Source organism: Ranitomeya imitator, chromosome 7 (assembly GCF_032444005.1).
Source record: "Ranitomeya imitator isolate aRanImi1 chromosome 7, aRanImi1.pri, whole genome shotgun sequence".
Classification (NCBI taxonomy): domain Eukaryota; kingdom Metazoa; phylum Chordata; class Amphibia; order Anura; family Dendrobatidae; genus Ranitomeya; species Ranitomeya imitator.
Genome location: NC_091288.1, coordinates 176,406,736 through 176,478,824, shown reverse-complemented (window position 1 = coordinate 176,478,824; position 72,089 = coordinate 176,406,736). Strand labels below are relative to the sequence as shown.

At 42.0% G+C, this 72,089-nt stretch overlaps 1 protein-coding gene across 1 annotated transcript; it reads left to right on the top strand.

Moving 5' to 3' along the window:
• The first annotated feature begins 40,253 nt into the window (after positions 1-40,253).
• On the top strand, positions 40,254-62,408 carry TNFRSF17 (TNF receptor superfamily member 17). Its single transcript, XM_069734085.1, has 4 exons — positions 40,254-40,371; positions 45,960-46,037; positions 46,477-46,605; positions 62,041-62,408. The coding sequence occupies exons 1-4, from the start codon at positions 40,254-40,256 to the stop codon at positions 62,316-62,318; spliced, it is 603 nt and encodes a 200-aa protein (XP_069590186.1). The 3' UTR covers positions 62,319-62,408.
• Positions 62,409-72,089: the final 9,681 nt, after the last annotated feature.

Below are 72,089 nucleotides of genomic sequence, written 5' to 3'. Positions count from 1 at the left end.
AGTTTTCCACTGTTTAGGCACATCAGGGGCTCTTCAAATGCGACATGACGTCCACTCTCGATTCCAGACAATTTTGTGTTCAAAAAGTCATAAGGTGCTCCTTCCCTTCTGAGCCCTGCTGTGCGCTGAAACAGTGGTTTTCCCCCACATATGGGGTATCAGCGTTCTCAGGAAAACATGCAGAACAACTTTAGCTGTCAATTTTGTTTTGTTACCCTTGTGAAAATAAAAAAATCGGGACTAAAAGATAATTTTTGTGGAAAAAACAAATGTTTTTTTATTTTCACGGATATGCATTATAAACGTCTGTGAAGCACCAGGGGGTTCAAAGTGCTCACCACACAGCTAGATAAGTTCCTTGAAGGGTCTAGTTTCCAAAAAGGGGTCATTTGTGGAGGTTTCCCACTCTTTAGGCACATGACATGGCGTCCGCTCTCAATTCCAGCGAATCAAAAAGTCAAAAGGTGCTCCTTCCGTTCCGTGAAAATAGTGGTTTTCCCCCACATATGGAGTATCGTCGTACTCAGGAGAAATTGCACAACTTTTGTGGTCCATTTTCTCCTTTTACCCATGTGAAAATTACAAAATTGGGGCTAAAAGATCATTTTTGTGACTTAAAAGTTAAATGTTCATTTTTTCCTTCCACGTTGCTTCAGCTCCTGTGAAGCACATGAAAGGTTAATAAACTTCTTGAATGTGGTTTTGAGCACCTTGAGGGGTGCAGTTTTTAGAACTTTTGGGTATATTCTGTTATATAGACCCATCAAAGTGAATTCAAATGTGAGGTGGTCCCTAAAAAAAAGTTTTTGTAAATTTTGTTGGAAAGATGAAAAATTGCTGGTCAACTTTTAACCCTTATAACTAGACGTGAGCGGATATCTTCTGCTCCCTCCTTATTCGGCAAGCTATAGCACTTACCAAAGAAGCTGCAGTGGGAACCCAGATACCTGGAGCGCTCCAATAATCAGGTGTCCGGTGTTGTGAATTCCACTCTTGGGCTCCCTCCGGTGGTTGTAAGTAGCATTTTTGTGAGTTCTGCTCTTTGGCTCCCTCCTGTGGTTTTTAGTGGTATGGCTGCTTCTTGGATTTAGCTTCAGCAGCTGTTTTCACTGATCGTCTTTCTGGCTCGGCTATATTAGTCTGGCCTTATCCCTCATTCAATGCCAGTTGTCAATTGTTCCTGCCTGGAGTCATTGCTCTTTGGACTTTCCTGACACTCTGACCAGTTCATCAAAGCTAAGTCCTTGCTTGTCCTTTCGCGGTTCTCTTGTTGTGGACTTTGTTGTTCAGCACTTTCTTTGATTTTGTTCATTTGTCCAGCTTTTCAGTATGGATCTATTCAGTTAAGCTGGAAGCTCTGGGCAGCAGAGTTTGCCCTCCACACCTTTAGTCAGGTGTGGAGATTTTTGCATTTCTCTGCGGTGGACTTTTTCTAGTTTTTATTACTGACCGCACAGCGTTCTGTTCTGTACTATTTCTATCTAGCTAGAAGTGGCCTCCTGTGCTTAATCTTGTTTCATACTACGTATGTCATTTCCTTCTCCTCTCACAGTCATTATTTGTGGGGGGCTAATCTATCCTTTGGGGATTTTCTCTGAGGCAAGATAGTTTTCCTGCTTCTATCTTTAGGGGTAGTTAGCTCTTAGGCTGTAACGAGATGCCTAGGCCGAGTTAGGAGCATTCCACGGCTACTTCTAGTGTTGTGTTGAGCTTAGGGACTGCGGTCAGTATAGTTGCCACCTGCTCAGAGCTAGATGCATGTCGCTCCCTAATCACCAGATCATAATAGTCCGGCACTGCAGCTGCATGTGTCATGGCTGTGTAACAGTCACAACACACAGGCTCTCCATGCATGTGCAGTGCCCCAGGGTCCTGGTCGTTGCAGTAATGTCGTTCTTCCACCAGGGGGAGTGATGTTATGTCTGAAGGCAATAAAGGAGATCACTTTGCCAGGTATCACAAACCACACAACACACTTCACACTCCGGTCCACCATGGGGAGCTATGCTCCTATTTAGTAGGGCACTCTTCATAATTAGGTAAAACTGGTAGTCTGGATAGGATGTTAGGCAGAAGCTGACTGGGTTTCACCCAGGCTGCACCAGTCTGGCGGAAGCTGGCTGGGTGTTACACCCGGTCTGTTTACTGTACCTCCAGGGGGTCTCCGTTGGGACTTTCGCTCTGTACTGGCTTCACGCTGTCTGGACGCAGACCCCACCCCTCCTTCCTCTCCTGCTTCCTGGCGTGCGGCCAGCAGGTTCCCTGGCAGGGTTCTTAGGTCGCATGCTCGCTCGATCCCAGTCTCTTAAAGAGACGGTGTGCATTTTCCAAATGTTGCCTCTAACCAATGGCGTGTGTTTGTCTATTATTTCTAGCCCATCCACCATAGGGATGGCGCCGGAGCAACAAGTATCTACTGTTGTCTTCTGTTTCTGAAGTATCTGCAAGGAACTCCGCTTATTCTGTCTGTCTCCACAGATCTTTTGCTACCAGTTACCCGGCTATTCTGGACTGCATCCGCAGCATCTACGCTGGACCCATCTAGTCCTGCCAGTCCGCCAGCCTCACTTCCGGACCACGCCAGGACCCCCGGCGCCGGCTTCTACACCCGGAATCCTCCAGTCAACTCTGCAATACCCGCTAACCTTGCTGGTCCGCCTGTTCCGCTGGGACAGCCGCCACGAGTACGTGGTCTAACTGAAGGTAGCACCCGTCTCCTCCAGGCATTCCATTCTGTCCCTGTTCGAGGGGACTTACTACGGGTGTCTGGGGCTCACGCAGTAACGCCCCCTTCGGAGCCCCCCGGACTGTGGTCTAGTGGTTCCACATCAAACCTTAATAAATACGAATGTGAACTTCTACATCTGTGCCTCCGTTTCCATTTGTTACACTGGGCTTCACCCAGAGAGCTGCTATCTGAGCTCCACTCAAGTAGTGGGTCCCTGACAGGGGTGGGATCCTGTCAGAGGCCTAGACAGAAGGACACGGAGCTGCGCCTGCTTACCGATGCGGCAGCATCCTAAGAAAGAGAAATTGAAGGGAATTGCGTTGCAGAGAGTGAGAAACTAAGTCATAGCAAAAGGAGAGGAAACCAGAAGGAGTTTTGCCCTGTAAAAGGCTGCCTCCTTCTGAGGCGCAGAAGCCGGTAGCCGGAACACCGAGGGAGTCATCGTCTCCAAGCCTGGCTCCAGAGACCGGCAGGACAGCCAATTCCATATTAGTTGCCTGACCTTTTACCCAGGAGGCACGGTGGCAACTGTGGGGGCCGGGGTGTGCTAGAGTCCCTGTAAAAAGCCTCAGGCCATCAGTCATACGGGTTCCTATCCATCTGGGGGACAGAGAGAAAGACATAACATCTAGAACACCAACAACAGTTGTGAGGACCATATGAGAAGTTCAGCAGTAAGGTACTACAACATCCAGGCACTAGAGGAAGGCTACTGATTTCCACCTGGATAAGGGGACTCTGGATTTGCCTTCAGACCGGCCGGACTCTGCCTGCCCTGTGATCCGGTGCCCTGGACTGTGGTTGCTGAAGCCTTCAGTAAAAAAGTAAAGAGACTGCACCCTTGTGTCCTCGTTCTTCACTGCGCCTCACACCATCCACCATCTACACTCTGGGAAGCCCTGGGGACATACTTCACCTGTGGGAAGGTATACCAACTAGCTGCCATAACATCACCCCAGCGGACCCCAAAGCAGCGTAGGTCACCCTGATCGAATACCACAGATGGCATCAAGAACATTATCCCTTTAAAGACCTAACCCCTTTTATCAACAGACGCCCCTAGGGCCACGGACCGTGTCAGCCACCGTGACATTCCCCTCGAGAACCGAAGGGCCTGGCTCCGAGTACCCCACTGCCCTACGGGGGCGCTCCACATGTGTTGTGACTGTCAGGAATGCACCGCTCCTGCAACCCAGCTTCTTCTATTGAGCTTCTAAAGATTGACAGTTCAGAACAGTGTCATGGTCGCATCGCTGGTCCGTACTGTGCTCTCTCCCAGGTTGCTAAAAGAGACAGCTTTGCTTCGGTAGAATGAGAGATGCCCAGGGGATTGAGGCTGGTCAAATCCAGTAATTCAGTCAGCTTCAAGAAATTCTCACGGTGATCTGCTGTGAACTCACTGAACTGAACTGCGGTGACCTCATCACTGACTTTCCCACGGCGCTCAGGTCACTGCAGTTCAGCCCAGCTGGAAACGCAGCCTCAGTGACCAGAGATAACCTCGATGACGTCACCGCCTGTCAAGGATGCTGCACTCGCAGCAGCTCATTTGCTAGTAGTTCTCACCCTTGACGGTCGCATCTTGGCACCGTCCAAGTTGAAAAATATTTATCCCCCAGACATGCATTATGGTGTGAGACAGAACGATGGATAGGTGATGGATATTGTTGCTTTTTTATTTCAGTTTTATATCAGGAGATGAGGGATTTAGTGGAAAAAAGCATTAGGTGAGTATAACTGTGTTTGTTATTTTTAAATAAAAAAAAACTGTTTTTTTGTTTTATTTCTAATACAAGACTTTATTCTGGCTGTGTCTTTATTTACCATGTAACTATAGGATTAGTAAAGGATAGGTGCCTTATAGACGCCTCTCCATTACTAAGTCGTGGGTATGATGCCACCTGACAATACAAAGGTGACATCAACCCCACAAATATGAAAACCACTTGCCACCACTACAGGGCAAGTGGGAAGAGCCAGGCAAAGGGCCAGAATTGTCACATCCAATAGATGCACCTTTTCTGGGCAGCTGCGGGCTGATATTGACCCCCCAACCTAAACATATCAATGGCCCCTCACCAGCCTGAGAATACCAGCCCCCAGCTGTCAGCTTTAGCAAGGTTGGTTGTCAAAAATGGGAGGGACCCTATGCCGTTTTTTTTTTAATTATTTAAATGGTTATAGAAAATATAAAAGAACCTATGCCGGGGTTTTTATTTCTTTTATAGCGCAGGTGGCGGGTGAGGAATACTCCCATCAGCCGCTCCTGCTCTCACTGTTATTAGCGGCAGCAGGTTTAGGCTGATGGAAGTAATAGTCCCATCAGCTGCCACCTGCTCGCATTGTTCTCACTTGAATACAACTCTCATTATTCTCCCCTGCTCGCGCCGATCACCGTCAGAGCAGGGGAGAATGATGAGAGCCATCTTCAGCACTGGGGAACAGTGCTTAAGGTACCGCTTCTTCCCTGGTGCCCATGAGTGTGGTACTGATGCAGCACATGGTTGCCACACCGCACGTGTGCCGCAAGTATTACGCACACGAACACTGAAATCTGCAGTATCTTTTTTTCCGGTACTGGAAATATCAGGACGTTAGAAACCAGCCTAAAGCATACAGTAGATCTTGCTTCTTGCCCAGTTAACCGGATACGGTAGGATTGCAGGGTGGTCGGTGACCTATACAACAAGATGTACACTATAAAATAAAAAATACCTATGTTCTTGAATAAATTGCAAAGTTGCTTGCTTTCACAAGTACTTTGCAATGTTACCCATTTCTAAAACGCCTTTAATGCCTATGACCCTAGGAAGGGATGGTCTAAAAACTCATGTGGGTGTAGCATGAACTTGTACTTTTGTCCACAGAGTGGAATTCTTTGCAATCGATCTTGGAATCATTGTTTCAGAAATGTGCCAAGAAGTCGGAGCCTATTACATTCCCATGTACTGTAACATCATCTGAGTTTACTTAGAGACCCTTATTTGTCAAACCTTAATTTCACTTCCCCCACTAGATGTCAGCCTTTCTATCTAAATCTGTTCCTACTTTATAAAGGAACTATCAAGAAAAGGTTAAATTTGTGCAAAGCAGAAATTACAGTATGGTAACTCAAAAATGTTCCGCTCTGCCTTCTGCAATCTATTCATGCTTGGAATGGTAGTGAATTACCCTTCTAGAAATTGCTGTGCACCAAAACTGTTCCGTCGCACTCAATCTTAGAGCCACTTCCAGAAAATTGAAAGTTATGTGAAAAAAACCCTGATGTACATTATGATGATCCCGGGACCTTTTGTACTCACAACTTGATAGTCTGATATTAAGCACTGAGGAGAAAATAACAAAAAAATGGTTTTATTTATTTAAAGGGGATCTGTTAGTAGGATCCATCCTCCTAAACAGTCTATATGGGCATGTAGGTCATAGGAAATGATACTTTGATATCTGCAATCCGATGTCTTATTCAGGAGAAATATATGTTGTTCTTACATGTAAATGAACTGTTAAGATCTGCGGGCCGGACATAGATCTCCCTGAGAATCTGTCTCCAGAGATTATTGTAAATGAAATGAGGAGTTACCAGTGTGAGACAAGAAATAACTGACAGTCTGCTCTCCTGATCTACTTGTCTCACACTGATAACGCCCCTTTTTCTTTAAAATAAGCTCTGGAGGCAGATTCTCAGGGAGATCTATGTCCAGCCCATAGATCTTAAGAGCTCATTAACATATTAAGAAAAAAGATGGATTTCTCCGGCATGAGACATCGGATCGCAGATATCAAAGTAATTTTATTCAGCTTCCTATGACTTACATGTCCAAGGTTGGTCCTACTGACAGATTCTCTTTAAAGGAATCTGTCACCAGGTTTTTGCTATGTTATCTCAGTGCAGCATGCTGTATGGACAAAGACACTAATTCCAGCGATGTGTCACTTGTTAGTATTGAAAGCAGTCTTCCATTTGTCACCCTGCCAAATGCATATGAGGTTATATGCCCCTCTCAAGTCAAGTTTGTAAAGCTATTTAGCTCCAGATAGTTGGTCAGGTATATATGGGGTAAAGGATAGGGATTGTGAACCTTGATTTTATTAATCTCCATAAAATCCAAGCATGGATTCAACCTTACATCTTTTTTATTTAACAAAAAAAATAGACGTTAACTGGAGAGGTAGATGGCTGTATGTGACCCTCAGCCAGACTCTTTTGAATATATTCCTTTAACAACTCCCTATCTGGAGGAGAAAAGTCAAACAAATGAGATTTAGGCATTTTAGCTCCTGGTATGAAGTTGATAGCACAATCATATGACCTATGCAGTGGTAGAACATCACCAGGGCTGCCACCAGGAATTTCAGAGCCCCATACTGACATCATTTTTCGACCCCATTGAGAATCCACCCAGGGTTCACTCCAGCTCCGCCTCAACCCCTCGAACCTTCCACAGTCCCACCTCCCACTTTTGGAAAAATTAAACCTTTTCACCACATCCTTACCAATCACACATTAACAGTCTCCATCAAACACCAGATCACATACATAGCCAGCAGCTTTTATTTTGTCCAAAAGATTTTTTAAACTGCCACCATGACAAGGTAGACTTTTAGCCAGGCCCTACTCTACTCCGACCCATTAAACATTTCTTAGAATATGCCCAATGCTCTTTTTAGGTTTATTTTTATTTATTTTTTTTTTTAAGGGAATGTGTCATACATTTTTTAAGATAACCAATAATACCACATACAAGAGACAAATATCGCCACACCATGACCAGATCACATATTACCATCACATAGAGACCAAATAATACCACATACGAGGAACAAATGCCGCCACACCATGGCCAGACCACATATTACCGCCACATAGTAAGAGAATACTGATCATTAATAAAAAAAAAAAAAAAACACAATACCAATATTGCCAAAAGTGTCATTATACACAGGAGCTCTGTACATAATGTCAGTGTACACGTAATACAGGGATCACAGTGACATTATACAAAGAAGCTCTGTACCCAGTATATAGTTTATAGTGTCAGTGTATAGGTAACACACTGAATCGCTTTCCTTCTTCATCCAGATCGCAGACTGCCATCACTTCTTCCAGCCAGTACTCGTCTCTGCAGAAAATAACACACAGTTATCTAGAGTACCGCTTCCAGAACACAGTCCCCACTTTTCCCCCAACTTTTACACTATGTTGGATGAAGAAAAAAGGGACATAGTGCTGCCCTGTACAGTAATAGGACCCACTCGTTGAAAACAGTATACTCAAAAATAAAATACATCACATCAGCAATAATATCTCTTAATTAGCCCCTACAGTAATAATTTCCCACATCTTGGCCCCTTCCTGTAATAATGTCCCACATCTTGACCCCTTCTGGTAAAAAAGTCCCACATCCTGGCCCCCATTAACCATGGCAGGCTCAATACTAACTTTGCAGGTAGAGAACAAAAAAACATAATGAAATGGACTCATATACATTCTCAACCTTCAAAATAATGTAATTTTGTGAAAAAAGAGAATTGTCAATAGCAGGGAATGGGAAGGCCGAGAGTAGATATATCATAACCACAATTTCCAACAAAATCATGATCAATTAGATTCAACAAAGGACCCGAAACCACAAATGCAGGTGGAAAAATAAAACCAGACTTACGGTAGTTTCCAGGTATACCTCTACCTCTATGTCTCTTGTTTTTTCTTTAGAAATTAATTATTAAATTTAAATATTGAATTATTACATGACCAGAACAACCAAAATATAAGCAAAAAAAGGCTGATGCTCCGATTTCTGTACCCCCTCTGAGATCTCTGCAAGCACCAACTTGCATAGGTTCAACAGTTTCAACAAACGGGGAAGATGCCCCTGAAACACCTTTAAATGTGTCTCTATCTCTCAGGCGTATGTCTAAATGAACAGCGAGTCTCATAACTTCTTCCAGGGACTGTGGACAGGATCTGTAAGTCATCATGTCTTTAATCTTTTCCAAAAATCCTAGACAGAACTGACTACAAAGAGCGTTGTCGTTCCAGGAGGTCTCTGCTGCCCAGTGTCTAAACTCAGAGCAGTAGTCCTCAGCTCTACAGCCTTCTTAAACCCATAGATGGTTCTTGGTTTCAGCCACAGTGACTTTGTCAGGTTCATCATAAATGAGACCAAGAGTCAAGAAAAATGCCTCAAAAAAGGACAACTCCAGGGAACCTCAGGCAAAGAAAATGCCCATTATGTTAAGTTCCCTATATTATTTTTATGCATTATTGTTGCTTATTCATTTATTACAAGGTATTTGCTTATTATGTTTCTGTATTGGGTTTTGAAAGAAAATGCTCAAGCCTCTGGATCTCCATGAAGTAAAGACAAAACAATGCCTATTTTCTGACTCATGAATCCAGAAGATACCAGATATAGGCGAAAGTATAACTTACACGAGGCAGAAAAGATAGAAAACCTACTTCTGTGCCCGTCGGACCAATCCAGCAATTTTACCTTGGGCTCTAACTTGACACTCTGATTGCTTGAGTCACTTGTGGTGGCAGAAGTTGTGTGCTCTTGTTGATACTTGACATCCACAATCTTAAAGGACAAGGCATGTAGTTGTGTGGCCAAGGCGCTAACTGACTGTATGCAGACGCCCCAGCACACACTTTATGGGCTGGCTATAAGGTTATGATTGTACTCACACTGGTAACAGAGGAAGGAAAGAACTAACAAAGAGAAAATCTGCACCTATACCCAACTGGTTCCTGTACAGACTAGTAAAGGCCCTAGGCACACAACTAAAAACACCTGCTCAGACCTGGCTCCCTAAAAAGCCATCGAGGGGTTCCTCGTACCTCTTAAGGAACCAGAGGAGAAGCAGCAACACGTGTCCAACAAAGGTAGAGGAAAGTGTGCAGGTAGACACAGAACCCAGGGTAAGAAACTATATCTTGTTCACAAAGTATAGAAAGGCATAAATAAGGTAGAACCAAAAAAACAGACAGAATGAGTGAAACCTCCCAAACATGGAGAAGAACGGAAAGGTGCTGGGGAGCAAAACTCACAGATTTGCAGCAGGAAAAACAACTGGGGCTTACCTGATAAGGTAAATGCCTAACTGAGGAGCTGGAACTCCAAACACCAATCTATATATCAGTATAGCCAGCAAGTAAGTTAAGTGAAAGGTGAACATATAAAGCCCATCCCAAAATGTGATAGGACAGAGCCAAAAGGGAAAATGGATAACACATGGAGAGAAGCCAACGAAGAAATGAAAATCAAGACAAAAGAAACCATCGGAATTTGGACAGAAAGGGCTATAGCCAAGCAGAGAGGGAAACCCATTGTGCAGCAACAAGGTCACCGAATCAAATCCGAAACCGAGCCATGACACTGGTACATTGTTGTGAATTCTGTGGCTGAGTTCACTTCTGAGGTCACAAGTGGTATTGCAGTCTCTGGGCTTCCTCCCTCAGGTGTTTTGGTGAGCTCGTTGGCTGCCTTGCTATTTAGCTCCACCTGAGTCTGTCTTCCTTGCTCCTTGTCAATGTTCCAGTGTTGGATCTGAGCTACTGCATCTTTCCTTGGGCCTGCTGCTCTGCTAGATAAGTGCTTCTAGTTTGTTTTCTGTTTTTTCTGTCCAGCTTGCTATTAACTTTTGCTGGAAGCTCTGAGAAGCAAAGGGGTGCACCGCCGTGCTGTTAGTTCGGCACGGTGGGTCTTTTTGCCCCTTTGCGTGGTTTTCGTTTTAGGGTTTTTTGTAGACTGCATAGTTCTCTTTGCTATCCTCGCTCTGTCTAGAATATCGGGCCTCACTTTGCTGAATCTATTTCATTCCTACGTTTGTCTTTTCATCTTGCTAACAGTCATTATATGTGGGGGGCTGCCTATTCCTTTGGGGTATTTCTCTGAGGTAAGTCAGGCTTGTATTTCTATCTTCAGGCTAGTCAGCTCCTCAGGCAGTGCCGAGTTGCATAGGTAGTTATAGGCGCAATCCACTGCTGCTTATAGTTGTGTGAGGATAGATCAGGTACTGCAGTCTACAGAGATTCCACGTCTCAGAGCTCGTCCTATTGTTTTTGGTTATTGCCAGATCTCTGTATGTGCGCTGATTACTGCACGCTGTGTTGCCTGATTGCCAGCCATAACAGTACAAGGAGCCACACCAATGATTCCCAATAGAGGGAAAAAAGAAATCCTGACATCATTTTTTTTTCTTAGCTCTGTCTTCAGTCTTTTTTTTCCCCTAGACATTAGAGTGCTTCAGGACACAGCTGTGGACATGGATATTCAGGCTCTGTGCTCCTCAATGGATAATCTCGTTGTAAATGTACAAAAGATTCAAGATACTATTGATCAGAAATCGATGCTAGAACCAAGAATTCCGATTCCTGATTTGTTTTTTGGTGACAGAACTAAGTTCCTGAGCTTCAGAAATAATTGTAAGCTATTTTTGGCCTTGAAACCTCATTCTTCTGGTAATCCTATTCAACAGGTTTTGATTATTATTTCTTTTTTGCGCGGCGACCCACAGGACTGGGCGTTTTCTCTTGCACCAGGAGATTCTGCATTGAGTAATGTTGATGCATTTTTCCAGGCGCTGGGATTGCTTTACGATGAGCCTAATTCAGTGGATCAGGCTGAGAAAAATCTGCTGGCTTTATGCCAGGGTCAGGATGATGTAGAAGTATATTGTCAGAAATTTAGAAAGTGGTCAGTACTCACTCTGTGGAATTAATCTGCACTAGCGGCTTTGTTCAGAAAGGGTCTCTCTGAAGCTCTTAAGGATGTAATGGTGGGATTTCCTATGCCTGCTGGTTTGAATGAGTCTATGTCCTTGGCCATTCAGATCGGTCGTCGCTTGCGCGAGCGTAAATCTGTGCACCATCTGGCGGTATTGTCTGAGAGTAAACCTGAGCCTATGCAGTGCGACAGGACTATGACTAAAGTAGAACGGCAAGAACACAGACGTCTGAACAGACTGTGTTTCTATTGTGGTGATTCTACTCATGCTATTTCTAATTGTCCTAAACGCACTAGGCGGTTCGATAGCTCTGCCGTTATTGGTACTGTACAGTCCAAATTCCTTTTGTCCATTACCTTAATGTGCTCTTTGTCATCGTATTCTGTCATGGCGTTTGTGGATTCAGGCGCTGCCCTGAATCTGATGGATTTGGATTATGCTAAACGTTGTGGATTTTTCTTGGAGCCTTTGCGGTGTCCTATTCCGTTGAGAGGAATTGATGCTACACCTTTGGCCAAGAATAAGCCTCAGTACTGGGCCCAGCTGACCATGTGCATGGCTCCTGCACATCAGGAAGTTATTCGCTTTCTGGTACTGCATAATTTGCATGATGTGGTCGTGTTGGGGTTGCCATGGCTACAAACCCATAATCCAGTATTGGATTGGAACTCTATGTCGGTAACCAGCTGGGGTTGTCAGGGAGTACATGGTGATGTTCCATTTTTGTCTATTTCGTCATCCATTCCTTCTGACATCCCAGAGTTCTTGTCGGACTTTCAGGATGTATTTGAAGAGTCCAAGTCTGATGCCCTACCTCCGCATAGGAATTGTGATTGTGCTATCGATTTGATTCCTGGTAGTAAATTCCCTAAGGGTCGTTTATTTAATTTGTCCGTACCTGAACACACCGCTATGCGCAGTTATGTGAAGGAGTCCCTGGAGAAGGGACATATTCGCCCATCGTCGTCACCATTGGGAGCAGGGTTCTTTTTTGTAGCCAAGAAGGATGGTTCGCTAAGACCGTGTATTGATTACCGCCTTCTTAATAAGATCACTGTTAAGTTTCAGTATCCCTTGCCATTGATTTCTGACTTGTTTGCTCGGATTAAGGGGGCTAGTTGGTTCACCAAGATAGATCTTCGTGGTGCGTATAATCTGGTGAGAATCAGGCAGGGAGATGAATGGAAAACGGCATTTAATACGCCCGAGGGTCATTTTGAGTATCTGGTGATGCCGTTCGGACTTGCCAATGCTCCATCTGTTTTTCAGTCTTTTATGCATGACATTTTCCGTGAGTATCTGGATAAATTCTTGATTGTTTACTTGGATGACATTTTGATCTTCTCAGATGATTGGGAGTCTCATGTGAAGCAAGTCAGAATGGTTTTCCAGGTACTGCGTGCTAATTCCTTGTTCGTGAAGGGATCAAAGTGTCTCTTCGGTGTGCAGAAAGTTTCATTTTTGGGGTTCATCTTTTCCCCTTCTACTATCGAGATGGATCCGGTTAAGGTTCAGGCCATCCAGGATTGGACTCAGCCGACATCTCTAAAAAGTCTGCAGAAATTCCTGGGCTTTGCTAATTTTTATCGTCGCTTCATCTGTAATTTTTCTAGCATTGCCAGACCATTGACCGATTTGACCAAGAAGGGTGCTGATTTGGTTAATTGGTCTTCTGCTGCCGTGGAAGCTTTTCAGGAGTTGAAGCGTCGTTTTTGCTGTGCCCCTGTGTTGTGTCAACCTGATGTTTCTCTTCCGTTCCAGGTCGAGGTTGATGCTTCTGAGATTGGTGCAGGGGCGGTTTTGTCACAGAGAGGTTCTGGTTGCTCAGTGTTCAAACCATGTGCTTTCTTTTCCAGGAAATTTTCTGCTGCTGAGCGTAATTATGATGTGGGCAACCGAGAGTTGCTGGCCATGAAGTGGGCATTCGAGGAGTGGCGTCATTGGCTTGAGGGTGCTAAGCATCGCGTGGTGGTTTTGACTGATCATAAGAACCTTACTTATCTTGAGTCTGCCAAGCGCTTGAATCCTAGACAGGCCCGTTGGTCGTTATTTTTTGCTCGTTTTGATTTTGTGATTTCATACCTTCCGGGCTCTAAAAATGTGAAGGCGGATGCTCTGTCTAGGAGTTTTGTGCCCGACTCTCCGGGGTTATCTGAGCCGGCGAGTATCCTCAAGGAAGGAGTCATTGTGTCTGCCATCTCCCCTGATTTGCGGAGAGTGTTGCAGAAATTTCAGGCTAATAAACCTGATCGTTGTCCGGCCGAGAAACTGTTCGTCCCTGATAGGTGGACTAGTAAAGTTATCTCTGAACTTCATTGTTCGGTGCTGGCCGGTCATCCAGGAATCTTTGGTACCAGGGAGTTGGTTGCTAGATCCTTCTGGTGGCCATCTCTGTCACGGGATGTGCGTGCTTTTGTGCAGTCCTGTGGAATTTGTGCTAGGGCTAAGCCCTGCTGTTCACGTGCCAGTGGGTTGCTTTTGCCCTTGCCGGTCCCGAAGAGGCCTTGGACACATATTTCGATGGATTTCATTTCTGACCTTCCCGTTTCTCAAAAAATGTCGGTCATTTGGGTGGTCTGTGATCGCTTTTCTAAAATGGTCCATCTGGTGCCCTTGGTTAAATTGCCTTCCTCCTCTGATTTGGTGCCTTTGTTCTTCCAGCATGTGGTTCGTTTACATGGCATTCCTGAGAATATTGTTTCTGACAGAGGTTCCCAGTTTGTCTCGAGGTTCTGGCGAGCCTTTTGTGGTAGGATGGGCATTGACCTATCTTTCTCCTCGGCCTTCCATCCTCAGACTAATGGCCAGACCGAACGAACCAATCAGACCTTGGAAACATATCTGAGATGTTTTGTTTCCGCTGACCAGGATGATTGGGTGTCATTTTTGCCGTTGGCTGAGTTCGCCCTTAATAATCGGGCCAGCTCGGCTACCTTGGTCTCTCCATTTTTCTGCAATTCTGGGTTCCATCCTCGTTTCTCTTCAGGACAGGTTGAGTCTTCGGACTGTCCTGGTGTGGATTCTGTGGTGGACAGGTTGCAGCAGATCTGGACTCAGGTGGTGGACAATTTGACCTTGTCCCAGGAGAAGGCTCAGCTTTTCGCTAATCGCAGACGCCGTGTGGGACCCCGACTTCGTGTTGGGGATCTGGTTTGGTTATCTTCTCGTCATATTCCTATGAAGGTTTCCTCTCCTAAATTTAAACCTCGTTTTATTGGTCCGTATAGGATTTCTGAGATTCTCAATCCGGTGTCTTTTCGTCTGACCCTCCCAGACTCCTTTTCCATACATAATGTATTCCATAGGTCGTTGTTGAGGAGATACGTGGCACCTATGGTTCCATCTGTGGAGCCTCCTGCCCCTGTTTTGGTGGAGGGGGAATTGGAGTATATTGTGGAGAAGATTTTGGATTCTCGTGTCTCTAGACGGAAACTCCAGTATCTGGTCAAATGGAAGGGTTATGCTCAGGAAGATAATTCCTGGGTTTTTGCCTCTGATGTCCATGCCCCAGATCTTGTTCGTGCCTTTCATGTGGCTCATCCTGGTCGGCCTGGGGGTTCTGGTGAGGGTTCGGTGACCCCTCCTCAAGGGGGGGGTACTGTTGTGAATTCTGTGGCTGAGTTCACTTCTGTGGTCACAAGTGGTATTGCAGTCTCTGGGCTTCCTCCCTCAGGTGTTTTGGTGAGCTCGTGTGCTGCCTTGCTATTTAGCTCCACCTGAGTCTGTCTTCCTTGCTCCTTGTCAATGTTCCAGTGTTGGATCTGAGCTACTGCATCTTTCCTTGGGCCTGCTGCTCTGCTAGATAAGTGCTTCTAGTTTGTTTTCTGTTTTTTCTGTCCAGCTTGCTATTAACTTTTGCTGGAAGCTCTGAGAAGCAAAGGGGTGCACCGCCGTGCTGTTAGTTCGGCACGGTGGGTCTTTTTGCCCCTTTGCGTGGTTTTCGTTTTAGGGTTTTTTGTAGACTGCATAGTTCTCTTTGCTATCCTCGCTCTGTCTAGAATATCGGGCCTCACTTTGCTGAATCTATTTCATTCCTACGTTTGTCTTTTCATCTTGCTAACAGTCATTATATGTGGGGGGCTGCCTATTCCTTTGGGGTATTTCTCTGAGGTAAGTCAGGCTTGTATTTCTATCTTCAGGCTAGTCAGCTCCTCAGGCAGTGCCGAGTTGCATAGGTAGTTATAGGCGCAATCCACTGCTGCTTATAGTTGTGTGAGGATAGATCAGGTACTGCAGTCTACAGAGATTCCACGTCTCAGAGCTCGTCCTATTGTTTTTGGTTATTGCCAGATCTCTGTATGTGCGCTGATTACTGCACGCTGTGTTGCCTGATTGCCAGCCATAACAGTACATGCCCACACCCTGACTAAGTGTGTGCAGTAGTTATATTCCAGGAGATGGGTTAACTCCTAACATACCAGCCACCTCTCTCCAGACCATTGATTTATATTCAACAGTTAACCGCTTCACCTCCCCTCTCTCTTAGCTCTTGACAAGCTGCTGTTATAAGTCTTGCTAAATTATCAGCCCCCACCATCCATAGCTCTCAGAGCAGATCTCCTAATCATGGCTTTTACTGTCCAGAGTTGTGGGCACTTTTTCAAATGCACTATTGTCACAATATCTAAATAAAGTAATAGCAGTGTAGACTCAGAACAAATCACGGATATCTAAATGTATTACAGAAGAACTTGTGCTGAGCTTTATAGTTCTACTAATTCTATCACTTTGCTTCTCACATAGCTGTCAGTGTCACTCAAGGAGTGCTCGCCCTGCCAGAAACTAGGAAACGAAAGGGACAGAAAAACTGTCAGCTGTTCAAAGGACAAGTAGAGAATAACATTTTTAAGTCCAGCCCTGTAGGCAATCTGGTGGGAAAATATAACACATCTTTGACATTTTGAATTTTAAGATACACTTTAAAGAATTTTTGGCGATGGACGTTGACTACATAAGGCCACTGAATAGAGAGCAGCGCTTTAATCAAATAAGTATAGATTAATAGTGTGATACCTACAACTGAAGCCCTTACTGAAATCATGTAAACGACTTATACTGCATTACAATGTATACAAATGTATGATTTATACAATTTGAGTATTTGGTATCTTGAGGTGAGACTTAAGAAATGGGACATCTGAATCTATATTGGGAAACAAGATATAGTTGCAGTTCCTCTTTTTTACAGTATCGGATTTATGCTACAACTTGAAAAATGTCTGGTCAGTTAAAGAAAAGTTGCACAACTTTCTAAAATCCAGTTAATTGTTGTCACGAACATGATTGTTGCATTGTGCCCACATACAGTTTTTTTGGAACCAGAAATCACATATAAAGAAAGAAAAGCCTAAAATGTATCAGTACAAGAAGAGTAACAAAATATTCGCTGCACTTTTCCTTACCACTCTGCTCTTTATATGATTGTTCTGCTCTTTAGTCTATAGTCACACATCCATGTGAGTATTACCACTCAAAAGAAATGGGCCATTTTTTTTCTTAGGTGTCCTCCCTGTTGCATCTGATTTTTTTTTCATCTGTTTTTTTTTTTTTTTACTGAAGCAGGCAGACAACTTTTCTTAACCATTAATTATTAATAATGTATCAATTAAAAACAGATGTAACTTGGGTGGAATTCTGAAGTACAAAATCTGTCTAACTAGTTTCATCTGTTTCTCATGGATCCCCATAGAGTTTAACACAGGGGGGAGAACCTTTTTTCTGCCACGAGCCTTTGCATATTTATACAACTCTTCGGAGGCCGTACAAATCGTGCCCTCTTCGGAGGCCCACAAGCTACATCCTGACGCTGACACTGGTGTCAGGACGCAATCTTTCATTTTACACACCTCAGCATTGAGTAGTGCGTGCACGTGCTCACAGAGCAAGAAGAGATTAACAGGAAAGCGGCCAGCAAAATACAGCTGCCGGACCAAGAACTGTAGTCACCAGGAATCTGTTCGGGGGCTGGATAAAAGATAACTGAGGGTCGTAAATTGACTTTGAGCCTGAGGTTCCCCACCGCTGCTATGAGAATAGGACATGCTCTGAGTCTTATGGACCAGGCGCTGTCCGACAAAAAAACAGACAGCACTAAGACGTGTGAATGTAGCCTTAGGCTCAATTTAGAGAGAGAAGTATCACAATTCCAATATGGACCATGATTTCTGGACCAGACACAGGGTTCCTGACCTAAAGTTAACAGCCATAGGAAAATAGGAAATTGGGGTCTGCACTTTAAGGCTGGGTTCACATTGCATTAAGTGCAGTCGGCTGACGGCATCCGTTACATAGCGGCACTAACGCTATGTAACGGATGCGTCATTATGTAGCGCATCGCTAATGCATGTCATAATCGGCATGCTTTAGTGATGTGCCGTCATTCTGTGACGGACCCTGGGACGCAGTCTGCAGCGTTTTTGGGTCCGTCACCGCTAGCACAGATAGAGCATCTGCACTAGCACGATCACATAAACGCAATATTTTTCGGCACTTGCGTTAACGCAGTCCGTTAGCGTATGCGCTGAACGGACTGCACTTAACGCAATGTGAACCTAGCCTAACCGTGATTTTTAGACTTACAAATTCAGCCTTATTTCTACAATTGTTCTTTCTCCTCTTGCTCTATGCCGCCAGACTCCTTCATACACATGTACATTCAGCTTAGCACACATCTAAGGTAAATGGGCATTCTTAGTCTAATCGCTTATCTACTCTATCAACATCTACATTCTTGGTTACTGCGTTCCTTACAATTCTATCTGTGCTTAATTTACTTTTAACTTCCAGAAACCATCTATCTGACTCAAGCTGTCTATGTATTACATGCACGGATGACCATTCCTGGGAGAGGGGATTAATAGTGTACCCTAGTACACCAACCAGACTAACAAGGTAATACCAACAGGTATAAAGGAAAATACCAAACATATAAATATATACGCATAAACATTTATATGCACACACATTTTATTAACTTTCTTCCATACCAACTGGGTTGCACTTCATCTGTTCTGCTGCTCCTGAGATTCCCGAATGTACCAAGTCCTTGCTGCCCACATGCTTTCCTGCTTGCTGCATGAACGGCAAGGGATCGGTGTGCCCAACTGGACCTGAGGATTAGAGGATCCATCTCACCAAGTGAGTCTCACACATGGACTGATCATTCATTCTCAAAATTCTCAATTAATGTACAAAATCTGTCTTCAGTTAATACATACCGTATATACTTGAGTATAAGCCTAGATTTTCAGCCCAAATTTTTGGGCTGAAAGTGCCCCTCTCGGCTTATACTCGAGTCACAGTCGGTGGCAGGGGCGGCGGGTGAGGGGGAGAGAGGATTGTCGCATACTCACCTAGTCCCGGCACTTCTGACACTCCCCCTGCCTGTCACACTGTCTTCGGGTGCCACAGCTCTTCCCCTGTACAGCGGTCACGTGGGACCGCTCATTAAACTTATGAATATGGACTCCACTCCCATAGGGGTGGAGCCGAATATTCATTCCTCTAATGAGCGGCGCCAGTGACCGCTGACAGAGGAAGAGCTGCCGCAGCCGAAGACAGTGTGACAGGCAGGGGCAGCGTCAGGAGCGCCGGGACTAGGTGAGTATGTCATATTTACCTGTCCACGTTCCACATGCCGGGTGCCGCTCCGTCTTCGCGTCCTCTTGCAGTGACTGTTCAGGTCAGAGGGCGCGATGACGTACTAGTGTGCGCGGCGCCCTCTGCCTGAACAGTCAGTGCGGAGAGATGCCGAGACGGGACGCTGGGGAGCTGCAAGCAAGAGAGGTGAGTATGTGTTTTTTTTTTATTGCAGCAGCAGCGTTATATATGGCACAGCTTTATAAGGAGCATCTATGGGGCCATAATGAACGGTGCAGAGCATTGTATATGGGGCACAGCTTTATATGGAGCATCTATGGGGCCATAATGAACGGTGCAGAGCATTATATATGGCACAGCTTTATATGGAGCATCTATGGGGCCATAATGAACGGTGCAGAGCGTTATATATGGCAAGCTTTATAAGGAGCATCTATGGGGCCATAATGAACAGTGCAGAGCATTATATATGGCTCAGCTTTATAAGGAGCATCTATGGGGCCATAATGAACAGTGCAGAGCATTATATATGGGGCACAGCTTTATATGGAGCATCTATGGGGCCATAATGAACGGTGCAGAGCATTGTATATGGGGCACAGCTTTATATGGAGCATCTATGGGGCCATAATGAACGGTGCAGAGCGTTATATATGGCAAGCTTTATAAGGAGCATCTATGGGGCCATAATGAACAGTGCAGAGCATTATATATGGCTCAGCTTTATAAGGAGCATCTATGGGGCCATAATGAACAGTGCAGAGCATTATATATGGGGCACAGCTTTATATGGAGCATCTATGGGGCCATAATGAACGGTGCAGAGCATTGTATATGGGGCACAGCTTTATATGGAGCATCTATGGGGCCATAATGAACGGTGCAGAGCATTCTATATGGGGCACAGCTTTATATAGATCATCTATGGGGCCATAATGAACGGTGCAGAACATTATATATGGCACAGCTTTATATGGAGCATCTATGGGGCCATAATGAACGGTGCAGAGCATTATATATGGCACAGCTATATATGGATCATCTATGGGGCAATAATCAACGGTATGGAGAATTATATATGGCACAGCTTTATATGGAACCTCCTTTGGGGCAATAATGAACGGTGTGGGGCATCTATTTTTATTTTTGAAATTCACCGGTAGCTGCTGCATTTTCCACCGTAGGCTTATACTCGAGTCAATAAGTTTTCCCAGTTTTTTGTGGCAAAATTAGGGGGGTCGGCTTATACTCGGGTCGGCTTATACTCGGGTCGGCTTATACTCGAGTATATACGGTACTTGATATGAGATGACAGTTGGTGCTTATAAAGTTCTATAGAGAATGTCATTGTCTAGCGCCTCCCTCCTCCTCATCTCCCCTCCCTCTATATATAATTTTAAATGCACCGACTGTCATCTTCTATCTCAGTAATGGGAAAATCTGTTTTTACTAAATACAAATTGTACCCATGAATTAAGAATGTAAGATCAACTCCAAGAGGAGAAACAAGCAGATTACTCTGATAAGATACGTTATAAAGTGACTTTTTTCATATGTACTACTGATTTATTAAATAAAAACTAAAACAACGTTCACTCTTTAACCCCTTAAGCCCCGAGGGTGGTTTGCACGTTAATGACCGGGCCAATTTTTACAATTCTGACCACTGTCCCTTTATGAGGTTATAACTCTGGAACGCTTCAACGGATCTTGGCGATTCTGACATTGTTTTCTCGTGACATATTGTACTTCATTTTAGTAGTAACATTTATTCGATATAACTTGCGTTTATTTGTGAAAAAAACGGAAATTTGGCGAAAATTTTGAAAATTTCGCAATTTTCCAACTTTAAATTTTTATGCCCTTAAATCACAGAGATATGTCACGCAAAATACTTAATAAGTAACATTTCCCACATGTCTCCTTTACATCAGCACAATTTTGGAACCAAAATTTTTTTTTGTTAGGGAGTTATAAGGGTTCAAAGTTGACCAGCAATTTCTCATTTTTACAACACCATTTTTTTTTAGGGACCACATCTCATTTGATGTCATTTTGAGGGGTCTATATGATAGAAAATACCCAAGTGTGACACCATTCTAAAAACTGCACCCCTCAAGGTGCTCAAAACCACATTCAAGAAGTTTATTAACCCTTCAGGGGTTTCACAGGAATTTTTGGAATGTTTAAATAAAAATGAATATTTAACTTTTTTTCACACAAAATTTATTTCAGCTCCAATTTGTTTTATTTTACCAAGGGTAACAGGATAAAATGGATGCCAAACATTGTTGTACAATCTGTACTGAGTACGCTGATACCCCATATGTGGGGGTAAACCACTGTTTGGGCGCATGGCAGAGCTCGGAAGGGAAGGAGCGCCATTTGACTTTTAAATGCAAAATTGACAGGAATTGAGATGGGACACCATGTTGCGTTTGGAGAGCCACTGATGTGCCTAAACATTGAAACCCCCCACAAGTGACACCATTTTGGAAAGTAGACACCCTAAGGAACTTATCTAGATGTGTGGTGACCACTTTGACCCACCAATTGCTTCACAGAAGTTTATAATGCAGAGCCGTAAAAATAAAAAATCATATTTTTTCACAAAAATGATCTTTTCGCCCCCAATTTTTTATTTTCCCAAGAGTAAGAGAAGAAATTGAACCTCAAAAATTGTTGGCCAATTTGTCCTGAGTACGCTGATACCCCGTATATGGGTGTAAACCATTGTTTGGGCGTATGGCAGAGCTCGGAAGGGAAGGAGCGCCATTTTACTTTTCAATGCAAAATTGACTGGAATTGAGATGGGATGCCATGTTGCGTTTGGAGAGCCCCTGATGTGCCTAAACATTGAAATCCCCACAAGTGACACCATTTTGGAAAGTAGACCCCTTAAGGAACTTATCTAGAGGTGTGGTGAGCACTTTGACCCAACAAGTGCTTCACAGAAGTTTATAATGCAGAGCCGTAAAAATAAAAAATCATATTTTTTCACAAAAATAATCTTTTCGCCACCAATTTTTTATTTTCCCAAGGGTAAGAGAAGAAATTAGACCACAAAAGTTGTTGTGCAATTTGTCCTGAGTGCGACGATACCCCATATGTGGGGGTAAACCACTGTTTGGGCGCATGGCAGAGCTCGGAAGGAAAGGAGCGCCATTTGACTTTTCAATGCAAAATTGACTGGAATTGAGATGGGACGCCATGTTGCGTTTGGAGAGCCCCTGATGTGCCTAAACATTGGAACCCCTCACAAGTGACACCATTTTGAAAAGTAGACCCCTTAAGGAACTTATCTAGATGTGTGGTGAGCACTTTGACCCAACAAGTGCTTCACAGAAGTTTATAATGCAGAGCCGTAAAAATAAAAAATCTTATTTTTTCACAAAAATGATCTTTTCGCCCCCAATTTTTTATTTTCCCAAGGGTAAGAGAAGAAATTAGACCACAAAAGTTGTTGTGCAATTTGTCCTGAGTGCGACGATACCCCATATGTGGGGGTAAACCACTTTTTGGGTGCATAGCAGAGCTCGGAAGGGAAGGAGCGCCATTTGACTTTTCAATGCAAAATTGACTGGAATTAAGATGGGACGCCATGTTGGTTTGGAGAGCCCCTGATGTGCCTAAACATTAAAAACCCCCACAAGTGACACCATTTTGGAAACTAGACCCTCTAAGGAACTTATCTAGATGTGTTTTGAGAGCTTTGAACCCCCAAGTGTTTCACTACAGTTTATAACGCAGAGCCGTTAAAATAAATTTATTTTTTTTTCGCAAAAATTTTTTAGCCCCCAGTTTTGTATTTTCACAAGGGTAACATAATAAATTGGACCCCAAAAGTTGTTGTCCAATTTGTCCTGAGTACGCTGATACCCCATATGTGGGGGGGAACCACTGTTTGGGCGCATGGCAGAGCTCGGAAGGGAAGGAGCGCCATTTGGAATGCAGACTTAGATGGATTGGTCTGCAGGAGTCACGTTGCATTTGCAGAGCCCCTGATGTACCCAAACAGTACAAACCCCCCACAAGTGACCCCATATTAGAAACTAGACCTCCCATGGAACTTATCTAGATGTGTTGTGAGAACTTTGAACCCCTAAGTGTTTCACTACAGTTTATAACGCAGACCCGTGAAAATAAAAATTCTTTTTTTTTTCACAAAAATGATTTTTTAGCCCCCAGCTTTGTATTTTTACAAGGGTAACAGAATAAATTGGACCCCAAAAGTTGTTGTTCAATTTGTCCTGAGTACGCTGATACCCCATATGTGGGGGGGAACCACTGTTTGGGCTCATGGCAGAGCTCGGAAGGGAAGGAGCGCCATTTGGAATGCAGACTTAGATGGATTGGTCTGCAGGCGTCACGTTGCATTTGCAGAGCCCCTGATGTACCCAAACAGTAGAAACCACCCACAAGTGACCCCATATTGGAAACTAGACCTCCCATGGAACTTATCTAGATGTGTTGTGAAAACTTTGAACCCCCAAGTGTTTCACTACAGTTTACAACGCAGAGCCGTGAAAATAAAAATCCTTTTTTTTCCCACAAAAATGATTTTTAGCCCCCCAAATTTTTATTTTCCCAAGGATAACAAGAGAACTTGGACCCAAAAAGTTGTTGTCCAATTTGTCTCGAGTACGCTGATACCCCATATGTTGGGGTAAACCCCTGTTTGGGCGCACGGGAGAGCTCGGAAGTGAAGGAGCACTGTTTTACTTTTTCAATGCAGAATTGGCTGGAATTGAGATCGGACGCCATGTCGCGTTTGGAGAGCCCCTGATGTGTCTAAACAGTGGAAACCCCCCAATTATAAATGAAACCCTAATCCAAACGCACCACTAACCCTAATCCCAACTGTAACCCTAACCACACACCTAACCCAGACACACCCCTAATTCTAATCCCAACCCTAATCCCAACCGTAAATGTAATCCAAACCCTAACCCTAGCCCCAACCCTAGCCCTAACCCTAACCCTAACCCTAACCGGAAAATGGAAATAAATACATTTTTTTTAATTTTATTATTTTTCCCTAAGGCTAGGTTCACATTGCGTTAGGGAAATCCGTTTAGCACTAGCGGATTGCGCTAACACAATGTCTTTTTAGGTGTCGTGTTTAGTGGTCGCGTTAACGTCCCCGCTCTGGAAGATCGGGGATCGGACCTCGGGCGCGCCGCGGACGCTGCAAGCAGCGTCTGAGGCGCGCCACAAAAGAATGGCACCTTGCTAGCGCGAGCCGAAAATGGCACGCTCTAGCGATGCGCTACACCTGAAAATCACATTGCTGTCAATGGTTGTGCTAACGGACCCGTTGCACGGCGTTAATTGTGACATTTTCGCCGTGCAACGCTGTCCGTTAGCGTTAACCCATTAACGCAATGTGAACCTAGCCTAACTAAGGGGGTGATGAAGGGGGGTTTGATTTACTTTTATAGCGAGTTTTTTAGCGGATTTTTATGATTGGCAGCCGTCACACACTAAAAGACGCTTTTTATAGCAAAAAAGTTTTTGCGTCTCCACATTTTGAGACCTATAATTTTTCCATATTTTGGTCCACAGAGTCATGTGAGGTCTTGTTTTTTGCGGGACGAGTTGACGTTTTTATCGGTTACATTTTCGGACACGTGACAGTTTTTGATCGCTTTTTATTCCGATTTTTTTGTGAGGCAGAATGACCAAAAACCAGCTATTCATGAATTTCTTTTGGGGGAGGCGTTTATACCGTTCCGCGTTTGGTAAAATTGATGAAGCAGTTTTATTCTTCGGGTCAGTACGATTACAGCGACACCTCATTTATATCATTTTTTTTATGTTTTGGCGCTTTTATACGATAAAAGCTATTTTATAGAAAAAATAATTATTTTGGCATCGCTTTATTCAGAGGACTATAACTTTTTTATTTTTTTGGTTATGATGCTATATGGCGGCTCGTTTTTTGCGGGACAAGATGACGTTTTCAGAGGTAACATGGTTATTTATATCCGTCTTTTTGATCGCGTGTTATTCCACTCTTTGTTCAGCGTTATGATAATAAAGCGTTGTTTTTTGGCTCGTTTTTTTTTTTTTTTTCTTACGGTGTTCACTGAAGGGGTTAACTAGTGGGCCAGTTTTATAGGTCGGGTCGTTACGGACGCGGCGATACTAAATATGTGTACTTTTATTGTTTTTTTGTTTTTTTTTTATGTAAAGAAATGTATTTATGGGAATAATATTTTTTTTTTTTCTGCTTTATTTAGGAATTTTTTTTTTATTTTTTTTTTTACAAGTGTGGAAATTTTTTTTTTTACTTTTTCACTTTGTCCCAGGGGGGGACATCACAGATCACCGATCTGACAGTGTGCACAGCACTCTGTTAGATCGGTGATCTGACATACAGCCGGGCAGGATTAGAGCTGCAGCTGCAGCCTGATCCTGACCCGGAAGTGCTCCCTGCAGGACCCGGATGCAGCCCGGCGGCCATTTTGGATCCGGGGACTGCAGGGAGAAGACGCTCGGTACACGGTGAGCACATCACCGTGTACCGATCGTCTCAGGGAAGCCCGCAGGGAGCCCCCTCCCTGCGCGATGCTTCCCTGCACCGCCGGCACACCGCGATCATCTTTGATCGCGGTGTGCCGGGGGTTAATGTGCCGGGAGCGGTCCGTGACCGCTCCTGGCACATAGTGCCGGATGTCAGCTGCGATAGGCAGCTGACACCCGGCCGCGATCGGCCGCGCTCCCCCCGTGAGCGCGGCCGATCGCATATGACGTACTATCCCGTCCATGGGAATTAAGTCCCAGGTCACCTGGACGGGATAGTACGTCATATGGGATTAAGGGGTTAAGTATGAGTAGGCAAACAGATTAATGGACTATAACAGATTTGATCTGCTATTTACTTATGCTCTTTTTCTACATTTATTATTTTCATTACCATTCCACACTTGTAGATAGACTTGTAGTAGGTGACATTATTCCACCGTGTGCAGTCTGCATGTACCGTGAGATGTTGGTTTCCATCACCGTCTCCTTTTAGTGCTTACATCATTACATCTTATTCCGACAAATACCATAAATGTAAACAAAAGCGTGATGTGAACACGACCTTATTTTCTTTACTACTTTTTACATTTACAAGCCCAATCTCCCCTGAGGACGCCAGCCGTTTGGATGAATGATCTACACCTGCATAAAAAAAAGGCGTAAGTAGATCAAGTAAAAAGTGTCCATTAATGTGTTTATCATTTGTATCACGCTGCGAATCTTGTAATTGGATCAGATGAAACATTTAGACCAATCTATTTTACTATCGGTACAGACGCTGCCAGAATATGAAGCCTGTCACGCCGCATTAATATAACTATTCATTTAGATAATCTGTCAATGGCATAGTCACATTCTTTACAAGCATGAGGACGCAGATGATATTTATGATAAGATAATTATTAGTGGTAGGAAAATCTTGTATGCGGAAACTTCGTAATTCGATTTTATTTTTAAAGAACTCATTTCATAAATAGGATGGTATAGGTCAATGCTACTAAAATTGATATCATCCAAAACTTAAGATAAAAATCAAGTAAGCATATACCCTGTAGTAAGTAAAGAGTAGTAGCACATGTAAGTAACATAGGGTACTTAGTGAACATTGTTTTGATCAGAAAAGCAAAAATTTAATTTTTACCACAAAATGTCCCAATGTTATAAAATTCTGTGATGAACCTGTCTGTTCAAAATACTCACTACACCCCCAGATGAAATCCTTAAGCAGTGAGGTTTCGCTTTGGAGGGTTTCTACTGATCTTGCACCTCAGGGGCTTGGCTACTGAGCCCACAATCTATTCATATTCTCTAAATCTGATTTCTAAAAGCCAAGTAGCGTTCCTTCCCCTCCGATCCCTGCCGTGTGCTCAAACAGTAGTATACAACCACGTATGGAGTACTTCCACATTCGATAAATAATGCATAACAAATTCTGGGGTCCATTCTCTCCTATTACCACTTGTGGATCTTATACATTTGGTGCTTTAACAGTACTTTAGTGGAAAAAATTGAATTTTTTGTTTTCACATCTAAATCTTATAACGTTTTGTGAATCACCTGTAGGTTAAACATGTTCATTACACCCCTAGATTAATTCCTTGAAGGGTCTCATTTCCAAAATGGGGTCACTTGTGTGGGGTTTCTGCTGTTTTGGCATGTCAGGGGTTCTGCAAATGGAACATGGCATTGATAATTTATTCCAGACAAATTTATGCTCCAAAAATTAAAGGGACTCTGTCACCTGAATTTGGAGGGAACAATTTTCAGCCATGGAGGCGGGGTTTTTGGGTGTTTGATTCACCCTTTCCTTACCTGCTGGCTGCCTGCTGGCTGCAATATTGGATTGAAGTTCATTCTCTGTCCTCCATAGTACACGCCTGCGCAATGCAAGATTGCCATGTGCAGGCATGTACTACGGAGGACAGAGAATGAACTTCAATCCAATATTGCAGCCAGTGGGTAAGGAAAGGGTGAATCAAACACCCGAAAACCCCGCCCCTATGGCTGAAGATTGTTCCCTCCAAATTCAGGTGACAGAGTCCCTTTAAATTGCACTCTTTCTTTTGTGAGCCCTGCCATGTGCCAGTTGTTTTCTATGTGTGGGATATCTTCGCGTTCAGAAGAAATTGCATAATAAATTATGGGGTTTGTTTTTCTCATTATCAGTTGTGAAAACAACATTTAAGCAGAAAAAAAATAATAATTTTATTTTTCACATCCACATTTTAAAATGTTCTGTGAACTCCTGTGGATTTAATTAGCTCAGCCAAGATAAATTCCTTGATGGGTCTAGTTTCCAAAATGGATTCACTTGTGGGGGTCTCTGCTATTTTGGTATCTCATGAGCTTTGCAAATAAGACATGGTATCTGCAAGCTATTCCAGCCTTCTTCCCTTCTGAGCCCTGTGCCCAAACAGAACTTTTTGACAACATATGGGCTATATCCATGCTCAAAAGAAAGTGGGTAAAAAACTTTGTGGTCCACTTTTTTATGTTACCTCTTGCAAAAGTGAAAAATGTGGGCTAAAGCAACGTTTTCGTGAAAAAAAAATGAAAATTTTCAATATCACGATCTAATGTTGTCAAATTCTGTGTTGTTACATGTGAGTTCAAAATGCTAACTATTACCTTGGAGAAAATCCTTGAAAGGCATATTCTCCAAAATAGGGTCACTTTGTGGGGGTTTTCTGCTGTTTGGGCATCTTAGGAGCTGTACAAATGCGACATGGTGCCCGCATTCTATTTCAGCCAAATCAGCCACATTTGTGCTCCAAAATTCAAATGGTGCTCCTTCCCTTCTGAGTCCAAACCAAGGTTTCTGTCCACATGTGGGGCATCATCACGCTCAGAAGAAAGGTAACAAATTGTGGGGTCCATTTTTTTGTCCTATGTGTAAAATTCTGAGGGAAGAACCTCTAATTACAGAGGACCTTTCACCAAATGTTGAACTGGATACCCTATGTAATCTGCAGAGCAGAATAAAATATATATATACAGTGGGGCAATAAAGTATTTAGTCAGTCAGCAATAGTGCAAGTTCCACCACTTAAAAAGATGAGAGGCGTCTGTAATTTACATCATACGTAGACCTCAACTATGGGAGACAAACTGAGAAAAAAAAATCCAGAAAATCACATTGTCTGTTTTTTTAACATTTTATTTGCATATTATGATGGAAAATAAGTATTTGGTCAGAAACAAAATTTCATCTCAATACTTTGTAATATATCCTTTGTTGGCAATGACAGAGGTCAAACGTTTTCTGTAAGTCTTCACAAGGTTGCCACACACTGTTGTTGGTATGTTGGCCCATTCCTCCATGCAGATCTCCTCTAGAGCAGTGATGTTTTTGGCTTTTCGCTTGGCAACACGGACTTTCAACTCCCTTCAAAAGTTTTCTATAGGGTTGAGATCTGGAGACTGGCTAGGCTACTCCAGGACCTTGAAATGCTTCTTACGAAGCCACTCCTTCGTTGCCCTGGCGGTGTGCTTTGGATCATTGTCATGTTGAAAGACCCAGCCACGTTTCATCTTCAATGCCCTTGCTGATGGAAGGAGGTTTGCACTCAAAATCTCACGATACATGGCCCCATTCATTCTTTCATGTACCCGGATCAGTCGTCCTGGCCCCTTTGCAGAGAAACAGCCCCAAAGCATGATGTTTCCACCACCATGCTTTACAGTAGGTATGGTGTTTGATGGATGCAACTCAGTATTCTTTTTCCTCCAAACACGACAAGTTGTGTTTCTACCAAACAGTTCCAGTTTGGTTTCATCAGACCATAGGACATTCTCCCAAAACTCCTCTGGATCATCCAAATGCTCTCTAGCAAACTTCAGACGGGCCCGGACATGTACTGGCTTAAGCAGTGGGACACGTCTGGCACTGCAGGATCTGAGTCCATGGTGGCGTAGTGTGTTACTTATGGTAGACCTTGTTACATTGGTCCCAGCTCTCTGCAGTTCATTCACTAGGTCCCCCCGCGTGGTTCTGGGATTTTTGCTCACCGTTCTTGTGATCATTCTGACCCCACGGGGTGGGATTTTGCGTGGAGCCCCAGATCGAGGGAGATTATCAGTGGTCTTGTATGTCTTCCATTTTCTAATTATTGCTCGCACTGTTGATTTCTTCACTCCAAGCTGGTTGGCTATTGCAGATTCAGTCTTCCCAGCCTGGTGCAGGGCTACAATTTTGTTTCTGGTGTCCTTTGACAGCTCTTTGGTCTTCACCATAGTGGAGTTTGGAGTCAGACTGTTTGAGGGTGTGCACAGGTGTCTTTTTATACTGATAACAAGTTTAAACAGGTGCCATTACTACAGGTAATGAGTGGAGGAAAGAGGAGACTCTTAAAGAAGAAGTTACAGGTCTGTGAGAGCCAGAAATCTTGATTGTTTGTTTCTGACCAAATACTTATTTTCCACCATAATATGCAAATAAAATGTTAAAAAAACAGACAATGTGATTTTCTGGATTTTTTTTTTCTCAGTTTGTCTCCAATAGTTGAGGTCTACCTATGATGTAAATTACAGACGCCTCTCATCTTTTTAAGTGGTGGAACTTGCACTATTGCTGACTGACTAAATACTTTTTTGCCCCACTGTATATTTTTATTTTCATTTTGCCTTTCCATTACAGAGATATTATCAATCAAAGTAGATTTGCTAGTTATCAGATAGCAACTCATACAGGCAGAAGATGTACTCACCCCCAATGAAAATTATCGGATAACACGCACTTGGGCTTAAATAAAGTTAACTCATAATATAAATTTGAGGGCTTATTTTTTGCACCCTGAACTGACTTTTTTTTTATACCATTTTGGGGTATATACAATGCTTTTATCACCTCTTATTGCATTTTATTGCAATGTTGTGGTGGCTAAGATAAAAGCATGGCAAGGTACGTGACCCCCGGGGTCTTCACCATCCAGGGTAATCCAGGGGACAGGGATAGACTAGGGCACCCCCTAGTTCGAGGAAACAGGTAAGTGCCCACAGTCCCTAGTCACTGCGTGATATTTACACAGGTCTTTTCAGGACAATATTGCAATTTGTGGCAAATTGATTATCTGCAAATAGAATTATTTTTGGAAAATTTGTTGAACTTGGCAAATTTTAAAAAATGATTGGTGTGTCACCGGCCCCAGCCACTTTCATCACTCTATTAGATGAACAAGTCTCTCCCTATGTACACATATAGGTGCTGGACTAGTTTTGTAAGTGAGGGAGGAAGCTGCAGTACTAGGTAAAATCCCATGCAAACACGAGGAGAACTTACACTCTCCAAACAGATATTGTCTTTGGTCGGATTTGAATTCTAGCCAATGAGTCACCTTTGCTGCCCCCAGAAAATGTTTTCATATTTATTTTAAAGAGTTACAAGAAACAAATTCATTATTATATAAATATATAAAAAATGCAATCAATCCACAAAATCAAAATATTTAAATATTTTTCTACTGGTCCACAAAAAAAGTTAAATTAAATTAAAAAAAACCATTTGTAATTATGGAAAAAAATAATATACCTTTAAGTCACAAGGGAGAGCAAAATTGTATAATGTTAAACTTAACTCTTGCTATGACTTTGTTTCAACTTGTACTTATCTGGAAATAACATTTTATCAGAACTTAAATGTACAACTGCTGCAAAAACAATTTAGCTCAGCAGTGGAGTAATCTCACTGTCTGTAAGTCATCTGCAGGGTACTTATGGTCTGCCATTGATTCATTTTTTTTAATACTGTGTTTCTCGCAGGAGTCAATGATGTGCACAGCTCCCGGGACGACGGCCATAAACACCTAAAGAAGAAGGTGTTCAGCCAATATCTTTGAGGAACGTTAAGCTGTTGGGTTCTCTATAATCTGACAGTGTTAAAATGACTCTTCTATAAACGGAACTAAACTCAAAAACACTTTAATCTTCCTTTTGACGTGTGTCCAGGCTCTCGACTCTTGTACAGTGTAAATTCCGTAACTGGTTCAGACTTTGTTGAAGTTCTAGAATATTATTTTGTATGCAGAAGTTTGGGAAGGTTTAGGACAATAAATTATATCAAAACTTTTAGGCCTCAATCACATGGACATCTCTCCGGTACGTGTGGCATCTGTTTTCACATGTACTGGAGACACGTATCTACATGTCCCCATTGTATCCTGTGAGGATACTGTCACGGATGTGTCAGAGGCTGCAGATTGTTGCACTGCATGTGTCTGCAGAAGGTCTCAGCAGTTTGCTTTGCAGACTTCTTCCTGGTCCTTCTGACGTTAGGACCCAGTGGCCACCTCCCCTGGTGCTAATGGCCACACCTGGACTTGAGTGTTGATATACTTCCTTCTTACTGCTGGCAAGCGTGGATGATATTTCCATTTACATTTCCCTGTTGAGGCTTGGAGCTGTAGCAGTCACCTATCATCCTTTTTGAAGTTTGGAGGACCTTGGTGCTTCTCTCTGAGTCTTCTAAAGCTAAGTGTTCCATTGTTGTATTTGTCTATCCCAGTCGTCTTTAGTGGTAGTGAGGATTGACTAGCGCTCCTCCTGTCCTTCCCTGTGCAGGGCTTATCTCCAGTATCTCTAGGGTCAGGCACGGATTAGGTATCCTGCTCGGCGATAAGTGCGGAACCTATATAGGGATGACAGGACAGACAGGGTGACATTAGATCTGTTTCTTATCCCCTCATCCCTTTGTGCTACACTTAGTCTGTCCTATATTGTGCGTGACAGCTGCACAAATGTCCGTATCTTCACACAGACTGTGTGTCCATGTGACCCACACGTAGACATGTCTGTTTTTTACCTGCAGCACTCATGACAAGGGTCAATAAAAGTCTATGAGTCCATGTGACACCTACAGGAGTCAAATGCATTTAAGAAATTCTTGTTTTTTTGTGTTAAAGATGTGCAAAGATAATAGATAGATATATAGATATCCGTCAAATATATAATTAGTGGGTTATTTTTGCTGGACTACTTTAGACCTGCGTGGGATTTATTTATTTTTTAATAAAGTGTAAGGGAGTCAGGGAAAGCATCAGGGAGTATTTATTTCATTAAAATATTTTTTGTGTGTGTTTCCTTTTTTATTACTCAGTAATAGGGGTGACACCTATCCATTACTAGCCCCAGGGCTTGATGTCAGCTGTGTTTTTGGACATATCACAGCTGACATCAACCCCAAGCACCATTACCTCAACTGCCACCGCACCAGGGCATCAGTAAGAGTGAACGTAAAAGAACAAAATTACAGCATTTTGATGCGCCATTTGTGGTACGGTTGCGGGCTTGTATTTTTAGGCTGGGAATGGATCAATTACCAGGGACATTCCCAGCCTGAAAATATAAACCCACAGCTGTCTGCTTTACCTTTGCTGGTTACCAAAAATAGGGAGGACCCTTCTTCCTTTTTTTTGCTTATATATTTATTTATTAGATTAATAGATGTACAGTAAGCTACACATGCAAGGCACAAATTAAGTATCTGATGGATATCTATCTATCATATATCTTATTTATCTATCCATCTGTTATATATCTATTTCTTTAACTATTATCTATCTATCTATCTAATTGCAAAAAATGAGAGCAGCACAGAATAACAAAACAGGTTCAGGGTGCAAAGCCCCTCAGGCATGTACCAAACCTTAAACTAGAAATCCAAAAAGTCAGAGTCAGCACACCATAGTAGATCAGGTTAAAAAAGTGTTGAAGTTTTAATAGCCCATGATGGGCTGTATTTTGATTGCCACAAGCTCATTCATTTCTTCTTGCTCTGTTAGCACACACACAGAAATATCCAAATGGCCCTTGGTAGAAAAAGATTCCCCACCCCTGCTTTAGGGCCTTCCTCTCCCTTTTCACTCCAATCGAATTTATATGCTGTGATGTCCACGGACTTAAGCCTTGTTCGAGCGTAACAGCATGCATACAATGGCTACCATTGTTACACCAGCAATGCAAAAGCAGGGTGCCAAGCAGGCTGTCTGGCCTGCTGCCAGCTACAAACTTGTAGGAATATATAATTTTTAATATATACTATATGCTTGTATATACTACTAGATGGCAGCCCGATTCTAAAGAATCGGGAGTCTAGAATCCATATATACTTTATTTATTCAAATGTAAGAATAATACAATTAATAAATAATAGTAAGAAAGAACAAAATATGGCTGCACTCACCAGCTCTTGACAATTCTTGTTATTTAAGGTACAGTTACACAGGATCCATGAACATGCTTATGAGGGGAGGCAGTATATGGAGAAAACACCAAACAAAACTTCAAAATTGGTGTGAAAATGTCACTGAACCACTTCACAACTAAATATATATAGTTTTGGTAAATGGTATTATCATTTTTTTGACGAAATTCGGCAGGAGCTTGAAGAGCAACGTCACTGGGCCCGCCTCCACGCAGTAGAAACTTGCTGTGAGGTAAAAATTCAAAAATCACACCAAAATGGCGGGCGGAGTGTGTCACAGTACGGCACGTTTCTGATTGGTCGCTCGCAGCAGGCGGCAACCAATCAGACACTGGACACTGTTGACGTCACTTATCTCCGGACATTAGCTCCGGACATTAGCTCCGGACATTAGCTCCGGACATTAGCTCCGGACAAAGCCACGGAAGTTGGCACAAATTGCAGGAAGTAGTATTCTAGGCAATTATATATTAGATATACCACAGGTTCAAGTCTATAAAAGACTAAAAGATAAAAAAGTATTTAAAAAAATATATATATAAAATTTAAAACTAAAGGAATATAAAAAACATATTTAATAATGATGCGTTTCTAAAGTTTCAATCTATCAAAATATAGAATTAATAAACTGGTGTGGTACATGCCATAAAGAGAAAAAAAAAAATAGAAACTCCAGTATTCGAAAATAGGAACACATGTGCGGACGAGACGGAGAAATTAAATTCTCCATCTCATCCATTGCTGGCGTCCGCACGGATCGCACTGCACATCCGAATTGGCACGAGAAAATAATTCCAGATGTGAGCTGCCCCACAGTTTAACATTGGGCCGAGTGCAATCCGATTTTTATTGGATTCCACTGGTCTGATTTCATCACAAGTGTAAGCGAGCCCTTATAGTTCATAAGGGAGTTCACGAGAACTTTGTAGGGAAGATGTACAAGAACAAGCCCATATATTCCTTTACAACTCAGATACATACATGCTAGCCACCTTAGGGAGAGACCCAAGTTGGGCTAAATGTAGCGGGACGAAAGAGACCGAAAAGCCCTCTACTTAAAGGAAATACATAGTGGATGCTTTCCTGAAACGGAAAGTACTTGCAAGCAGCATAATACAAAGAATAGCAGGTTTACCCAGAATCCTTTGCAGTAGGCGGAGCTATGCAAATCATCTCTTTCCACCCCTGTCTAATCCACAGGTGGCTAGCATGTATGTATCGCTTGCTCACCGAGCCCCACTCCATACAGCCAACCAATTCCAGCCCTGTGCTGATGAGGGCCTAAAGCCCGAAACAGGTAGGAATTGGTTGGCTGTGTAAATTTAGAAACTAATCCGCACCATTGCACGCTTGGCGGTTCCAAGCGCTGTGGATTAGACAGGGGTGGAAAGAGATGATTTGCATAGCTCAGCCTACTGCAAAGGATTCTGGGTAAACCTGCTATTCTTTGTATTATGCTGCTTGCAAGTACTTTCCGTTTCAGGAAAGCATCCACTATGTATTTACAACTCAGAGCATTTTTCACAGTTGCCTTCCTTCTTTTCTCTATCTTCACCTTTCCTCTTTACTTTCTCTGCTTGTCCTATGTCTCCACTGTTTCTTACTACTTTACCACAGACCTGCACTGCACACCAAGAGTCCTTTGCTCCACCCGTGGTTCCTCATCTTTTTTCCCCTTAGGGTGCCAGTATGGCCAGTACTTAGATCCTCTGATGCTCTGAAACTCACTCCTGGGGCCTGCGTGCTCAGTCCTGTCTAGGCTCATTACTTTCAAGAGTTATGAACTCTGCGCTTTTCTGCTAGGCATACTCTCACAGGACCTATGTCTGGAAAATCACTCTGTCTCTCAGTCACTTCTACTCCGGACTCTTCCTTAGGTCTCCTTTCACTTTAAGGATACCCCAGAATGCGGGAATGGTCACAATGGACCTTAGGTCCTCTTTCTATGCACTCCAGGTCCTATCTGCCTCACTACCAGGAAACTATCACTTTCCTTGAATTTAGCCCCTCCCACTCTGGCCAACTCTATCCCACTCTGGGCTAGTCCCAAACATTTACTCTCACTATCTCTACTGTCAAACTACACACATTATTAATATTACTAATACCTTTAAGGCACATCACAATTCACATTGCAACAATATACTTGTTTCTTCAAAGGGGGAATGTGTGCAGCATATCAATCTCCTTACACTAGCACAGGTATTACATGATATGTACAGAGCTGTTATTTGCTCACTATACGTCAGTGTTATTTGACCACTGTAAATATTTTCTTTTGGAAGAAATCAACTCAAATCATTTAGCCACATGGATATTATTGTATATGTGAATAAGTGGTTGGTTCCTCTGAGACTGACCTATCCCTTCCTTCATAGCTAACAGTCATCACTGCGCCGGTAGCTTCAAAAACGTATTGCAGTCATTCATTGTTTGCAGAAAAAAAGAAAATTAGTTTATTAAATTCTGCAGAAATGACTGAGGCCATCACCCATTCTGGATATTATTTCTGCTCCTTCCATACATCTCACATTATGAGATGTTATATTTCAGCTCTACTTACACAGTCTACAAAGTTTCATCTTAAAATAACTTCTATAAGCATGGCTGACGGCTTGGAAGACTTTTCAACTTATTACAATGTAATAAGTAACACAAAGGATATTATCCAAGGAAAAAAATAAAATATAAAAAATAACAGGAAATTAAAGCCTATTTTCAAATATCAATAAATACCAAGGAAACACCAGTGTGTAAAGAAGGACAAGTGGAACCCACTCAAAATAGAGAACTAATCCATGCACCAAACTGGTTAAAAGGTCAGAGATCACCAAGGCAGGAAACGTAAAAGGTAATATCACTTTATTTATAATTAAATTGACAAAAACAACATATAATTGATGTGCATGTATCAAGGTAAAACTTGCAAAAGGTAAATAATTAATAATATATTTTAAAAAATGAATGTATAAGAAACCAATTTGCATTCAGCGGATAAGGTAATATCACAAATCCATATATATTTAGAAATTAAAAGCACCAGAAAATTAATTTAATAAAAAACAAACAAACATAATTTCTAACATGTGTTAGTAAAACACCAATAATATGTGCCAAATGTGTAACAGATTAAAACTGCACTAGTGTAAATAGATCAATTTACATCTTGCTATATTAGTAGATGTACTGTATATAGAGAAGGGGTAATAAATAAGGTGCAAGTGCAAACCAATTCATACATTAAAAAAGTGACTTGTGCTTGCGCGTTCAATAGTACACAAAGTGCTGGTGCTAAATAAATATATATAGATGCTCTCAAGAGTAAATTAAAAATGGTGACTATACCTTTAAATGCCGCTGGCCTTGATAACACGCACCCCGACGAGCGTTTCGGAATGGAGATTCCTTTGTCAGCAATGTGTTATGGCAAAAAGATGGGTTTATTTACACGAGTTTGTACAAAAAAGGCGCCGATAGTACTGACCCGCGATGTAGACGGCGCATGCGCAGCCCAGCAAACTCAGAATCCAACCCCTCAGCGTCAGGTGACCGGAACCACGGGATGTGCCCCGGCATTACCAAGGCCACACAGACGCCGAAGCCCTGACCACCGAGCGCCAGCCCCGCATGCGCACCACCAAGGATCAGCTATGAGCTGGGATGAAGTCTTTACTAATGTGCAATAAATAGGATAATCAATTATCCCTAAAGTGATGGCAGTGAATGTAACAAAATGTATGAAGTGGAGGAATAAAGAGTGTAAGGGAACTTTTTACAATGTCAGACACTGACATAGTGTTTTGTATGACAAGGGCAGCCCATCATTAATCAGATAGGCCCCCAGGCAATAACAAGTATTATTATTATTATTTATTTATATAGCACCATTAATCCCATGGTGCTGTACATGAGAAAAGGGGTTACATACAGGGTTATAGATATCGTTATCAGTAAGCAAATTTACAGTGACACACTGGTGCAGAGGGGAGAGGACCCTGTCCTTGCGGACTAACATTCTTTGGGATAATGGGGAAGAGGCAGGGGTGCTGCAGCACTGGCGGTGGTGAGGCGGCAGCTCTGGTGGTGGCGACACGGCAGCTTTGGTGGTTGGTGACGTGGAGGCATCTCGGGTGTTTGGTGAGGCGGCAGCTCGGGTGGTTGGTGAGGCGGCAGAAGGGTTATTGCAGGCTGTAGGCTTTCCTGAAGAGATAGGTTTTCAAGTTCCGTCTGAAGGATCCGAGGGTGGTGGATAATCGGACGTGTTGAGGCATGGAGGTTCCAGAGGATGGGGAATATTCGGGAGAAATCTTGGAGGTGGTTGTGTGAGGAACAAATAAGTGTGGAGGAGAGGAGGTCTTGGGAGGATCGAAGATGACGTGAGGGAAGATAGTGAGAGATTAGTTCAGAGATACAGGGAGGGGACAGGTTGTGGATGGCTTTGTAGATCAATGTTAGTAGTTTGAACTGGATTCGTTGGGGAATTGGGAGTCAGTGGAGGGATTTGCAGAGGGGAGAAGCAGGGGAGTAGCGAGGAGAGAGGTGGATTAGTCGAGCAGCAGAGTTGAGGACAGACTGGAGTGGTGCAAGGGAGTTAGCGGGGAGGCCACAGAGGAGGGTGTTCCAGTAATCGAGGCGGGAGATGATGAGGGCATGCACAAGAGTTTTAGTAGATTGTGGGCTGAGGAAGGGACGGATTCTGGCAATATTTTTGAGTTGGAGGCGACAGGAGGTGGCAAGAGTTTGGACGTGTGGTTTGAAGGACAGGGCAGAGTCGAGAGTTACCCCGAGGCAGCGGATTTCAGGTGCGGGAGAGAGTGTGATACCGTTTACCATAATAGATAGATCAGGTAGGGGGGATACGCGAGATGGGGGAAAGATGATGAGTTCGGTTTTGTCTACATTGAGTTTTAGGAAGAGAAAGTTGAAGAAGGAGGATATGGCTGACAGACACTCCGGGATTCTGGACAGCAGAGAGGCGACATCTGAGCCAGAGAGGTAGATCTGAGTGTCATCCACATATAGGTGGTACTGGAAGCCATGGGACTTTATGAGTTGTCTTAGGCCAAGGGTATAGATGGAAAAAAGTAGGGGCCCTAGGACAGAGCCTTGAGGGACTCCAACAGAGCGAGGGCGGGATGAGGAGGTAGTGTGGGAGTGGGAAACACTAATGTCGGAAAGGTATGAGGCAATCCAGGACAAGGCAAGGCCTTTGATGCTGAGGGAAGAAAGAGCCAGTAGCAGTAGGCAGTGGTCAGCTGTGTCGAAAGCAGAGGACAGGTCGAGAAGGAGGAGGATGGAGAACTGTGTTAGCTTTGGCTGTGAATAAGTCGTTAGTACTTTTGGTCAGAGCAGTTTCAGTGGAGTGGTGGGGGCGGAAGCCAGATTGCAGGTTGTCGGGGAGAGAGTTAGATGAGAGGTGGGAGGAAATTTGAGCATGGACATGCTGCTCAAGGAGTTTGGAAGCAAACGGGAGCAGTAATATGGGGCGATAGCTGGGCATAGCAGTTGGGTTAAGGTTAGCTTTTTTGAGGATGGGTGTGATGGTGGCATGTTTGAAGGCAGAGGGGAAGGTACCAGAAATCTAAAATTCTAAAATCTAAGGCAAACGGCCAGTGGATCCACTTCAGGAAGATGCCGCCAGCTTTTTCTGAAGTGGATTTGGTCCTGAAATCTCTGGTGGCTATGATGGCATCTAATAATCGCAGCATGCAGATAGCCATAAATAGCAAAGTGGATTTCTCTGAAATGACTTGGAACAGTTTTCCATGAGTTTTTGAAACAGTTTTTGAGGGAGATTTTGAAGATGCGCACATGGAATTTTTATAGGAGTTTTTGGAGCAGAAACTGAGCCGAAACTCTCCAAGTCATCCTTCAAATCCCAAAACTCCTCAAAAATGTTGTTACTTCTCTATGTGTTCACAAAGACTTTTTGCTGAGCGTTTTGAGAGATAACTCAGCAGAATTTGCAGATTTTTGAGGAGTTTTGCAATTTTGAGGAGGATTTACCTCAGTCTCTGCTTCAAAATTTACTAATAAAAACTCTTTATGCACACAGCCTAAACATACCCTTTATATCACATGTAGTAATCTAAGTTTCGTTCAGTAGGTAAGTCGTGGTCTGGGTGTTATGGGCATTATATGGATGCTAAAATCCGGCTATAAAACTGGCTTGAAACATACTTCAGTTGTTTTTTTACTGGCTTGACTACATTTTTCCCTAATTTAAAATAGACGAGGTATTGATGATGATGATGATGATGTCTTCGGTCCCTTGTGTATTCTGTAGGATTCATCAGCAGAACTTAGTCAAATGTATCTGTAAATCTCAGGCACCTGCACTGAAACGTGACATAACTTCACAGAGACTAGAAGGCAGCTTTAATTATCTAAACCATTTGCATGTAGAGTATTTGAGCGTCTCCTCACGATACTCCAGCACAATTTAGTTTACGGTCGTGAACGAGATCACAAATGGGTGAACGTTGTCCAACAAGTCAGTACTATGATGGGCTACTCCAAAATTGTCACTCCTGTAGACTTCGATGTCCGAAACCTCCTCCAGTTTGTGTCAAGTTTAATCCTTGCTCACGTAAGTCACATTTTTGTTCTTTAAAGTTTTGAAGAAATGTTTGGAGGACTCTGTATCAACTTGAAGACATCGCTTGAGTTCATTATCTAGATTTTACCAATAAATATTTTCTATTTTTTTTGCAGCATTGTTAAAGCTTTGGATTTTTTTTTTTCGTTTTTTGGCTCACCCTCTTTCAGTGTATTTTATACTTTGCTTTATCACTGAGCTCAAAAGGGTTTTCTACTGCATCTTTGTTTTAATGAATGTACGGGGGACATGATTTTGTGGCACTTACTAATAAATTAAAGTATTAGGCTAGGGTCACACGACCGTATTTTCTCTCATCTGAGAAAATCAGGCTGATTATGTTAATCAGAGTTTGACCAGAGTTGATCAGTGTGTGAACAGATTGTAATCAGAGTTTATCAGTATGTGATCAGAGTGTGATTCGATTTTCTTGGAAGTGGAGAAGATGGAAAAATTAATATTTCTGTCTTCTCAACTCTGTCAATCTGTGAAAATCACAACCTAAAAAATCCTTCTAAGGAATATAATGACTCCCTTTGATCCTATTAAATGAGATAGTGAACCAAATATTATGTGGAGAAATTTCCACAATAAAAACATCTTAGAAGAGACAACAGGACGAATAAGGAAGGGAGATGATTGTATGATATAAAAAAATTAAGCTTTATTTAGATATCATAATTAAACAAGTATATCAAGTGAACAAACATCTTAGACAGAACATTGAGACTACAAGTCACGCCGTCGTGTCTTGGTGACCTTATCCCTGTCACAATACAACCTGTATGTTTACATGAAAAATGAAGTAGAGTGTAGTGGTATATCCCTTTAAGACAAAATGGTCAGAAAACACCTGAAAAAGTAGTTTTAAATTATAACTAGTAGTGCTTCGCCAACCTAACATATTACAACTGCCAACAGCCTGCACACCACATCGTCATTATGACAGCATAATAACTTAAAAATTCAATGTTTTAGGAAGCCTAGAGTTGAGGATACATAGCATCAAACCTTTATTAAACCAAAAAATTTGGTTGACCTTCAAAGTAAATTTTGACTACCGTCCAATATCTGGACTATATATTAGATAGATTTGATGTTAGGGGACCTTACAATCATAATCACAGCCATTTAACTGCACTGTATTAACCGCACAGAGTATCAATGTAGTCAAAAAAGTCTATATCATTGCATAGATGTAACCAGCAGCATATTGTATTGACAGTCACCTATGATGGTATAAGCCTGATACTAAACCTTAATAGGATATAATAAGGACAGTGCAACACATCAATTGTGGTGTGAGAAATTGAAGCATTATCTAATATGAATAATCATTAATACCTGAAGTCATGTTATCGGCTGTATCTGCGACAGGAATAAACACAACTGGGGACCTGCGGCACCTCGACGCGCGTTTCATCCTCTGGCTTTCGTCATTTTCTTGGAAGTGGAGAAGATGGAAAAATTAATTTGTCCATCTTCTCCAATCTGTAAATCTGTGAAAATCAGCATTCGGATGTCATCCAAGTGTGATCCAATATTTTTTTGACGGACCAATTGACTTGCATTGCAGCCTGCGATCCGAGTTACGGATGCAAATTTGCATGTTGCAATTTTTTGTTTTGGACCACTCAGTCTGTGGAGAAACTCAGACATGTGCACAGCCCCACAGAATACCATACGTACGAGTGTTTCACAGGCTCTACTCCACCCGCTTCTTAGTACACAGACTGCACAGCTATCCTGTTCTCAAGATAGCTGCTCATGGAGTTCACCGTTTACACAGGGTAGCCATTTTTCAATTGGGGGAGGCTGATGGACAGGTCTGGTCACATGCCCTTGCAATAAAATCAAATAACCTTTTGAGAACAGGAGAACCGGTAATATCTTTACATCAGTAAGTGCCACAAAATCAGCCTGTGGATGGGGCATCATGTATCAGCTGTCACTTTGCCTTTAAACATTGAAAATTATTTTTCTTAGGAGTTGCAGGATCTTCCCCTGATTCTTAGGTGATGTGCAGCAAATTGGGTTTGTTGCAAATTTTAACATTCCTATTTAACTCAAAAAAAATCTGTAGAAAATCTGCAACAGATCTACAACATAAATTGGTGACGCTGTGGATTTCAAATATTCACCATAGGTCAATTTTCATGCAGATTTTGGCAGCATAAGAATGAGATTTAGTAAACTCTCTCTTCCACTTTGCTGCAGTTTTTTTTTAATTATACCGTATATTAGATAAGCATTTCTTTTTTTTTTTTTACAGTAACTCATATGATGTCACAGATGTGATGTCAGAGGAATTTCCCCGTGTAAAGGGAAGCCCTTTGGGCCATAGGCAAATTGAATCTCACTTCCTCTCTGACATTCAGTGATGATTTTGTGCAGCACTAACATGAAAAACATACTTTTTCACACTGCCAGACCATTAAATCCACCTGCTTTACATTGTGTTTGTCCTCCTTGTGCTCCCAAAATATCTTTCATCTATCCAGAACACTTCTGAAGGTATCCTATGGCATAAAATGAAGAACGCATGCCACATAAGCCCCACTGTTGTATCCTGAAACAACCTTGAGGAGATGAAGATACCCCCTGTTTCTTAAGTGGCCTTAATACAGATATGGGATTTGCACAAGCAACATCCGTAGAAGATCTGTGGTTAGTTCTCCAAGATGTTTGGAAAAACCTACCTGCCGTGTTCCTTCAAAAACATTTGCTCATTCACTTTACATTTTCTTAATTGACAAACTATTAACATATCTATTTTTGAAAAAATCCTCACTTTCCTGTGTGTGTGTGTGTACATACCGTATACATATATATGTACATACATGCATACATACAAGAAAGTTAGGTTACAAAGATAGATATTTTTGTTCCAAACAACATCTTGGAGAACTAACCACTGATCTTCTGTGGATGTCTCTTGTGCAATCCTTCTGCCACTTCATGTAATCCCAGACAGACTCAATGAAGTTGCAGTCAGCTTTGTGCGAACCTTGTTGTTCCATGTGACAAATGTTATAACATGGAGCATCTAGAGGGAGGGAAATTTTTTTTCACACATCTGTTCTCAAAACAACAAATTTGCATAGTGAAACATACAGTATGACACCATATATTGTTTCATAATGAGGCATATGTGCCATTCTGGTCAGGTTGGCTGACAATCCTAATTGAAAATGCATTAAAGGGAACCTGTCACTAGAAATAACGCTGTTAACCTGCATATGGTGGGGTTAAACTGCAAGTTAACAGCATTATTATGCTGCCTCGCGACTGCACACTGCAACCGCGCCCCTGGCCAACTGATACTCCCTCTACATTGCGGCCGGCTGACAGTCACGGCCAGGGGCGTAATTATAGCGGCAGCTCTACATACAAAAGCGGAGACTGAACCGGTGACACCCCTCCCCTGTGACTGGAACCAAATGTTGGTGGGAAGAATAAAGCTCATTTTCTCCCTTCTGCATTTGTCTGCGTGCAGGGTCCAGGCAGCATCATAAGGCTGTTAGCCTGCAGATGAACCCCATATCTGCAGGATATCAGCGTTATTTCTGGTGACAGGATCCCATTAAGGGTAAATGGGCTATTATCTATTTTTCTCAAAAACACATTTCTGGCATAAAACCCCTTAAAATGTCACAATTTTTTGTGCGTCTTGCATGATATACCAACAGTACCTGCCAACTTTGTTATCTTGGCCAACATATTCATCACAATTTATGCCACAAGTGTACATTTGACTGGAGTACACTTGTTGCGATGGTGCACAGCAGTTGAAAGATGAGAAAAATTCAGTGATAGGCATTTGTGTGCCGTAATAAATTTGATGCATTTTTTTCTCCAGCACAATTTTCATCAAGAATAGCAGTGTTGATGAATTAGTGCCACACTGTCAATAAACTATATACGTAACACCTTATTAGAAATTATAGCGAATTAAAAAGAAAAAACAATAGAGGTTTATATCTTAAAAAAAATTCTGCCATACTCAACCCCTATGAATTTATACAGACACAAATATATATTTCCCATAATGCAATTTTCATCATGACAAATAATTTCATGTTATGGAATATAATGTGTCAAGACATTATATATGTACTGTGATAGATGTACTCACTTGCCTTCACACGGAGGTAGGCGAAGGGACACTGTCCCTTTAAATCTTCCGTTGGTTTATTAGACATGTGGCATAAATCAATGTGAAGTGAATATAAACACAGCCTTTCGGGCAAAAACAAGAAAACAAAACAAAATGATATTTAGTCTCTGCCTCTATGGGGTCTGCCCGCTCAGAATAATAACCACTCACTGGTTCAGTTTTTCCTGGTCAGAACACAAAACGCTAGAGTTCCTCTCTCCAGCCCTACTGAACACTGAATGCCTCTAGAGGCTGACGATTTAAGCCCCAGATCACACACTACGGCGGAGATAAGGTGGACAACCTGCCACTCGCTCTATGGTTGTCCACAAAAAAAACAAAATCCATCCCTTAAAATAGCCGATTAACCCCTCTCAACACTAAGGCTAATAGCCTCGGAGAAACGTATCCCACCAGCACTTTGCCAGTGACTTTGTCACAGTACTTTTCTCATATGACAAACACTACAATTAGTAATGACTATGGTCTTCATTTATTAAAATTGCCCTTCTGATCCACAGCATCCCAATCATAATGCAGTCATTATTAATTTCAGAATAGTAGAAGAAATGATGACGGAACTTTGACTGCCTGAAACGACAGCCAAAAATCTCAAATTTACCGGGACTGTTCAAAATTTTTGATGGCAATATTTGTCCAAAGCTCTGCTCTGCCAATAAAGAGTTGGCCGATATTAATAATCCTAGAGATTAGCAAATTGATTTGCAGGACCCTTGTCTAGTGGCCAGGTCAGTATTTAGTGGGTTCTGGACTAGGGATGAGTGGAGTTGTGGATGTTCGGGTTCGTCTGGTTCGGACAAACGTTAAAAACAAATTCAATTTGGGTACCAGAACGGTATCCAAATTTGATCCTGAACCCCAACTTCATTCAAGTCAATGGGAGGCCCGAACATCCGACGGTTCCCACGCTGTCCTCTGTTTGACAGCTTGAGAAACACCAGCTCTGACCAGCGGAAACCTTAGTGAAGTCACAGCTGGTCACATCCGTTGGGTATCACGATTCCCACGCTGTCAATGTTAAAATTAACCTACCCTTAAAATTCTAGAATGTTCATGTCTTTGTCAGTGGGCAAACTTTCAAAATCAGCAAGGGATCAAATCCTTATTTCCCCCACTGTATATATCTATATTTATTAGTCTTTCACCCTGACCGTACCCTACATGACATTGTGCTTACTTTATTATTGCTTTTTAACGCTTGGTGATCTAATAAAGATCATAATTCTTTTAGCATGGACCTCTTCTCTACTCCATCCTTATCCTGGGTTTGAGGTTTTGTTGTTCTATAACTGAACTTCAGTCTCTTTTATATTTCCACACTCCATAAAAATCATTGCGTCAGCTGTATGTTAGTTCTTCTTCGAATTTTCATTTGTCATTTTTCTTTTATTATTTTGCATAGGGACTACAAATTCCTCAGTGACGCACAAAGAGGTCCCGCCAACAAGTGTCGGGCCCGCAATCACATATAAAACAAAAGGTAATTAGGAAGACGAAAACATTTTGGGATATTTCCAAAATGTGTTTGACGGAAGATTTCAGTCTGACGTGCACACATGGTCCTATTCAGAAAGAGGCATATTGGATTATAAAAAAATATATATTATATGCCGCCTAAGGATTAATATTGGAAAATACAGACCGATTTCATAATACATTCTCTTGATCAGAAGACTGCCAGAACCCTGTTACGTTGGCCAAAACATGACAACATTTTAGCAGCCAATTACATGTGCTTATTATTAGCTGTAAAAGCAACAAACATCATTTGCTTTACGTGGTGGTAACGAGTTCCGACACCAATCCGAGTATTGCAACGCTGGATTTATCACGGAAAACATGGCACATGTATGCCACCTGATATCATGTAATTATGATGGATTACTGTGTATTAAGATTTTTTATTACATATTTTTTAGGTCCCGATAATCCTTTGGTTGCAAGCAACACAAACTACATAATTTGGCTGGTGTTGGTTCTGGTTGTTGTGGTGTCAGTAGTATTAATTGTGACGATTATGCTGCACAGAAAACGGAAGCTGCATGCAGGTAAAGTGATTTACATTTATCATGCGAAGTACAAATTGTAGCACATGAAATGTAACTTCGTGCCGAATGGTCTGATAAATTGTTCTAGCTCAGAATTAAAGTTTTTTTCCACAATTGGGCAACCCCATTTCAGTGCCCCTGGTATGTTGCATAAAATAAAGAAAAAAAGCATACAGTGGGAGAAAAAGGTATTTGATTCTTTGCTGATTTTGTAAGAATATCAAAAATAAAATCCAGAATTTTAACATACCCTTAAAATTATAGACTGTTCATGTCTTTGTCAGGGCAAACTTAGAAAATCAGAAAGGGATCAAATACTTATTTCCCCCACTGTACATAGCTCCCCTACTAGTGCCACCACTCTAATGATGGCGCTGCGTCCTTGGCTATTTAGTGACATTGTGTATGTCATGTGATGGCTGCAAACGATCAGATGATAGAACTATGAAGGCTGCAGACCCGAATCAATAAAACAAAACCTAAAAAACAAAATAATTTATAGCATATACCCTGCTGTAATTAAGTAAAATGCAATAGTGCATATTAAATAACATACGGTACTAAGAAAAAGTGTTTTGATAAAAAAAAAGCGTAAAAGCTGTCCCACCATCATCAAAGTTGAGATAGGCACAGGAAACAGTTTCATTAAAATGTCCAGGCACGTTTATTTAGGACTTCATAAACCACTCAGCATAAGCAAATAAAAAGAGAGCCTTTTCTGTCACAAAAGTGAAAACACAAAGTAAATAGTCCCTGGTACCTACAGTATGGCAGGTTTGCCTGCTCAGGTTAGTTTCCGGTTCTTAAGGCCTTAGCACAGACCAACACACTAAAGATCTACACATCTCCAGACCCAGAGAATGAGAAAACTGGTCTACATTTTTATCTGCCATACCACGCCCCCGGGGTGGAATATATAAGCAGTCAGTCCCACCCAACTCTTTGACTGATTGTAAAACCCGGCCCTGATGCGCCATATTAACTCTCTCAGCACTATATGTGCTGGAGCCTGCTTTCCTGGGCTTATATCGCCAAAGCTACCAACATTTATGATGCATATATCCCCTTAAGGACATGTTTGGTGGCCATTTTACATATCTCTCATGCAGTGTTTCGGGTCTATGCTCTACATGGAAGCTAAAATCCGGAAGTACTAGGAACCACCTGGTCACTCGGGCATTGTTTCCCTTCTTCTCCCTTGTCCACCTCAGTGGGGCATGGTCTGACACTAGCCTAAATTTACTGCCTAAGAGGTAGCACCTTGGAGTGTCAAACGCCCACTTGATGGTCAAACATTCCTTCTCCACTATGGAATAATTCTTTTTGCATGATTATCGCTTCCGACTTAAATACATGGGGTACTCTTCCTCTTTCACCTCTTGTGATAGAACAGCTCCCAGCCTGACATCTGATTCATCCATCTGGACCACAAACTCCTTAAAGAAATCCGGTTCCACCAACACTGGCTGTTTACACAGGGCTAGTTTAAGTTCCTGGAAGTCTCAAGCTTCCAAAGACCACTTGGACATATTTAACTTTATCCCTTTAAAGAGGTCCGTCAAAGGGGTCGGCTATCATGGTGAAGTTAGGGATGATTTTCAGGAATGCTCTGACCTGCTTCTTTGAGAGGGGTTGTTGCCAACTCTGAATCGCATCCACTTTATTTATTTGGGGCTTTATTTTGCCCCTTCGAACGATATAGCCCAAATATTTTGCTTCCTCCATTCCCATGGCAGATTTCTTCAGGTGTATGGAAAACCACGTCTTTCGTAGAGCACTAAGTATCGCCTAGACATTGCTCAGATTTCTTCCCCAATCCTGGCTGAAGATCACAATCTCATCCAGGTAGACTGCTGAGTACCTCTTGTGGGGAGTTAGGATCCGGTCCATGGCTCTCTGGAACGTAGCCACAGCTCCTTGCAAGCCAAATGTACTGGAAACAACTGGCGTTGAGAAGGCCATCTTCTTCTAGGCATCTTGGGACATGGGAATTTGCCAATACCCTTTCTTGAGGTGAAGGGTGGTAAGGTACCTGGCCGGCCCTAGCCTTTCAATCAGTTCATCTACCCTGGGTGTTAAACTTTGCGACCTTGTTGAACTTCCTGTAGTCATTACAGAACTGACACTCCCCCATCTGGTTTTGGCTCCAAGACTATGGGACTGGACCAGCCACTCTTGGACTCTTCAATTACTCCTATATTCAGCATCCACTTCACTTGTTTCGAGATCACTTGTTGCAAGACTTTGGAATCCGATATGGTTTCAGGTTCAGGTACATGAGGCTCTGTACCTTATGCTCTATGACCTGAGCAAGACCTGGCAACTCAGAAAACAGGTCTTTATTCCACTGCAACAGCTCCCGATATTGATGTTTCTGTGAGTGAGACAAGATGTCTGGTATCTTAACATCTTCCACTCTGACTTCGGACTTGGCCACAAGACAAGGAGCTTCCACGTATTCTGTCCTGTCACAGTTTAATCAGGTTGGCATGTTAAACCTGGTAAGGCTTCCTCTTCACCAGTTGAATTTTGTAGTTGACTTCACCAACTTTTTCTACTACCTCAGAGAGCCCTGCCAGTTGGTCAGGAATTTGCTCTCCACCAGGGGCACAAATACAAGTACTCGACTCCTTGGGTTGAATTGTCTCACCCTGGCTGACCTGTTATACACCCTGGACTGTGCTTCCTGTGCCTTGAGGAGGTGCACCTTCACAAAGGGCATCATGTTGGCAATCCTTTCTTGCATCAGGCTTAACAGGTTTCTATTGTCACATACAGGAGTCCCCGAGGGTGTTGGCCATAGAGTAGTTTAAATGGGGAGGGGCCTGTGGAAGCTTGAGGAGCTTACTGATGGAAAATAACAGATAGGGAAGCAGACAGTTCCAGTCTCGGCTGTCCTTCTCCGCCGCTTTTTTCAGCATAGCCTTCTTGTTCCTCCTAAAGAATTGGGAGGCAGAGGAGAGCTTAAATTACCTACAGAAGGGAAAGTGTGCTGGAATAGAAAGAGATCCCATAGTGAGCAAAACAAACCATGAAATACAAATTAAAGAATTAAGTACATATTGTTAGAGAATATGCCACCTTCTTCCTAAAAGAAACAGAAGATAGGTGCATGATAAAGAACATAAAGAGCAAAGAGATAAACTCAAGTTGGTCTTTTTCTGACTGGCTTAAACTAAAGCAGTATGACAACATACAAATGAGACTATCACCAACAGGAAATACCATCAGGGGAAATAATATAAAGCCGCACCCGAAAAGTGCTAGGGCAGAAAAATGAGTAAATGAAAACACCTGTTTCCCTAAAAAACTGAAGCAAGAAGGATAATGGAAACTAAACACATAGAGAATAGGTGTTTCTGCTGTGGCTCGGTGGACAGAGGAGTCAACCACAAAACACAGGCTCAAGGAGTCAACCCAGACACATTGCACACCACTTCTGCTTTGTTTTCTACAAAGGAAAGCGTTTACTTTTCCCTACGTGTGTTGGACCGACCAACACTGTCAATGAAGAGGGCTGAGTGTTTGGTTCAGTTGAAGAACAAAGCCAGTTCCCTTCTCAGTTCCTACATCAGTAATTACAGGAAAGGGGACTGGTCTTCACTTTTAAGATAATCCAAACATCTGTTTTCATACACATCATTGGTCACGGGCTAATACAAGGAGGATGGAGAAATCTCTCTTCAATGTCAAAAACAAATTGGAAGTGAAAGTTATGGGACCCTGGAACTTGGCACTGATATTATGAGAACGGTGCAGCTTTCATAACTACACTGTAAGAATAAGTCATAAGAAATTATATTTTCAAACCATCAAAATACATTTATATCCAGAATAGTTAATGGAAATTTGTCAGCAGGTTTTTGCTATGTAGTCTGAAGAAAGCAGGAAATAGAGGCTGAAAGACAGAATTCAGGGATGTGTCACTTGTCAAACTGCGTTGTGTTGTTTACTAACTGTGAAGGATTCATTACTAAGAGATTAACATTGCTGGACTTGTCCAGCAATGCCCCCTCCTGTGATAAGCAGATCACTGTCTATGGCCTTTGTACACAGACAGCCTGGTGTTGGTGGGGTTAGCTGTGGTGTGGGCTGGGTCAGCTTTCTCAGCCCTGCTTTAGTGATACATTGTTGGATTCAGCTTGTCTTTACCTACATTACGCTGCTCTCAGATGAGGTAGCAAAAACCTGCTGACAGATTCTTTAGCGATTCTGCCAGATCTCCATAGAAGCTCACTAGCAGCTATGCAAGCGTCACTAACTAGTAATGCTAAGAAATGAGGTTTCCCTTTAAGACATGAAAATCTCAATCAATTTGTGCTTCAGATCATACCGTGTGAATTGTGTTCTAGTGTGGATCTGGCAATATTCTTATACACAGTATGCACAAGATATTCTGCATCCAAGTACGACAAATATCTAAGCTGACTGTCACTATCAACATGCACTCTATCACTTTTGATATGTCTTTGATGCGTGTGTAGTGGGGGTCTGTCACTCTCAACATGCCCTCTATAACTTTTGACTGTCACTCTCTACCTGCACTCTGAAATTTGTAACATGCCGTCCATGTGTAGTGGGGGCCTGTCACTCTCTGCCCTCTGTAACTTTTGACATGTCTGTCATATGTAGTGAGAAGTCTGTCACTATCTGCCTTCTACAAAAAAACCCTGTTTGGGAGAGAAGAACAGACAAATCGCGGCGCCCTAAGTGCGTAAACACAATATTATAGTCTTTAAAGGGTGCACAATTTTATGCACTCACCTGATAAAAGACTAAAATGGCTTTAGATCGTGTATCCTCCAAATTCCCTCTGAGATACTTTTCAATATACAGGGCTTGCAGCTTGCCTCGGGTGGATCCAAGTGAGAGAGCCAGAGTAAGGCTCACACAGGATGAGTAGTTCAAGAAAAGCACATCCAGCCCATGAATGGCAGCGCTTCCCAGGACTCACATTCAAAGATGATATTTCATATTTTTTTATTTCATAACTTAAAATAGAAGAGATACAACGCGTTTCGGATACAGTATATATCCTTCTTCAGGTATCATAAAAACACAGTACAAATCCTACTAGTATAAAATTCAATTACACTTATATATAGTATCACACCTTTTATCCCAGTCTCAGAAACTTGATTTGGGGTGTGGACCAAGTTCAGGAAAACACCCACTGATTGATACAGCCTTGTTAACATTGATGCAAGAAAGAGAGAGAGAAAAAAAATAAATAAAAATAAATAAAAAAATAAAAAAAAATATATCAAAGGGAAAAAAAAAAAAAAAATCACAAGAAAAAAAAAAAAAAAAAAATCCTCTAAACTCTCTCTATGATATCATTCAATCCATTTGGAAATAATGTTCCCAAACGATATATCCAAAACGTTTCTTTCCTGTTTAAAAGAGCATTCCTGTTTGCAACTCCAGAGGGTATCTGCTCCACTGGAGTTACTTTTATGTTAAAAATTTTATTATGTTTAAGTAGTAGATGCCTTGAGAGACTATGTTTTAAAAAGCCATTTTTTGCTCTATTTCTGTGGCCATTAATGCGGGACCGCAGTGTCTGTACAGTGCGTCCCACATACTGCAAACCACAACTGCATGTGATGACATATACAACATGATCACTACTACAGGTGAGTCTTTGTGAGATTTCAAAGACATCACCAGTATTATTGCATTTAATAGTTTTAGCCCCATGATCTAGGATCCCACAGGTGCAACATTTTTTGGAGTTACATTTAAAAACTCCGGTGCCTTGAAGAACTCCACATAAAGTTTGATCCTTATTTTTATAAATGTTTTTTCTTTTTGGATCCAACTGTTTTTTTAATTTACTGGGGGCCACCAAATTTTTCAAAGTTTTACCCCTTCTATATGTAATCCCTGGTTTATCAGGGAGATGTTTTCCCAAGACAGGGTCACGCTTCAAGATGTACCAATATTTAGAAAGCACAGTTCTTATGATTTTATTGCCCCTAATGAATGTTGTCACAAAATTCAATTTCCAGCGATCATCACTTTTTTCCTTACCAGTAGTCAAAGTGTCCCCCTTCCTGGTTTTTCCTTTTAAACATTCTTCCTGTGTTTTTATTTTGTTGTCCCTATATGCACCATTTATCAAATTTTTCGGGTATCTTTTTTCTTTAAATTTTCTTTTTAAAATTTTAGACTGAGCTACATAATCAGATTCTCTCGTACAATTCTTTCTGATACGATAAAATTGGCTGTGGGGTATATTAACCTTCCACTTCTTGTAATGTGCACTATTGAAATCTAAAAAGCCATTTGAATCCACTTTTTTGAAGTGGGATTTCGTGATGATTTTTTTACCACTATGGCTGATCTCTAAATCAAGAAATACCATTTTTTCTTTATTAATTTGTGATGTAAAGGTAATCCCCCAGGTGTTATTATTGAGCTCCTTTATGAATTGTGCTGCTTCCTCCTCTGTCCCCTTCCATATGATAATCAGATCATCTATGAAGCGCTTATAAAGCCTTATTTTGTCATAGAAAACAGGCTTAGAAAGTGACGATGAGGACTCGAATCGCCCCATGAATAAGTTTGCGAAACTTGGCGCGACCCGAGTCCCCATCGCGGTGCCAAGCAACTGTAAATACAGTACGCCTTCAAAAATGAACACATTGTGTTCAAGAATGAATTTCAGACCCTTTAACAGAAAATCTCTTTGTTCGGGGAGCATCTCTGTCTTTGCTAAATAAAAACCCACTGCATTTACCCCCATTTCGTGATCTATGTTGGAATATAATGAATTAACATCCAATGAGATAAAGGAATAATTATCTTCCCATTCAATATCCCTCAGCTCCTCGATTAATTGTGTGGAATCTCTCAAATATGAAGGAAGAGACTTTACTAGATCTTGTAGAAACAGGTCAATATAATGAGAAAGATGACAAGTTAAAGACCCTATTCCTGATATAATTGGTCTACCAGGTGGTTTTTCACAGTTCTTATGCACTTTTGGTAGATGATAAAATAACGCCATGGTTGGTGCAGGATTTGATAAAAACCTTTTTTCTGTTTTATTGAGAATGTTCCTCTCGTAGGCTTCCTTAATCATATGGTGATAGTCCCGAACAAAGGATTGTGTAGGATCTTCTTTCAGAATTTTGTAATATCTCATATCAGACAATATGTTCAAAGCTTCCTCAATATAGTCAGATCTGTTTTGCACAACTACTCCCCCTCCTTTATCAGCTTGCCTTATTACTATATCTGTATTTTGTCTCAAATCCTCCAATGCCATTTTCTCTCTTTTAGAGATATTGTTCTCCTTTTTTATCTTGTTTTTTCCAGTTCCATGCTTTTGGATTTTATGTTTATTATTATTATTTTCCCATTTCCTAAATTCTTCAGATACTAATGAAAAAAAGGTATCTATATTTGGTCCTCGGTGTTGATGAGGATTAAATAGAGATTTTGGGTGTACCTCCTTATGGATATATTCCCTTTCTTTATTTGTCTCTATTGGGATCAGTAGGGGACTAAATTTCTGCCCTGCTCAAGATATGAATGCATTCGATCTTTTTCTCGATTTAAATGCGTACACTCGTAAACTCACTCTTAAAAGGCATTTCTTGTTGAACGAAAAAAATGGGGACATTGGGGATCCCCCAAAAATACTGATCCCAATAGAGACAAATAAAGAAAGGGAATATATCCATAAGGAGGTACACCCAAAATCTCTATTTAATCCTCATCAACACCGAGGACCAAATATAGATACCTTTTTTTCATTAGTATCTGAAGAATTTAGGAAATGGGAAAATAATAATAATAAACATAAAATCCAAAAGCATGGAACTGGAAAAAACAAGATAAAAAAGGAGAACAATATCTCTAAAAGAGAGAAAATGGCATTGGAGGATTTGAGACAAAATACAGATATAGTAATAAGGCAAGCTGATAAAGGAGGGGGAGTAGTTGTGCAAAACAGATCTGACTATATTGAGGAAGCTTTGAACATATTGTCTGATATGAGATATTACAAAATTCTGAAAGAAGATCCTACACAATCCTTTGTTCGGGACTATCACCATATGATTAAGGAAGCCTACGAGAGGAACATTCTCAATAAAACAGAAAAAAGGTTTTTATCAAATCCTGCACCAACCATGGCGTTATTTTATCATCTACCAAAAGTGCATAAGAACTGTGAAAAACCACCTGGTAGACCAATTATATCAGGAATAGGGTCTTTAACTTGTCATCTTTCTCATTATATTGACCTGTTTCTACAAGATCTAGTAAAGTCTCTTCCTTCATATTTGAGAGATTCCACACAATTAATCGAGGAGCTGAGGGATATTGAATGGGAAGATAATTATTCCTTTATCTCATTGGATGTTAATTCATTATATTCCAACATAGATCACGAAATGGGGGTAAATGCAGTGGGTTTTTATTTAGCAAAGACAGAGATGCTCCCCGAACAAAGAGATTTTCTGTTAAAGGGTCTGAAATTCATTCTTGAACACAATGTGTTCATTTTTGAAGGCGTACTGTATTTACAGTTGCTTGGCACCGCGATGGGGACTCGGGTCGCGCCAAGTTTCGCAAACTTATTCATGGGGCGATTCGAGTCCTCATCGTCACTTTCTAAGCCTGTTTTCTATGACAAAATAAGGCTTTATAAGCGCTTCATAGATGATCTGATTATCATATGGAAGGGGACAGAGGAGGAAGCAGCACAATTCATAAAGGAGCTCAATAATAACACCTGGGGGATTACCTTTACATCACAAATTAATAAAGAAAAAATGGTATTTCTTGATTTAGAGATCAGCCATAGTGGTAAAAAAATCATCACGAAATCCCACTTCAAAAAAGTGGATTCAAATGGCTTTTTAGATTTCAATAGTGCACATTACAAGAAGTGGAAGGTTAATATACCCCACAGCCAATTTTATCGTATCAGAAAGAATTGTACGAGAGAATCTGATTATGTAGCTCAGTCTAAAATTTTAAAAAGAAAATTTAAAGAAAAAAGATACCCGAAAAATTTGATAAATGGTGCATATAGGGACAACAAAATAAAAACACAGGAAGAATGTTTAAAAGGAAAAACCAGGAAGGGGGACACTTTGACTACTGGTAAGGAAAAAAGTGATGATCGCTGGAAATTGAATTTTGTGACAACATTCAATAGGGGCAATAAAATTATAAGAACTGTGCTTTCTAAATATTGGTACATCTTGAAGCGTGACCCTGTCTTGGGAAAACATCTCCCTGATAAACCAGGGATTACATATAGAAGGGGTAAAACTTTGAAAAATTTGGTGGCCCCCAGTAAATTAAAAAAACAGTTGGATCCAAAAAGAAAAAACATTTATAAAAATAAGGATCAAACTTTATGTGGAGTTCTTCAAGGCACCGGAGTTTTTAAATGTAACTCCAAAAAATGTTGCACCTGTGGGATCCTAGATCATGGGGCTAAAACTATTAAATGCAATAATACTGGTGATGTCTTTGAAATCTCACAAAGACTCACCTGTAGTAGTGATCATGTTGTATATGTCATCACATGCAGTTGTGGTTTGCAGTATGTGGGACGCACTGTACAGACACTGCGGTCCCGCATTAATGGCCACAGAAATAGAGCAAAAAATGGCTTTTTAAAACATAGTTTCTCAAGGCATCTACTACTTAAACATAATAAAATTTTTAACATAAAAGTAACTCCAGTGGAGCAGATACCCTCTGGAGTTGCAAACAGGAATGCTCTTTTAAACAGGAAAGAAACGTTTTGGATATATCGTTTGGGAACATTATTTCCAAATGGATTGAATGATATCATAGAGAGAGTTTAGAGGATTTTTTTTTTTTTTTTTTTTCTTGTGATTTTTTTTTTTTTTTTCCCTTTGATATATTTTTTTTATTTTTTTATTTATTTTTATTTATTTTTTTTCTCTCTCTCTTTCTTGCATCAATGTTAACAAGGCTGTATCAATCAGTGGGTGTTTTCCTGAACTTGGTCCACACCCCAAATCAAGTTTCTGAGACTGGGATAAAAGGTGTGATACTATATATAAGTGTAATTGAATTTTATACTAGTAGGATTTGTACTGTGTTTTTATGATACCTGAAGAAGGATATATACTGTATCCGAAACGCGTTGTATCTCTTCTATTTTAAGTTATGAAATAAAAAAATATGAAATATCATCTTTGAATGTGAGTCCTGGGAAGCGCTGCCATTCATGGGCTGGATGTGCTTTTCTTGAACTATCTGCCTTCTGTAACTCTTGGTATGTCCTCCATGTGTAGTTGGGTCTGTCACTATCTGCCTTCTGTAACTTTTGGTATGTCCTCCATGTGTAGTGAGGGGTTTGTCACTATCTGCCTTCTGTAACTTTTGACATGTCTGTCATATGTAGTGAGGGGTCTGTCACTATCTGCCTTCTGTAACTTTTGGTATGCCCTCCATGTGTAGTTGGGTCTGTCACTATCTGCCTTCTGTAACTTTTGGTATGCCTTCCATGTGTAGTTGGGTCTGTCACTATCTGCCTTCTGTAACTTTTGGTATGCCCTCCATGTGTAGTGAGGTGTCTGTCACTATCTGTCTTCTATTAACTTTTGGTATGTCCTACATGTGTAGTGAGGGGTCTGTCACGATCTGCCTTCTATAACTTTTGGTATGCCCTCCATGTGTAGTGAGGGGTCTGTCACGATCTGCCTTCTATAACTTTTGGTATGTCCTCCATGTGTAGTGAGGGGTCTGTCACGATCTGCCTTCTATAACTTTTTGTATGTCCTCCATGTGTAGTGAGGGGTCTGTCACGATCTGCCTTCTATAACTTTTGGTATGTCCTCCATGTGTAGTGAGGGGTCTGTCACGATCTGCCTTCTATAACTTTTGGTATGTCCTCCATGTGTAGTGAGGGGTCTGTCACGATCTGCCTTCTATAACTTTTGGTATGTCCTCCATGTGTAGTTGGGTCTGTCACTATCTGCCTTCTATAACTTTTGGTATGCTCTCCATGTGTAGTGAGGGGTCTGTCACTATCTGTCTTCTATAACTTTTGGTATGCCCTCCATGTGTAGTTGGGTCTGTCACTATCTGCCTTCTGTAACTTTTGGTATGCCCTCCATGTGTAGTGAGGTGTCTGTCACTATCTGTCTTCTATTAACTTTTGGTATGCCCACCATGTGTAGTGAGGGGTCTGTCACGATCTGCCTTCTATAACTTTTGGTATGTCCTCCATGTGTAGTTGGGTCTGTCACGATCTGCCTTCTATAACTTTTGGTATGCCCTCCATGTGTAGTGAGGGGCCTGTTACTATCTGCCTTCTATAACTTTTGGTATGTCCTCCATGTGTAGTGAGGGGTCTGTCACGATCTGCCTTCTATAACTTTTGGTATGTCCTCCATGTGTAGTTGGGTCTGTCACTATCTGCCTTCTATAACTTTTGGTATGCCCTCCATGTGTAGTTGGGTCTGTCACTATCTGCCTTCTATAACTTTTGGTATGCCCTCCATGTGTAGTTGGGCCTGTCACTATCTGCCTTCTATAACTTTTGGTATGCCCTCCATGTGTAGTCACTATCTGCCTTCTGTAACTTTTGGTATGTCCTCCATGTGTAGTTGGGTCTGTCACTATCTGCCTTCTGTAACTTTTGGTATGCCCTCCATGTGTAGTTGGGTCTGTCACTATCTGCCTTCTGTAACTTTTGGTATGTCCTCCATGTGTAGTTGGGTCTGTCACTATCTGCCTTCTATAACCTTTGGTATGCCCTCCATGTGTAGTTGGGTCTGTCACTATCTGCCTTCTGTAACTTTTGGTATGCCTTCCATGTGTAGTGAGGGGTCTGTCGCGATCTGCCTTCTATAACTTTTGGTATGTCCTCCATGTGTAGTTGGTGAGACAGAAGAAAATGTATTCAAGAACTGTACCTGCTACTATCGGTACATAGTTCCAACACCTAGTAAAGAGTTTACTTTTCTAAAACTGTCTGGCCTAGTTATTCTACAAGAATGTGAAGGGTCCCCAGCTCCACCATGACCTGGCAGAGTCCATCTTGAGAGTGATGTTTATTGTAAAGAACATCAGTGCACACACCTGAGGTCCATCTATTTAGCGTTTAGGGCTTCTGAAGTAAACCTCTGCGAGGGAAATTCCTTAGGCTTGGTTCCCATTGCGTTAATGGGAAAGCGCTAATGGACAGCGTTGCACGGCGAAATTAACGCCGTGCAACGCTTCCGTTAGCGCGCCCATTCACGGCAATGGGAACGCGCAGCACTAGGGCGTGCCAGTGTTTCCTGGCGCGCCGCGGACGCTGCTCGCAGCGTCCGAGGCGCGCCCGCGGTCCGTTCCCCGCTCTCGCAGATCGGGGATCTGAGAGAGCGGGGACGTTACCGCGAACCCGGGACGCGGCCACATTAAAAACATTGCGTTAGCGCAACCCGCTAGCGCTAAACGGGTTGCACTAACGCAATGTGACCCTAGCCTACAACCAAAAGTGACGTAGTTGGCAGGATGAGGTTTCCCGGCAAGAAGAATTTGGGGTAAAGAAGATCGGTGGCAAAGATGAGAGGGCACCTGAAGATAGATGGTCCGAGAAGTCGGCCAGAAGAATGTGTTCAAAGACGGTGATGGCTAGTGAGCTGAGAAGATCTGCTTTTGGCAGGAGTGGATGGTGCCTGGGAGCGTGAAAATGTGCCTAGCTGACTGGAATGTTGGCCCAGAAGAGGGTATGCCCTGCAACCTGGACCAGACCCAATATGGGAGGTGAACACTGGAGGAGGATGCGGTGCAAAATGAAGAAAGGCGAGAGCAGGAGGCTTGGCCGAAGGCGGAATCGCCAGAGAGTGACGCATGACGCAGCGGATGTCTCTTCCGGGGTCAGCCGAAAAGGACAACATAGACGTGGGAGCTTGTGTTAGTCTGCAAGAGTGAACAGAGGAAGAATCAGCAGCGATGCGCTCCTGTGAAAAAGAAAATGGCGGCTTAATACCTAGCAACTTGTGGAGCGAAGGGATAAGACTGGAAGAGTGTTCAAGCCAAAGCCCAGCAAGAGTGGGCTAAGCAGGCCCAATTAGGGTTCGCCTGTATCTCAGGTAGAAGCTGTCTGCCCACCACAGACAGGTCATGGAGAAAAAGAGATTAGTCTAAATTAAACAGACAGACCTAGTGAGTTGCGCAGGGATGCCACAGGTGAGAGGATCAAGGACAGATCAGGTATCTGGACTAACTGTGAAAATGGGAGAGACCACCTTCCCCGGCAACCTGAGAGAAATTCAAGGCAACTTGTTCCACACTGTCTGGAAGGCCGCAAAGTGGGTATTCATCTCTCAGCTATTGAAATACTAAAAAGTAGAGTTGTTAAAATTAAAAAAAACACCAACGCTATGGTCTTTAGGTGTGCAAAGTACTTGCTAATCAGGGCTGCATTAAAAGTGCACAAAATGAAGAGCATTGACTCATACAGTAAGCTTCACTGCATAGTTACATAGGTTGAAAAAAGACCTGGGTCCATCAAGTTCAACGTTTTTTCACCAATTGTTTTTTTTTGTCATTAATTTAACTTTTACCCACAATGTTATGTACATTGAGGAAAGCATCCAACCCTTTTTTAAAAGATGTTATAGTGTCTGCCATTTCTACCTCTTGTGGTCAGGCACTCCACTGTCTGACTGCTCTAACTGGAAAGAACCCTTCCCTGTTTAGCTGTCCGACTCGCCTTTCTACCACCCATAATGAGTGCCTCCTGGTCCTTAATATGGTCCTTGGAAGGAATAAGTCATGCTCAAGTCCTCTGTACTGACCACACATATTTATACATATAAATGAGATCCCCTCTGAGGCGTCTTTTTTCTATGCTAAACAAGCTCATCTTTTCCAACCTCTCCTCATATGAGAGGCCTTCCATCCAATGTAATAATCTAGTCACCCACCTTTGAACTGACTCTAATTTCTGAATATCCTTTTATAAATGTGGGGCCCAAAACTGGATCCCATATTCTAGATGAGACCTCACCAGTGATTTATAAAAGGGTGACAATACTTTGGAATCGCGGGAATTTATCTCTTTTTATGCCACCCTAAAATCTTGCTTGCTTTTGCGGCTGCTGCTTGATATTGGGTGCTGCTGCTCAGCTTACCAGAATCCCCAAGTGCTTCTCCTGTTCTGTATTCCCAACTTAGGTCCCATTTAATGTATATGCAGCAATAGGATTACTCCATCCTGGGTGAATTACTTTACATTTATCTACATTAAATCTCATTTGCCAAGTGTTTGCCCATTCAGACATCTTATCCAGGTCGTTTTGCAGTTGTGAGGAGAGTTACTGAATTAGGCACACTCTTCTGAAAGAACGCAGCGCAGTTTTCAGTGTTTTGAGGTAACTCAGATCGAAAGCTGTGGGAATTCTCAGATGATAAATCTGTCGGTATTTGCATAACATTACTTCTGTTCTACAGTGAGGAAACTTTGACAAATAATCCATCAGATTCCTACTCGCGGTTTACATGATTATTGCTTTTAATATAAAAAAGTTGTGCTGAAGCAAAAACTTATCATTTCATTTACTTAAAGGCATTTTTTTTTTTTTTGTGACAGCATCTCTTTGTAAAAGTAACAACAAGAAGTGCTGGAATATAGGTTGTCACATTTTGACAAAGCTAATTAAAAAGTGAAAACCAATGTAATGTAATGTATGCCAGGCATCAAGAGAAAGTAGTTTGGGCTAATTAGGTGTTTGACTGATCAGTCATGAATGGTCAACACTCAGTAGACAGGATTGGATGCTATTTCATGCTCTTAAATCCCGCTGGTTTGACCCTTGGGTTGCCGGACACCTCTTTGCCTATTGTTCCTGATAGACTTTCTGGATTTTAACTTTGCTTCCACCTGACTTCATATTTGGATTTAAATCTGTAAATGTCTCTGTCTCGCTGGTACCAATCTAGCTAGCTTGGTTAATTCCTTCAGTTTACTCCATTAGTTAGCAGCTACTCCGTAGACACAACCCAAGGCCCCTGCAGTAAAGACCAGATACCTGTATAGAAGTTAAAGGGTGAAAACGAGGAAACTCCCGTGCTCTGACAAGAGTAGCGGCAAATTCCAAGTTTGGCCATGGAGGCCCACTATGAATTAACGGATTTGTTACTTGCGCAGTTTTTGTTGTGACTTTTGCAAAAAATGTCTGCCTTAGCAAAGAGAAAAAAATGCAAATATCATTGTAAAAAAAAAATACGTATTTATTAAACGTAACTCCTCTGATTTACTTATATCAACATGATTTGACATTATTATGGGAAACTATCTTTAGGATGAGGCAACCATTGATTGTCCTAATCTAATATTTTTCTATTTGCTTCCTCACCATACTAAGCATATGGAATATTACCTCTTATTATGTGACCTTAGGTTATTTAGTTTACATTTACCATGTACTTTTATGTTCTCAGGTTCTTTTGGCGAGGTCTGTGGAAAGATCACCACTAAGAGCAGTTTGAAAGGTGCCGATTTAGAACAAGCTTCATGTGAAGAAATAAAGAAACCAGTGGCAGAGAATGAAGACATAGTCATTCCAAGGGGTAACAACGTCTACGGCAACGCTCTGTCTGATTATTTGTTTCCTTTGCCGGCTGTAGAGGAAGGAGCTGCTATTCTCGTCACCACAAAAACATCTGCTTGTATTAATCCTGGACCAGGTGTGAGGGGCGAAGCTTTTGTGGAAATATAACATCTCAATGTTCTGCCGTGGATGAAGACACCAGAAGACACCAAATGCTTTGTACCTGTTGTACCTGTAATTAGTATGTTAGGGCACATCACTTTTTTTTTTTTTTTAAACAATAAATTTTTATTGAAAGTTTTCGGTTTACATTTACGTGATAATCAAGATAATCAAAAAAAAATCAGGATAAGTCTTTACATACAATCTGAACAATAGTGCATGTGGTTAACTGACATGCAATCATACAACCTAACCAAAGTAAGGGAAAGGGGGAGTGGGGGAGGGGAGCCCGAGTAAAGAGGTGTATAACGTCTAAAGGGTTTGGTAGGTTATTCTGAATCCAACTGAATGTAGTTAGTTGGGTATAGTACCGGTGTGGCAAAAGGGGTATGGTTGGTGTATTCCGCCCAGGGGAGCCATATTTTCTCGAATTTTCCAACTTTGTCCATTAGTATAGCCGACAATTTCTCATTGATCATGTACCAGGTGAGGCGTGTTTTGACTGCGGAAAAGTCTAAGTTTGGTTTTTTCCATGCCAAAGCAATGATTTGTTTCGCTGCTAAAAATATAAATGAGATAAGGGATCGGGTATGATTAGGGATGTTGGGGATGCGCTTGTTAAGTAGTGCCTCCCATGGTTTTTTTTTAAGGTTAATGTTCGCTATGGAAAAAACCAAATGGTATATCCTAATCCAGAACCTTCTGACAATCGGGCAAAGCCACCATATATGGAACATGTCTCCTGTTGAATTGCAACCTCTGAAGCAATTTGGGGAGTGGTTAGCCACAGCTTTAGCTACTCTAGCGGGGGTCAGATACCATCGGGTTAACACTTTGTAGTTGGTTTCTAACATAAGTGTGTTTAACATTCCTCCAGTAGATGAGGACCAAATTTGGGACCATTCCGAGTCTGTCAGGGTAGATCCGATGTCCGACTCCCAACGAACGGTATATTTCAAACAATGCCTATGGGAAGGGGCATTAATGTATGAGTAGAGGAGAGAAATAATCCCCGAGGCATGTGGGTTTTGACGACACTTTTGTTCAAAAGGGGTCATGGAGTAAGGAGGGGTAGAATTTTTTAATAAGGAGTTGGCAAAGTTTTTTAATTGTAAGTATCGAAAGATTTCTCCGGAGGGGAAGTGGTACTTTTCCTGTAGAGCCGCGAATGGGATTATCCCATAGGGCACATCACTTTTGACGATACATTGTTATTACCTCCTTTGAAAAATGTCCATTTTTTCATTTATTACTTTATGCTATCTAAAACTAGATGACAATTTACTGTCGGCATCATTTCTTTTCTTTGAGGGGGTTAGCAGTTGTGTATGGGAATGTTTCATGGGAAAAAGATATGCAAATTTTCTATGACCCGAGAAATAAAGAAAACAAAATTGATTGTGCCGCCTACTGCAGGTATCTACCCTATAAGAGAAGGTTCCGCTCTTTAAAGAGTCTTGTAACCAGACTAGAGATACCAAAAAACAAACTTCTGACGTTTTCAGGGCACATGCCACTCATCAGTGTAGGAAAAGGTTTGGTTGATAGGCCGAGATGCCCTTTACGTATTTTACGGGTAGGGGGCTAATTTGTCAGAGGATACCAACTGTTTACAGGCTCTTGCCAATGTTCCAAGGGAAGATAGACCTAATTTGCAGACTTTTTCCAAGAATTATTTCTGGGCAAGAGCTAACTTGCATATTGTACGCACTAAAACTCATGTCAGGAGCTGCAAAACATAAAGGTGGTTTTCTGTCGACCATACCTCATTCATCAGTGTTACTATGTCTTAAGGAGTGTGTTAAAGGGGTTGTCCACTACTCGGATAACCTCATCTTAATCTGTATGTTTGCTCCCAGTAAAATAATTACACTTAGGGCTCCTTCTCACTTGCGAGAAATGCGTGTGAGTCTCGCATGTTAAAACCAAGCTCTGGCGCTGGCACTTGGGAGCTGAACGTGCAGCTCCATGTATTGCTATGCAGCCGCACGCTCCGCTCTGGAGTGCCGGCACCAGAGCTTGGTTTTAACTTGCGAGACTCGCACGTATTTCTCGCAAGTGAAAAGGAGCCCTTATACTCCAATCCAGGGCCAGCGTTGTTCCAGCAGTGGTGGCACTAGCTCTCACGGGGATCACGTAACATTGTTATGCAATCCCTGCAGCCAATCAGGGGCCAATTCACGCTGTTTTCGGAGAAATCACATACATCTGGAGGAAGTGAGAGATGCTGCTCTCTCACTTCCTCCGTATGTATGTGAGTGGCCACAGGGATCGCGTGACATAATGTCATGTAATCCCCAGTAGAGCCGTGCAGAGACCCCTGGAATGACGCCACCACCGGAGGTAAGTATAAGTGATATTATTTTACTGGGGGCAAACATATCGATTCAGTGTTTCAGGCAGGTGTCTGGCCCTCTGGTACTTCTGTTCTGCATAGTCCATCATGACCTTAATTGTTTTCTTTTTTTACTTCTTGTTTACATACACAGTAAGTATGGCGTATGACCTGACCAATACTTTTTTAGCTTCATGTTAAGTAATTAATAAGCTACAATTTTTGTAAGTAAAGTGACTCCTAGGAATTACAGTACATTGGAGGTATTTATATATATTGCAATTACAAATTTATTTCCTTTGTGTGTATTGGTACAACACAAAAAAATAGACGAAAAGGCAAATTGAATATAATTTCACACAAAAAAACCCCAAATGGGCCGGACAAAATCAACTTAATATTTGGTTGCACACCCTTTGGAATAAATAACTGCAATCACTTCCTGTAACCATCAACACGCTTCTTACAAGTTGCAACTGGAATTTTGGACCACTCTTCTTTTGAAAACTGCTTCAGGTCTTTCATATGTGGAGGGTGCCTTCTCCCAATAACAATTTTAAGATCTCTCCATATGTGTTCAATGAGATTTAGATCCCGAGTTATGGCTGACCACGTTAGAACTCTCATATACTATGTTTTCGTCTATTTCTGGCTGCTCCTTGAAGTATGTTTGGGGTCATTGACCTGCTGGAGGACCCATGACCTAGGATGCAAAAACAGCTTTCTTACACTGAGCACTACATTTCAACTCAAAATCATTTGTTAATCTTCATATTTCATGATTCCTTACATAGTCAAGGCACCCAGTGCCAGAGGCAGCAAAACAACCTCAAAACATATTTTAACGTCCACCATATTTGACTGTAGGTACTGTGTTCTTTCCTTTGTAGTCCTTATTACGTTTTTGGTAAACATAGAATGATGTGCTTTACCAAAAAACTGCATCTTTGTCTCATCTGTCCACAAGACACTTCCCAGAAGGATTTTGCCTTACATCAATTTGGCAAACTGCAGTCTAGCTTTTTTATGTCCTTGTGTCAGCAGTGGGGTCCTCTTGGGTCTCCTCCCATAGCATTTCATTCAAATGTCGGTGGATATTTTGCGCTGACATTGATGCACCCTGAGCGTACAGGACAGCTTGCATTTCTTTGGCACTTGATTGGGTCTACTTATCCACCATCCGGACTATCCTGCGTTGCAACCTTTCATAAATTTTTCTCTGCCATCCACAGAGATTAGCTGCAGTGTCATGGGTTGTAAACTTCTTGATTATGTTGCGCACCATGGGCAAAGGAACATCAAGATCTCTGAAGATGGACTTGTAACCTTGAGATTGTTGATAGGGTATGTGTACAAGTATTTTTGAGGGCTGCGGATTTTTCCACAGCGAATTTCACAAATCCGCAGGTAAAAGGCACTGCTTTTACCTGCGGATTTACCGCATTCTTTATGCGGATTTTGTGCGGATCGCACCTGCGGTTTTACACCTGCAGATTCCTATTATGGAGCAGGTGTAAACCGCAGCGGAATCCGCACAAAGAATTGACATGCTGCGGAATGTAACCCGCAGCGTTTCTGCGCGTTTTTTTTCCGCAGCATGGGCACTGCAGATTGCGTTTTCCATAGGTTTATATTGTACTGTAAACGCATGGAAAGCTGCTGCGGACCCGCAGCAAAATCTGCAACGTGTGCACATAGCCATATTGTTCAACAAGTTTGATTCTCAAGTTCTCAAACAGTTCTCTTCTCCTCTTTCTGTTCTCCATGCTTAGTGTGGCACACAATACAAAGATTGAGTCAACTTCTCCCCTTTTTATCTGGGTTCAGGTGTGATTTTCATATTGCCCACACGTGTTACTTGCCACAGGTGAGTTTAAACGAACATCATATGATTGAATCAAATGGTTTACCCACAATTTGGGAAAGGTGTCAATATTTTGTCTCGAATATTTCTAGAGTTTTGTGTGAAATGAAGGTTATGTCCAATTTTCCTCTTTTTTTTTCGCTGTTCCAGCACACACAAAGAAAATAAACATGTGTATAACAAAACATGTGTAATTGCAATAAATACTTAATTTTCTGGAAAAATGTCAAGGGTACCAAGACTTTCAGCCATGACTGTATCATGTGTGGCACATGGAAATGTGTATCGTGCAGAAATCGAGAATTTCCAATGGTGACATACTTACTGCTCCTATGATGATGTACATGTACAGCCTTTACCAAATTTCACAGTGTTTTGCATATCTCTTCGCTTGAGCAAGTTCTTAGTTTTGCTCAGTTTTCTTTCCTAATTTCCTTTTAACAAAACAACTACAGCAAATTCATGACTCACCCATGCAGATTAATAAAGCGCATATGCTTATCTCACTTTGTGCTTGTTGTTTAATGTGAGTGATTTATAATTCATATATCTTGTATTACTTGTTTAAGATGTTTTTGTGGTAAGGCCAATTATTCTTAATAGCACCATGACATTTTTAGATTTTATTTTGCAAGCCTAACAATATTTGCAGAGATTAAATTACTTTTAAAATGTAATCAAAGTGATTGCTCCCCGGTGTCCTTACAAGTTTTATCGTTACTTTGGACAGCAATGTGGACACTACGGAGTTGTACATTAACCCCTTCACTCCTGAGCCTGTTTTCACCTTCATGACCAGGCCAAATTTTACAATTCTGATCACTCTTGCTTTATGAGGTAATAACTCTTAAAAAATGCTGCAACGGATCCCACTGATTCTGGGAGTGTTTTTTCGTGACATATTGTACTTCACGATAGTGGTAACATTTCTTTGATATGACCTGCGTTAATTTGTGAAAATAACAAAAATTTGATGAAAATTTGGAAAAATTAGCAATTTTCAAACTTTGAATTCTTAAGCTTTTAACCCCTTAATGACCGCCAATACGTCTTTTAACTGACCTGAGATATAAGAGAATAGCCTCCCCATACAGATGACAATCCAGCATCTGTCGGTTGTACACTATAGCTGACAACTTGCTGTACCAGCCACGATCAGTATTTGCACCATCTAAATCTGTTTAACCCCTTAGATGCTGCTGTCAATAGTGACTACATCATTATAAATGGTTAACAGAGTGTGGGGGCTTCTTCTTTGTCACAATTGGTGCCCTCAGATCATGATTTTGTTGTCCTGATGTTTGCGGTGGCAATTCATGACCAAATAGTGGCCTTAGAGTCTGACGGCTGTAGTAATCTGTTTAGAAGTTACCAACATTTAGGTGGTAAAAATACACATTTTCATTTCTGTCATACCACTTTGCATTAATTCCTGTAAAGCACCTGAAGGGTTAATAAACTACCTGACAGCAGTTTTCAATATGTTTAGGAGTGCTGTTTTTAAAATGGTATCACGTTTGTGGGTTTCCCAATATATGGGACCCCTAAAGTCACTTCAAACATGGATAAGTCCCTAAAAAAATAAATTTTGTAAATTTCTTTGAAAAAATGAAAAATTGCTGCTACATTTTTAAACCTCCTAAAATGCTAACACAATAAAATAACATTTTACAAATGGTGCTGATGTAAAGCAGACATGTAGGAAATGTTATTTATTAATGGTTTGCTGTTGTATGACTATCTGGATTAAAGGGTTATAATCATTCAAATTTAGAAAATTGCTAATTTTTTAACATTTTTCTCAAATTTTTGATATTTTTTATAAATAAACACAAAAAATGTTGAACCATTATCATAAAGTATAATGTGTCACGAAAAAACAGTCTCAAAATCACTGGGATTTGTTGAAGCGTTGCAGAGTTATTACCACATAAAGTGACACTGGTCAGATTTCAAAAATTTGGCTGTCATTAAGGGGTTAAATCAGAAAGATGTGTCACACAAAATAGTGAATAAAAAATATTTCCCACATGTCTACTTTACATCAGCACAATTTTTGAAACTTTTTTTTTTATTAAGATGTTATCAGGGTTAAAAGTTGACCAACGATATCTCATTTTCCAACAAAATTTACAGAAACATTTTTTTTAGAGACCACATCACATTTGAAGTGATTTTGAGGGGTATACATGACAGAAAATACCCAAAAGTGACACCATTCTAAAAACTGCACCCCTCAAGGTACTCAAAACCACATTCAAGAGGTTTATTAACCCTTCAGGTGCTTCACAGGAATTAATGGAATGTGGAAGGAAAAAAAATACATTTAACTTTTTTTCACTGAAATTAAATTTGACTTTAGACCCCAGTTTTTTTTATTTTCACGAGGGTAACAGGAAAAACACACAAAATTTGTTGTGCAATTTCTCCTGAGCATGCCAATATCCCATATATGTGTGTGTGTGTGTATGTGTGTGTGTGTGGGGGGGGAGGGGGTTATCACTGTTTGGGTGCACGGCAGGGCTCGGAAAGGAAGGAATGCCATTTGACTTTTTTAATTCAGAATTTGCTGGAATTAGAAGATGCCATGTCGCATTTGGAGAGCCCCTGATGTGCCTAAACAGTGAAATCCCCCACAAGTGACCCCATTTTGTAAACTAGATCCCCTCTTGGAACTTATCTAGATGTGTGGTGAGCACCTTGAACCTCCAGGTGCTTCACAGACGTTTATAACGTAGAGTCATGAAAATAAAAAAATAATTTTTTCCACAAAAATGATCATTTAGCCCCAATTTTTTTATTTTCACAATGTTAACAGAAGAAATTGGAACCAAAAAGTTGTTGTACAATTTGTCTACAGTATGCTGGTACCCCATATGTGCAGGACAACCACTGTTTTGGTGCACGGCAGGGCTCGGAAGGGAAGGAATGACGTTCTGGAGTGCAGACTTTGATGGAATGGTCTTCATGTCGCATTTGGTGAGCTCCTGATGTGCCTAAACAGTGGAAACCACCACTAGTGACCCTATATTGGAGTTGATTTATTATTTTCCTGGTATGTGAATTTTTTCTACTGTGATGGCATACGCGAGTCATGTAGTGTACGTCAGGTTGGCCTACGTGAGTAGTGTAGAGTGCATCAAGTTGGCATATGAGTTGTGTGGTGTACGTCAGGTTGCCATATGTGAGTTATATAACTCAGAAATAAATGTATTAATCCATGGATGAGTGGTAGACTCTGAAACAGTCTTTCATATACAGACCAAGTTTGTTAGGGCATGTGACACATTGATAAATCGTGTCCTTTCGCATCCCCCCCGTAACACACTTTGCACCTTTTTTGCGTCCTTCCTCTATTTGCAGTTTGAGGGACCTCACAAGGTAAATGTTGCCCTGGTACAACACGAGCACTTTCAGTTCCTGAAGTACTGTGGCCTGCTCCTTCCTGACTGCCAAATATTAGAGCCTTGATCACTGCTTCTTGGAAAAGAAGGAAGGTCTCGGTTTGGCCTGCACATCGTGATAGCACAAAAGCGTTGTACATTGCCATCTGTACGATGTGCATGGCCAGCTTCTTGTATCACACCTTGGCTTTTCTCATGGCAATGTACAGCTGGAGGACTTGATCAGAGATATCAACTCCCCATGTTCTTGTTGTACCCCAGTACACAGTGTGGTTTGTGGACCTGTGTAGAGGTACCTGGTACAGTGCTCTTGGTGCTGCCATCAACATGTATAGTGGTCAAAAAAGCATGTTGTCATTACATTGGGCTCTGCTCTCACCCTTTCTGAGCAGCTGCCCAATTAGTGTCCTAGGGAGTCCTCTCTGATTTTTGCGGACAGTACCACATGCTGTGGTCGCTCACACAGAGAGGGACCTGATGAGTAGGATGCTGATATAAAAGTTATCTACGTAGCGGTGATAATCTTGATCCAGCAGTGGTTGCGCCAAATCCCACACAATTTTCCCATTCACTCCCAGGACAGGGGGTTGAATCAGGGTGTCCTTCCCTTCGTAAGCCCTAAATTTCTGGGCGTACTCTGAGGTGCTCTCACAGTTTGAACAGCTTAATTCCATACCTGGCCCTCTTTCTGGGCAGGTATTGCCAGAATTTGAGCCTCTCCTTGAAAGGGATTACCGACTCATCCAAGCAGATGTCCCTTTGGGGGATGTACACCTCAGCAAACTTGAGCAATCAAGTACTGATCGGCGCTTGGCAGCAAAAGGAGGGGAGAGGTGGGGGAATTAGGAAAGATCAGGCAAGGATCAGGAACTCTTCTTTCTTCTTCAGTAGAATCAGCAGCATCACCAGCAATCACAGTGATGGCACAGACTTATGTGGCAACAGAAGGCCCAGCATGGCGCACAGAGCGAACAAGATTGAACAGCCAATCACAGTAATCGTAGTTTGGGGGGGGGAGGGCATCGCTACCCCTCGGGACGAAGGCGCCATGTTCCTTGCTGTGAGAAACAGCAGGGACAATTATGCGATCAATGCACAATTAGTCACATGATTGACATGACATATATATATATATTGCAAATGCTAAGAAGGGGTTAACTGCGTTATGCTTTAGCCTCTTTAGAGGGCGCCATCTCATTATATGCAACAATCTTTCATTTTCAGATTGTTAAATGATTTGAGATTGCCATGTTCCCCAGTCATTGTGTAAAGAGGAGAGAAAGAGCAAGAAATGAAAGAGATACTTCAACAAAGTCCAATAGGGAGGCAGTTTTAGCTTAAAAATTGCACAACAGTAGAACTTTTCCAAAAATATATACAGTCTTTGGTCGCTCCACCTTTCTTGGTTCACTTGAGCACGTGTCGATACGAGGCATTACACATACTCACTGTCACGCTCACGCCTTGATTGGTGGGTGTGAGCCAGGGGGTTTGTGGACCCACTGTGCCACAAACCAGACTACCCTGGAAAGGGCGTGACTAGAACAGCTGCCTTGGTCTTCACTGGAGCCTCTGATGGTGAGGTCAGGCTTGTGCGGCAGGCAGCTGCCAGGTGCACTCCAGGGTGGTGTCTGGCTGTGGCTGCTGATCCCACTTGGGAGACAGGAACACTAGGACTGGCAGATGAGCACTGCTGAAACTTGGACGAGTAGGCAAGCAGGCACGGCTGAGACACAGGGCAGGCAGGCACGGCAGAGACACAGGGCAGGCAGGCACAGCAGAGACACAGGGCAGGCAGGCACAGCAGAGACACAGGGCTGGCAGGCACGGCAGAGACACAGGGCTTGCAGGCACGGCAGAGACAGGGCTGGCAGGCACCGCAGAGACAGGGCTGGCAGGCACGGCAGAGACACAGGGCTTGCAGGCACGGCAGAGACAGGGCTGGCAGGCACGGCAGAGACACAGGGCTGGCAGGCACGGCAGGGACACAGGGCAGGCAGGCACGGCAGACACAGGGCAGGCAGGCACAGCAGAGACACAGGGCAGGCAGGCACGGCAGAGACACAGGGCAGGCAGGCACGGCAGAGACACAGAGTAGGCCGGCATGGCAGAGAAGAAACAGGTAGAAGTAGTGTATGAATTAGGTAGGATCCTGTACACACAGCGGGTGCAGG

What these genes read in the sequence shown, in the direction of transcription:
- TNFRSF17 (XM_069734085.1), top strand. Translation starts at nt 40,254, where the DNA reads ATGGGTGAACGTTGTCCAACAAGTCAGTACTATGATGGGCTACTCCAA. An exon ending in CAAGTTTAATCCTTGCTCAC is followed by an intron (nt 40,372 to 45,959) that starts GTAAGTCACATT and finishes TATTTTGCATAG; the next exon opens with GGACTACAAATTCCTCAGTG. An exon ending in AATCACATATAAAACAAAAG is followed by an intron (nt 46,038 to 46,476) that starts GTAATTAGGAAG and finishes CATATTTTTTAG; the next exon opens with GTCCCGATAATCCTTTGGTT.